The following is a 67,147-nucleotide window of genomic DNA, read 5'->3' on the forward strand; positions in this document are numbered from 1 at the left end:
AGGTAAAACCTTCACAGAGTCTATGTGCCTTGCTCCTGATGCACCCAGTGCAGGTCTGTAGCATAATGAATGACAGTAAAAGCGGTAAAGGATAGACAGTCTTTTTTTTTATTTTTTATTACAAACGTTCAGCTTTACAATCTCTCACCTTACATTCCTCAGGACTGAAGCTCCACAGTCACACCAGTACACACTGTAATCACTACTTCTTGCGCTCAAAGTGTGTTTACACATTTCCAAAGTTCCCACACGTGACTGTTTTCACTGCAAACAATTAACCACAGCACACCTTAAGCCTGCCCTGATGGTCTGACAGGGATTCAACCTGAGGAAGATGGTAATTAATGGAAAGAAGCAGGCAGATAAAACAAAACAAACATTTAAGAAAAGAAAACTACTCCACCCTGAGGGCAGCACCTATATGTTTTTACCTGGCACCACTTGCCAAGGTAGACTAGACAAAGACCCAAACAAACAAAAGCAAACAACGAAAATATTCCCAAGCCAAGAACAGCTAATGGACCACTGATGCTCTGCAAAGAAACTAAACTAAAATATTAACTAAAATATTAAAATGCAAACAGATTCAATGTTAAAAAATGACATGGCTAAACTTACCTGGCACTTTGATCTACTTCCCCACTGACTACCAGCCGCCTTCACCCAGCAGAAGCAGGCCTGAAACACATGAAGACAATAAATGTCACACACAATCAAACTCAACAGCATAAAACATTACACACAGAAAACAGCCTCAGGCCAACCAGTCTTCTCTGCAATTCACTGCCCCAGTTTTCGCCAGAATGAGGTGTCCACCTGTCTGAACAAACATCACAGCCTTGTGTTCTTCCTGCAGGTAGCCCTATATCTAAAAAAAACAACAACCCAAAAACCCATTACTGATTGGTGCACCTCCTTTTTCCCTTAGTACTACTGTAAGAGAGGTGGTGGGGCCCTTTGCATATCTGTGCCTAGAGATAACACATATGTCTGTTGAACTAGCATGTCTTAACAACCTTATTGAAAACATTTTGTAATGCAGAAATTCAACTCATATGTTTTTATTTTAAAAACATAATGATAGCAGCAGATTACCATCAAATGTCATTTTGATCCTGTCATGCCGCATATGTTGCTACCTGCCAAAGTCTCTTTTTTATTCCATGGGGGGCTTTGAAGTCAGCTCAATGAAAAACTGTGATTCCCACACACACTTCTTTACCTTTGCATTAATTTCTTTAAAACAGGTTACACTTTCCTTCTCAAGGACCTTTCTCAAGACATAAAAATCGCAAAGAAACACAGTGCTTAAATACAGCTCATAATGTCATAATGCTTCACAGCAGTGTCAGAGGGCCTTCAGTCAGACAGACAGACACAATATGTGCATAATACCACTGAAAACATCACAAACCAAGGATATTTAAGCATTCAAATTACCCATAGTAAACAAAAAGATACGAATTATATTCAGAGAAAACAGTCTTCAAATATAATAATCAAACAGAACAATATTTAAGTTAAGTTAACAATGAAAACATGTATTTGAATATATCTTCAAAATCGGGCATTTTTTTATTATTTACTTGGTAGCATTACACAAAACAAATATGCCGATGTACAGTTTGTATAGCAGGAAGTATACTAGTAGATATTACAGACATTGCCTTTTAGACTAATGTTAAGGTTAACACCCTTTACATCTGTGTTTTTTTTAGTTTTAGCTGAGGAAATGGAAATTAGCGTTGAAATTAACGAGGTGCTTATGAACGCAACATTGACCTTACAAGTAACGGTTGTAAGTCGTTTTAAAAAACACAGTAGAAGAAGAACGCATCACTTTGATATGCAGCTCGTGACTGTACCGTTGGCGCCCCTAGCTAGTTGTTACATCGTGGCTAATGGACAAGTCGTCTGGTGTTTCTAAACTAGCAGCTTTACTGTCTTTTATCCCCTAAAACAACTTAAAAAATTAGATTACTTCAAAATGGATTTGGACGACGTTCAGTTCCTGAATATCCTCAAGGGAAAACGCATCAAACTGACGCTCAAGACTTCATCTTACCTCGGCGTCGTTCAGCGAATCAGCAACAACAAGACGTTGGTTTTGGCGGACGGTTAGAAACATTTTGTCTGGTTAGCATAACTTTGAGCAGTTAACACGGTTTGTTCCGGCTAAAGTTATTTGCTACCGGTAGGCTAAAAACATTTTACTATTCCTAACTAAAACAAATCTTTGTAACCTTGTGTGTATTGTTTCAGTTGTTAGTGGCAGTAATGGCTGTAAAATCCCTGGCTCTAAAATGTTCTTCGGTCATGACATTCTGAATGGTGAGTTCACTTCACAAGCGATATCTGAAAAGTGAAGGCTGTACTGAAAAGTAGAAGAAGCTTTTTGACGTCTGACATGTCGTTTTGTGTAATTTTACTAACAGTGGAATTTACCAATGAAGCAGAAACTGACAGTGGGTAAGTAATTCACAAGCAAGGTGTCATCATTGTAACTTCACACTGGGCTGGCACTGACTTGGCCATAAACTGAGACTTGCAATGTGTTGCACATAAGTGTTCATGATGAGGAGCACTTGAATGTGGAAAAGTTTCAGCCATACAGGAAGGCCATCACATTGGGTGAGTATGATAATAATTTTGTGTTTTTGCTCAAGCTATATTCACACTCAAAATTCAGTGTACCTCCAGCTTTAAATTCATGTCTTGCAGATGGAAAATTATAAATCACTATTGAAGATCTTCTTTTTTAACAGATGATGATGAAGATAAAGAGGAGTATATCAACTTTGTAGTGATTGATGAGTTTCATGAGAAGTTTGGATCTGCTGTAAGTCGATTTAAGTTACTTTTCTGTTGCAGAAATCCCTTAAATGACAATTTTTTGGGTATACATATATACAGCAATCAGCCACAACATTCAGACTGCTGACAGATGAAGTGGATGACATTACTCATCTCATTGTAATGCAATGTTCTGCTGGGAAACTTGGGGTCCTTGCATTCATGTGGATGCCACCTGACACACCTCACCCACCCAAACAGCATTGCAGACCAAGTACCAAGTATCTGATCTGAGCTGGTTCGCCACCTCACAACCTTCAGGACTCAAAGGATCCAAGCCCTGGTGCCAGACACCATACCCAGTGACACTTCCCAGTGATCCTGCATCCATGCCTCGACAGGTTAGAGCCAAGTCCGATCCAAAGAGGCCCCCCGTGAATCGAGGATACCTCTGGGGAATTGGCACATGCCATGAATGTTCAGCCAGATCTGGATCTGGGGAATTTTGAGGCCACGTCAATGTCTTCAGCTCTTTGTCATGTTCTTTCTGAACAGTTTTTGCAGTACAGCATGGTGTATTGTCCTGCTGGGGGGGCCACTGACATCGGTGAGTACTGTTGCGATGATGAGGTAGTTAGTCTGCAGCAGTGTTTGGATAGGTAAAATGTGTCAAGTGGCATCCACATGAATGCCAGGGTCAAGGTTTCCTAGCAAAACATTGCATTGTAAAAAGATGATAATGTTATCCACTTCACCTGCCAGTGGTTTAAATGTTTTGGCTGATTGGTGTATGTGGACAGCATATAATAGTGGAGATGTCTGTACTGAGACCTGTCGTCTCAAAAACTCTCATATCTTGAGTTCTTATCCAACAGGTGATGCACATCAAGAAGCAACGTGTGATAGGTGTGGGAGCTGATGGCATCGAGGTATACAAGCATGGGAGACTGTGTTGGCTGCAGGTGAGAAGTTCTGCATTCCTGCCTCTTTGAGTCCTTCCATCACCCCTTGTTTTGTCCTACATCACAAGAAAAAAAAGAATAACTCAAAACAGCTCCTCATTCATCTAGATTGCCACTAAAAACAAGGTGTACCTGTTTGATGTGCTGTTACTTGGAGCTCGGGCCTTTAAGAACGGTCTTTCCATGATCCTGGAAAGCAAGCACATACTGAAGGTGAGCAGTGTAAACAGACTGGAAATACTGTTCAGTTACAGTGATGATAATTACCATAACAGCTGTGTTGATTGTACATTTTGTACAGGTCATTCATGACTGCAGAGCCATTGCTGGATGTCTGACTGCTCAGTTTGGAGTAAAGCTAACCAACGTCTTTGATACACAGGTACATGTGCAGTATGAATGGTGGCCTACTTTCTCTCCTATATGCTTGGTTGAGCTCACTAATTTCCTGCTTTTCTCTCTGCATGTGTTTTAGGTGGCAGATGTCATGTGCTTCTACTCTGAGACAGGAGGTCTCCTTCCTGACAGAGTCAGCACTCTGCAGGAGGTGGTGAGTCTGCATCTGAAGGTGCCCTCCTCCCAGCTCTTAACTCTTCAGATGAAGTCACAGCTCACCAAGGTACAGTACACCAGTCTCATCTCAGATGAGTTTATATACCGTATAGTTGCATCGATATGTGCTGTCATCACTGGTATGTGTGTTTACAGGAAGAAAGGCAGATCTGGCAAAAGCGCCCCTGCCCTGTACCGCTGCTTAAGGTGATGGCTCTGTCAGTGATCCACCTTCAGCCTCTCAGACTGGTGCTGCTGGATACGCTCATGACAGACTACGTGGCTCTGGTGGATTCATACCTAAACAGCAGCCACTACGAACCTGGTGAATTAGAGCATGTCAGCATGGTGGGTAATTCACAGCAGTTGTTTTTTTAATTACTTTTCCAAATGTTGCTCCAACTACAAATCTATCATAATGACACAAATGCGCACATTTTCAGTCCACATGGACACAGCTCTTTTTGTTAACACAGCTTTTATTTATGCCTTTTGACCTTTCTTCCACATTTAAACTGTGTATTAGGTCACTAAAAACAAACCTTTTGTAAAGGTCTGATTAGTCAGCACCAGAAGTGCTAGTCGGTATACTTGTTACTAAGATACCTTGAAGAAAATGGGAGGGGTTTAGGTCAGCATGTGACACTAATCAGCAACTGTTGTCATCAACGGCTCTCCCTCTTTCTCTGTTTTTCACACACAAACGCTTTCATGGATGGACCCGCATGCGTGTCTGGTACAAGTCCATGGCTGTTGTGTCAGAACCTTATACACACTTGCGCTGGCAGGATATCATCTCACTGTGCTGAATGAGAGAAATGCTTTTGAGTGCACTGGAGATCCTGAGCAGCCTGGGTGTGGGTCAATGCCTGCACACTCATGCATGAAAAAGTCAGTGTTTTTGCAGTGGCTATGAGTCGGGAGTTGTGATGTTAAATACACAGTGAGTAAATATTAACTTTTATTAAGTGAGTTGTTATTTGTTTACACATAAATGTACACATACTTTTCCTGTATATTGAGGAACAGTGGTGTCAGAATGTGCTACAGAGGTCACTGCTACAGGTAGCCTTACAGCAATAGCTTTTTAGGCTGCTGATTGGCTAACATCTTCTCCCTTGCTTGGCTTTGGGTCACAGTTATTAAAGTTAGAAGATTTTATAACGGTGTGTGTGGATGGGAATTTTTTTGAGAACAAAGGAAGGAAACGCCTGTTTACATTAATACCTGTGTCTATGTGGACCAGGCCTTAGATTGCTAAATTTGGCACAATTTGTCTTTGGTGGACAAATAAATGATGCGTTGCCTATTACAAGTCTTTATTCTATATTGAAAATGTTAACTTGCTCGCCACCAATCACGTTAAAGCAAAACTCATCTCTGTATCTAACAGGCTTCTGCTTATTGGCTGTGTGTGTTCCACTGCTCCGCTTCTTCTTTTCATTCAATCCAGAGTTTCTTTTTATCAGTATTTTCAGCCCCAATCACATGAACCAACACATTTGTTTCATACACTGGATTCAAAAAACAGAATATGTGAATTTCTGTGCAGCTGCGTATGTGTCTTCTTTTCCTCACCAAGATTATTCAGGTGACCCTGAACTGTGCCATTTTGTATATTGCTTTAAAAAAAAACCTCGCTGAAGCTCTTTTAAAAGGTGTGTTCACATATTATTTCATGTGGATCTTAATACAATACTCATGTCAATATGCTCATCGAAACACAGTTTTTTCACTGCAAATGTTCCTTCTGTTGATACTGGCTGCCAAGAGCTCCATTCCTGATAGGATCCCAGTTTAAGTGTTGGAGGACAAAATCCAGTTCTCATTCTGTGTAAAAATATATTTCAGCAGTTCAGTAAGTCGAAGCAGGTGGATATCTGTCAAATGAGTCTTTTTTTTTTTGGTACAAAACTGCTCGTGTTTGTTTACCCTGACAGTGTTTTCTTACCAACCTGTGGTGTAGGGAATGTGGGGAATTTCCTACTAAAAACTTTGATAGTCATTTGATTTGACTGCTAAAGTCTTATATTAGCTGCAGCTTTCTTTTTTCAGTTAATAAGAACTGTGGATTTTGTCCGTCATCTCTTAGATTGAAATTGTGTTATGAACAGATCTTTTCTTAGCCAGAAGGGACAGAAGGAACAATAGCAGCGACCAAAAGCTATTTGAATTTACATATAGACATGTGAGGGTTTTTTTTTTTTTTTTTTTTCCCCCAAGACAAATTTGAAAAATGTGAACACACATTTATAGGCACTTTGTGGTCAATATCTCAATATTTAATTCAACTGTCGTGTGGTGTCTGAAATGAAGACGAAAACCATCTGTTTTCATAATAGTAATTATAGTAGTTTAGAAGCCGGTAAACGGTCTACTTCTCTGCATCCTCAGGAGAGTGTGTTGGAGTTGCCTAAAGAACTCAGGGGGCTGGAGCAAATGCGTCATGAGCGGCAGGAGTGGGCCGCTGACCACTATCCTGTCACAGAGAGTGGTCTGCTGGATCGTTTCAACCCCCGAAATCAGCCCCCCTCTCAGACCTCACCTGCAGCAGAGGAACAGAGCCAGACACAGCAGGAATCTTTTGAACCTGACACTGAGGAATCACCTTCCTCAACACAAGTGGACCCTCTCCTTCACAAGCCACCCATGAGCCCCCCAAGAGTCACCACTGTTTCGTCTGTGGATGCCCATGCCTCCCCTGACCCAGCAGCTCAGGTTTCAGTCCAGTCAGTCACCAGTCCACTGTCTGTAGGTGTAGGCAGAGGGTGTACACAGGTACTAATGGACACAATGGGTAGAGGAAGGCCCTCTGGGAAAGAGCAGTCATCCATCCCGGCCTCACCTGCTGGAAGAGGCTTCCTTCTTCAGATGTCACACAATCAGCTCTCCAAAGAGATCACGGCGGAAATGAAAACTCCTGGTTGGACGGGGATGTCTCCTTCATTCCCAAACCATACACTTACCCAAGAAGTGATGCCACAGCCTGCTGGCCCAAGTGATAATGACCTGCCACTGACACCTGACACTTTTGGCAAGACAGGGGACCATGAGTTCCCTTCATCTTCACTCATGCAGTCATTCAGGTCTTTCAGATATTAAAGTACGTGTTGTAAAGCTGTATAAGGACATGTGTTACAGATGTTTGCAGTTCCATTGTTTGTGATTTCCTACAGTGACCAGTAGATGGCAGTAAATATTCTGTTTTGTGCAGAGGTTTGTTAGATAGCAAGTGACTGTAAAAGTCTTTAAAGCAAAATGATTTAGTTGTCTGGATGCTGCATGCCAGTTTTATTTTTGCATTGTATGCCCGTTCTTTTATTTGTGTTGTATTTCATAAGGGGGTTTGCCTCTCTATCTTAATTCTGTTTTGATTGAGTGATAATTAATTGTACTCTTAACTGATATGTACATAGATTGTATGATTCAAAAATTCAAGCCATTTGTAATTGTTGTTATTTAAGTCATGCAGAAAATGATAAGAAATAATAGCCGTGGCTGTTGCAACAAACTCGAACCAAAAACAGCTCCACATGCCTGTTAAACCTTAATGTGCTAAGCTTAGTGTGATTTATGGCCGGTACAGCTTGGCTTCTGTGCTGCAGTTAATTGATTGTGAAAAGCAGAGACGGGCATTGATGGATCTGCTCTTAATTGAGCAAAAACATTGCTAGCTGACACTTCTTTTGATGACAGATGACCAAAGAAAACCATTAGACTTGGCACAGGCTGAACAGTGATACCGACTCTGCAGCCTCAGCAATTGCCGCAGTTCAGATGTACATGATCACAGGTGGCCAACACCTGCCATGTCCTACAAAAGCAGATCTTATCCATCTAATTTGCTGCTTGAGGTGCCTTGCAGACTTTGCAGAGAGGCACTGCACCGCCATTTTTGCCTGGATCATCAGAGGTTGGTGCCTGGGATCAAAACGAGGCACGGACACAACAGCAGGACATTGGTGCAGCGCAAATGGGCCCCCCGTATTAATCACATCTTATTGCTGTGGTTATCTACATGCAGAGGCTTGGGCCCTTTCCAGAGCTTTCTAATTGAAAGCGTGAAACAGATAAAGTAGGATTTTAATTAACTGGGAGGCAGCCCGGCACAAAGCCTTGCATCTCTCTTAGCAACCAGCTCCTCCTCAGCTTCTGCTAAACACAAACAGGGTGGATCCTACCCATATGTCTCCTTTAACCCTTTGAAATGCTGTTGTTGCTCAGTCTGTACGTGGGTGGGTTCAGCAGGGAACAAAAGGTTTAACACACGATCTCAAAGCTGATTCACTTGTTGTTATCTCTTAGCTGCTGCACTCAGATCTTAAGAATGTTAGTACCTTCCCACGGCTTTAAATGCATCAACTTGCTTGGCCACAGAATGGAAGTTTGTTTTATATATCACTCAACAGTGAAGTTGTGGAGGGGGGGTGATGTGTGTGTATGTTGAGGGGGGGCAGGCCTCTGTGGGGCCGTGGAGGACAGGCTCCTGTCATTGACAACCAGATTGGGGATCTTATTTTAGAGGACCTTGCATTTCCTCTCCGTCACAATAATGCCTTATGTGCAGCACTTCCTGTTTCTCAGGCCTGGGAGGAAGGAACAGGGCGCTTGTCACACGGTAGTCACTGCTTCCTCCCTCCCTCCCCCGCTACTCCCCCTGCTCCCAAACTTCAGACAGTGTTGTGTCCTTCAGAGGGGAAAGATGACTGCACCTTCAGCATCACAGCAGGATGCTGCTGCACTATTTTTAGACACAAGTCGGAAAGGTAGCGCACAGACATAAACACAAACTTTAGGATGTCCAGCTGTGTTGATTTAGCATCCGAAAATGGTGGTTCGACTGTGTAAGGCCGATTATTGTTTTGACTGAGCAGTGGGAACCTGGAGGCCTGCTGTTTGCTCAAGGTGTAATGGAAATAGGACACCCATAAACAATCATTATAACTTTAAAACAGGGGTCTTCAATGTTTTTCAGGCCAATTAAGGACCACTTAGCTGAAATAGAGATACAGCAGGGACCCCTTATTGACGTGTAGGGTGGCCTAAACTGCTATGTATAAAAATACCTTTTTATGGTGCATACAATACTAAGATGTTAAAATAACTGTTAGAAGATTCATATTTTTATACATCATGCTTGTTTCTGAGGTGGACGGTACTTTAGACTTTATTGCTTGGAAAGTTACAAAACAATTGTGGCCATGAATGGATGATGGATTACTGAACGGGCCCACCAGGCACAGGCCCAGGGGTCCAATGTGTCAGTTGGCCCGCTGGCCTTCACTTCACTTTCAAAGTTTCACTCAATTTAACACATACAAACAAGAGACTCAAAATGACCACAAAAAGACCACAAAGAGATGCAAAGGGACTACAAAGAGACACAAAATAACTACAAACTCATGCAAAATGACCACAGAGACACCAAACAACCACAGAGACACAAAATGACTACAAAGTGATGCAAAACAACCACATAGAGACACAAAACAACCATATAGACACAAAATGACTGCAAAGAGACGCAAAACAACCACAAAGACACACAAAACAACCATATAGACACAAAATGACTACAAAGAGACGCAAAACNCAAAACAACCACAAAGAGACACAAAACAACCACACAGAGACACAAAATGACCAAAAAAGACGCGACACAACCACAAAGAGACACAAAACAACCATATAGAGACACAAAATGACCACAAAAAGTTGCGAAACAACCACAAAGAGACACAAAACAACCATATAGAGACACAAAATGACTACAAAGAGACGCAAAACAACCACAAAGACACACAAAACAACCACACAAAGACAAAATGACTACAGAGAGACACAAAACATGTACAAAGAGACTCATCACCAACACAAAGTGACTTGCTTCTGTCTAGGAGAGGTGGTGGGGCTCTTCGCATATCTATGCCCAGGCCCCCATAGTCTCATAATACGCACCCATAATTGTGGCTCTCAAGTATGTCTGTACGCTTGAAGTAATAATAAAGCAATTTGGTATTCCAAAATGCTCCTCAATGGCAAGGTGCCAGGTGTGAATGAGATTCGTCCTGAGATGCTGAAGGCTCTGGATATTGTTGGGCTGTCTTGGCTGACATACCTTTTCAGTGTTGTGTGGAGGTCAAGACAGACAGGGGTGGTGGTTCCCATTATTTAAAAAATTGTGTCCGGAGGGTGTGTTCCAGTTATTAGGGTCTCACACTGCTCGGCCTCGCTGGGAAAGTTTATTTCAGGGCGCTGGAAAGGAAGCTGTGACCAATAATTAAACATTGGATTCAGAGGGAGCATCGTGGATTCTGTCCTGGCCCTGGAACAGTGGACCAGCTCTTCACCCTTGCAGGGCTGCTGCAGGGGTTGTGGGAGATTGTCTATCCAGTCTACATGTGTTTGTGGACTTGGAGAAAACTTACAGCCACTCAGTTATGGTCATGAGCTTTGGGTAGTGACTGAAAGAATGAGACTGTGTATACAAATGGCCAAAATGAGTTTCCTCCGTAGGGTGGCTGGGGTCAGCCCTAGAGATAGGGTGAGGAGCTCAGACATCCAGAGGGAGCTTGAAGTAGAGCTGCTGTTCCTTCACATTGACAGTGGCCAGTTGAGGTGGTTAAGATGCCACCTGGGTGCCTCCCATCAGAAGTTTTTTGGGCATGTCCAACTGGTACGAGGCCCCGGGGCAAATGCAGAACACGCTGGAGACATGGCTTGTTTTAATGAACAAGCCAACTTATCTTTGCTAATAGTATGTTGGATGTGTATTTTCATCTATTCATCCATCCATTTTCATCTGCTTATCGGGGGCTGGGTTGTGGGGACAGCAGGCTGAGCAAAGCACCCTAGACGTCCCTCTCCCCAGCAACGCTTTCCAGCTCCTCCTGGGGGACCTCAAGGCGTTCCCAGGCCAGATGAGATCTGTAAACCCTCCAGCGTGTTAAGGGTCTACCCCAGGGTCGCCTACCAGTGGGACGCGCCCGAAACACCTCTAAGGAGAGGCGCTCAGGAGGCATCCTGATCAGATGCCCGAGCCACCTCAACTGGCCCCTTTTGATGCAAAGGAGCAGCGGCTCTACTCCGAGCTCCCTCCGGATGTCCAAGCTCCTTACCCTATCTCTAATTTCGGCCGCTTGTAGCCACAACCTCATTCTTTTTGTTATTACTCAGTGCTCATGACGATAGGTGAAGGTTGGGATGTAGATGGACCAGTACATCGAAAGCTTCACCATTCAGCTCAGCTCCCTCTTCACCACAATGGTCTGGTGCAGTGTCTGCATTACTGTAGAAGCCACACCAAACCGCTGATCCATCTCACGCTCCATATTACCCTCACTTGTGAACAAGAACCTTAGATACTTGAACTCCCTCCAGACATATTTTAATTTCTAACTCTAAGAACCTCCCAGGCTTTAAAATATTGCACAAGTTTTCCTATGGACTGTTTTGAATTACACACAAATGTACATTTTTGCTTAATCACAGGTGTTATTTCTGTACCATAGGCAGAAACAAACCTGGACACGTGCCAGTCTGCATTATTGATCCCCTAGTCTTGTGGCGTCCTCCTGACAGCACCCAAAACAAAGGTATTGTGTCCCCCCCATCCCACCGCCTTATTTACTTTCCACCACATTACTGTCATACTGCAGCGGCTCCAGTTACCAACAACACCAAAGCAGCAAGGTATTCAAAACAGGCCAATGCTCCTAGGCAACCATCGCTCCTCTTGATGAGTGTTAGGCTACAGATTTGTTCATAATTAATAGGTTTTTGTTAATTATTAAGAACGGAGGGATAATTTACCATAACCACTCCCTTTAAATGGCACCTTGTTAGGAATAGCTGGTTTGCACTCCTAAGCACGTCATTAAAATTCATCGTTGAGTTTGCTGACTAAGTGCGCATTCAGATCACGGTGCGTTTCACTGTTGATGCAGAAAGCAGGGAAAAGCTGAACACACAGTTTGAACCACTGGACTGTCAATAATCAGATTGTTTGTTTGCCCTCATGATTGAGTCCTGCCACATGGACATTTCTCAGCTAATTACTAGCCTCATTTCATCGGGTAGTTTATTTAGCCTGAGGTGGCAGAGTTGGCCAGAAGCGACCTTTTTGATTGGCTTGTTGGAAGAACTTGATCTGTCGGTCTTACCTGAGTAATGCGGCACAAAGAGATAGATTGATAGGCGGCATTCAGCAGTTCACCACTGTGGCACAACAAATTAGACACGTGTCAACAAAATAATCTCAATTTCATTATTCATGTAACCACATGTAATCCCTTTGTGTTCGTGAGCTGGGAGGAATATAATCAGATATCGGGTTCCACTATGACACTGAACTATATCCCCGCAGCCAATCTTCCATCTGTTAGGAAAAACCTATTGTTGAATCCTGCTCAATCCCCCACCCCCAACCACCACCTCTCCCTCTTTCTTTCTCTCACGTTACAAAATGACCCTCTTTTACTCTCCCCCGGTCATATTCAATGGGAGAATTAATATTTAACGTGAGAAAGGCTGACCTATCCAGATGGCCTCTCAAGTACAGTAAAAATGAGAACAAAACACAGCATCAATATTTCAGCCAGCCTTACTAACGGTATGTATGTATCCCCGCAGTCAGGAAACCCAACTCAGGAAGACCCCTCGATATGCACACAATCACTCAAACACACACATACACAGATGGAGGCACACAATATGCATCTTTATGAACTGCTGCGCCATGTTTACTCAGGCAGCATGGAGCATCGGGACCTTGAGGGCCTCTCCAAAGGAACCAGCCATATTGTGACCTTCAGCTGGGACAGAGGAGCTCAGATAGAGGATGAGTGACAGGTGAGGGTGCAGATGAGAATGTGTTTGATGCAGAGAGAGCGGGCCCAAGGAATGTCAGTCTTCAGCTGGTCTCACTGTGCATGCATAAGTACACTAATGAACACCACGCCAGCAGCTTAGCTCTATGGGTGGCAGTGTTGGTTGGATGGTTGGCCTATTGCTTTGTTCCAGATGAATCCTGACCCCCCAGACTTTTCCTGTAGTGCCATAATCAGGTCATAATTTTAGTTAGCCCAATAATTTGTATTTTTATCAGATATTGACCATGGATGTATAAAGAGAAGTAGATGCAGTGTTGTAGGTGGGGCCCTGTTTACTCGGATGAAAGTTGCTCAGTGGCGCATGAAGCCAGGTTCAACTGCTGCGTCTAAAATTACGCAGTTGATCAGCACTGCTTCCGCCAGCCAAGGTACTTTCAGTTTAGCGCTTCACTAACTTGAATGGGGATAAAATATTTCAATTGTGTGGCTCGTCCATACTTTCAAAATGTTATTGGACCGCATTGATTAAATTCTGATAGTGAAACGAGTCATTTCACAGGGGTTGTGATGCTCAAAAAAATGTATCCACTGATTGACAGATGTCTCTTTGTCATGTAAGTCTATGGGAAAAAGTCTTTTTGGACCACATGACATCAGGTAATGGTTGTAACTCCACTACAAAAATTGGCTTTCAAGCCCTGCGCATGTTGTGAACAAGTGTGTCTGAATGAGGGAAGATAAAAACAGTATTTTTCAGGCTGTTCTTAAGCAATGTTCATATGCAAACCTACAAACAGTAATGCACCAGAATTTGTATATAACCCACATAATCAGGAGGATGTGATCAGTGAACTGACAGGAGCAAAGAAGGAAGTAGTATAAAGGGCGGAAGTATGCATGAGGGTGGGGTTTGGGATGGGTAGGTCAAACAAACACAGGACTTTCCCCAAGCAGACCCAGTGAACTTTGAGTTACTTTAAAGGTACCTTGTCACAATGTTTTTTCCTTAATTTAACCTACGCAACTTTACTTTTCCAAAGCTAACCTATGTAACTTTACTTTTCTAAAGCTAACCCATGTAACTTTACTTTTTTAAAGTTAACCGTCGTGACTTTACTTTTCTAAAGCTAACCATCGTGACTTTACTTTTCTAAAGCTAACTGTTGTGACTTTACTTTTCTAAAGCTAACCTATGTAAATGAACTTTTCTGAAGCTAACCTTTGTAACTTTATTTTCCTAAAACCAGTCTATGAAACTTAACTTGCCCTAACATAATCTACATAACTTAATGTTAAGTACGTAATGTGACGATGCCCAACCCTGTTTCTTTTCTTAAACCTAACCTATATACCTTTTTGTTAAGTATGCAACATGACGACGCAATTTGTGGGGTGTTATGTTGTTAATTATCATACGAACTGTTGCATTAGGACACATTAAATTCTTACATCTCTAGATGCCCCTCAACTCTTGGTTCATAAGCATGAGAGCAGAAAGACTGAAACCTATGTTACCACCACACTTTGTATGATGGGTGTCCATTCCATGTAGAAAAGACTAGAAAATATTTTAGAAGAAGGTGGATGACATGCTTCCTTAGTCTATGAACATCAGATATTTAGGATATTTTTGGTGTGCCACCCCAAGATTTTCAGTGACCCGTCTGGCCACCCCTATGAAAAATTTCTGGGGTCACCACTGATGCTTCAGTGCTAAGTTCGGAGCCATTTATGTTGCAGGTAGTTCTTCAGCCACCAGAGTACTCTAATCCACCCACACTTTGTAGAGAAAAGGTTTGTCCTTTCAACCATAAGCTTAGCTCAGGGGGGAGAGGCCCAGGACACAGCAGGATTTAACCACAGAAATCTTCATCGTATCAGAAGAGCAGCTGAACGCTTCAGAGCATTTTGGCCTTCACTTAACCAACCACAGAGTAACTGGCGTGGTCACAGTCCCCGGGGCTCAGTGACTGCACTCTCATTCAGGGGAGGAATATGACAAAATGAGTGGGATGTTAATGATTTGTGCAATGAACATGGACATGTGTCGATGACAAGCTGTAAATTAATGATGTGAGCCCCCCATCAAGATTGTAATATTCCCAAATATTTTTTTATTTTGATGAAATGAGGGTATTAAAACTGCCCTAAATATGCTAACTTTGGACAAGAAAATGCCAGTGTAGTTATGATTCATCTTCTGCAACAGCATTAAGCAAAAACTGTCCTCCAGATTTTCTTTGCATTGGTGGCTTTGAGAGATTTTCAGGCTTTGCTTGATTGAGAAAGGCCACTGTTGGTCAAAGGAAAAGGTGTTTATTCACCCGAAATTCTGGTAATTAGTTATTAGAATATTGGCAAACCCCTCAGCTACAAATGTCTTTGATTAAAAAAGATGGGAGATTAGCTTTTGGCGAGTTTGTCATAATTAAAGCCTGCATTGTGTAAGGTGTGTGTGTGTGCATGCACAGATGAGGGGGTAGTTGTAGCCACAGGGAGGGCCTGGAAGAAGAAGGGATGGAGGGGGCTCCCTGTGGCTGGCTGAATTAGTGCCCGCTGGTTTGGCCTGGCAGCTGCTCTCTGAGCCTGGCACGCTCACAGCCTGGCACTGCGGCTCTGTGTTGTCAGGGCCAACCAGCAGACTGTCAGGGAGGCGGTAACGTCAGGCCCACCAAACACAAACTCTCTTACCATAGACGGCTTTGTCTTCCAACCATACTTGAGTTACTTGTTATGGCAATATCGTTGGATTAGTATGAGATTAAGTTGGGTAATTAAAAGAGGCAAATTACATTCATGTCACAAGGGAAAATGTAAATGTCATCCTAAACCGGTTATGACATTTAGCCATAATGAAAAATGTGACCATTATGCTTTTTTAAGCAGCGTTCCAAAACAGTCAGGTGTCACATTTTCTGCCCTGTGCCCCATGACTGGCTGAAGTACAGACCCCTGTCTATATGATCTACTTAAGTGCTGCTTTGTCAAGAGTGCTCAATAAAAGCCTTAACGTCTTGTTTCTCACAATTTTGTGTTGTGTCCGTATTTCCATATAAAATACAGAGAAAACCCCAAGTGTCAAATGCAAGGAAATGCATGTCTTTACAAATGAATAAAAATAAAATGGCAGAAAAACAAATTGTTAGTATTTTTCATTATCCAGTCTTGTGGAATATGCGAATAGAGAAACACATACACAAAAATAATGACAGAGAACTGTGGGTTCCAATACCCATACTACCATACTATATAGTATGCCAAAAAAAGATTCAGTATGTCCCAATACACAGTATGTGAAATGCAGTATGCCAGAAATACCAGGATGTTCTACTACATCCGGTCCAATTTACAGTATGCAGGCCAGCATGCTTTTCTGGCTATTCTGACCCACAACCCTCTGCACAGTGGACGATACTTCACATCGACTGAGCCACAAACAATTGACAGCTGATTGACACCGCATACAAGTAACTGACGACCAGCTGAATAGTAATGATCGGAACATGAACAAAATAATCATGAATATCACAAACAACAAACGGATATTATAACTGTGAAAATAACAGGACAGAGAACTGCAGGTGTCATTTCACTGTTGAAAATATATCACGTAAGAATCTACAATCTGTGCAGTTATAACTTTTAAGTTAAACTACAAACACTACAATGTAACAACCGCAGAGCTCTCCGTCTCTGACAAACTCAGTAATTGGCATTGGTTTTTATCTCTAAGGTATCAAATATAAAAGCAAGAGGGTCAAAGTTCAGAAAGTAGTATGTCCCGATTGTGTGCATACAGTATGTAGCAGTGCACAACTTTTAAGGGCAGCTGCGGTACCTACTAAAAGTAAAAAGAAAAACAATGCGATTAAGAATGCACCCTAAGGCGGAATTTATACTTCTGCGTTGAATCAACGCTGTACCCTACGCTGTAGCCTGACTTGCAACACCCCCAGAAATGTAACTACACGTTGCGGTGACGCAGACCTCCTGTCTATTTTTGTAAGCTGAAACCATTTCCCTCAGTGGACACCAAGCTTTTATTTACTTTAATTTCACAGATAAGTAACAATAAATTGTGAAGATAATAAAGCCTCCACAAAAATAGCATTTTAAGTGGAAAAGGAAATCTCCGCTCCTTGCTAGGCTAACTTATACAATGTAAAATGCCACAGGCTTGTGCTAAAAACATTAGCATGTTATATTTGTGGGGAAAATATGTCCAGCAAAAAAAGTGCTTTATCTGTGAATCCTGGGAGTTGTAGTGAAGCAGATTTGTGTACTTGTGCTTAAAATTGTTGCTATTAAGCTATGCCTAACGTGTGTTTTGGGTGTGCTTTTAATCAACTAATCTTAACAGCACTTCACAGAAATCCCACTGCCAACTAGTGTTTTGGAGGTGTAACTGCAGTGACAGAGACACACCCCTGCACAAGTATAAATGCTCACAACGGCTTAGGCCAACATGTGTAGGCTACAGCATAGGGTCTGCTGCACAAGTATAAATCTCATTTAAGTTGGGAGGTTGGCGGGGCGTCGGTGGCTTAGTGGCAGAGCAGGCGCCCCATGTACAAGGCTGTTGTCGCAGCGGCCCGGGTTCGAATCCAGCCTGTGGCCCCCCGCTGCATGCCATTCCGTAAATGGTAGATTAAATGTGACACACAAAGCAATGCCATCTGTTTTAACACATACTTGTTACTGCAGTAATATAAAAACCACCTTGTTGACAATATGCTTTTCATGTATTTATGGAACTATAAGCCTGAAATGATAATGGAGGAATTTTTTAAAGCCCTTTTAAATCACTTAAATTTTTAGAAAGTAAAATCTGTGCCATTTTTTTAATCAAAGGTTTGATGCCTGAGATATTTAAATCAATAGCCATTTATCCAGCTACTTCATCACCATCGTAGCGACATACTGAAAGTGTCATCATGTATCTGCTGCAGGCTGCTAAAGGTGTTTATTGAGTCGTAGACCACCCCTGTGTAGAGGGTGTCACCGGTGGGATTTGGGGAGATTCTGGGCCTGGATGGGCCTGCCAGGGCCGGGTGGGCCTGTCTTGGCCCAGATGCAGAGGCTTCTGTCCAGGCATGGCACTGGGATATCTGTGGGGCCCAAGCACACCAGCTGCTATCTCCGTGTCACAGACAGCTGTATCTGAATATTCATACAAAGCGCAGATTAATGTGTGCTTGTTTGGCCCCACATGGTGTACCGTCGAACAGGCCCAAGTGTTAAAGTGCCCAAAGAAGTCTGAGGTGTAAAAGCACTAGATCCACGAAACTCCCACAATCACTGAGTCTAACTTCTGCCTAAGACAGGGACATGGCGGAGTGGATCTATGTTGTTATGGATCAGGGTTCGTCAGATCTATACAGCAACAAAACAATTTGGTTTTTTTACCATCTATACAATTGAAAAACTGATTTTAGCCGCTGTAGCATGCTGGCTCATTAACTGTGTTTATATTTTGGCCTTTTCATGTCTGGCTACGGGAGGACCGAAGAGCAGCTGCCCATCTTTTTTACCAGTGGCTACTCCTGTGGCTGTATCGCCTCAGCTTGCGCCCAATCCAGCTTCTCCTTTGGTCGCTGCCATTCATCTCCCGCCAGTAGGAGACGAAGACTCACTGACTCACACATTCACAGCTATGGCCACCTTCCACAGCCTTGGCTTGATCAACCTTGGCCTTCTTTGAGATGTGTTTTGGAGCGAGTTTAGGTGGGTGTTTGGTCAAATAATCTGCTGGCTGATGGCAATAGAATCTGTGAATGTGTATTAGTGAGTGTTTTGAGACTGGAGTTGTATAAAATGAGCAGATGGTCTTTACTTCCCTGCCTGAATAGGTGGAGTGAACCAGTGGGCACACAGAGGGAGATTTGTGGGTAAACTGTTTTACCTCCCCTCTCTTTGTGTTGTAATGGGGAAGGCAAAATGGTTGCTAACTGCTGACGGACAATGGCTCGGCCCTAATGAGAGCAAAGTGTTTTGGTGCTGCTGGTATAATGAGGATGAAGTGGGGCAGCTAATTATTGCAACCATCTGAAGGTATCAGAGCCAGACAAGACCATATTTTACCTCCAGTATAATACAATATGTGATTGTTCAGGATTTTCTAATTCACCAAAATGGTGCACCCAAATAGTGTTGTGTTTGAAACACTGCGACAAATGTGATTTATTTGATGTGGGAAATACTTTGAGGACGGATGTGCTGTGGACAGTTTACCCCAAAATCCAAAATACATATTTTTTCCTTTACTCATAGTGCTATTTATCAGTCTAAATTGTTTTGGTGTGAGTTGACAAGTGTTGGAGAAATTTGCCTTCTCTTGAATATAATGGAACTAGGTGGCACTTGGCTTGTGGTGCTCAAACTCATTTACGTTACAAAGTCAAAAATACCTTTAAAAAAACAAATCCACAGACCTTGTTGTGAGCAGTTGCATGTAGGAACTATTCTACTGATCTACATCCCCTAACCTTATATCTGTAGCACCTTAATGCTAACCCTGAGTGGGGGGACCTTTCTTGCAGCACAGAGCAGGTGAATCTTGACATCTGTTATAGTGAGCATACTTATCATTAATGCACAATGGAATCTAACAGACCACTTTACAATACTTGACACAGATTACCATATAATGTGTCACAACGCTGTCAAGCTGTCGGAGTCACTCCAGGCTCTCCCTCACCTGACGCTGATGCTGTCAGGGGTCGAGATCCTGGACTCTTTCTCACCTCAGGCTGAAGCTGTGGGGTGCACAGTGGTCTCTCCCACCTGATGCTAACACTACTGCGGTGTAAGCCTCACCTGTAATGTAGCTGAAACTTCCTGTCAATCACTTGTCATAGTAGAAAAAGCACAGGTGAAACTGATGATACGAACAATACCTTAAGGCCTGTTTCCACCGCAGGAACTTTGGGGTAATTTTATGGGGCCGGGGCCGTTGGTGCGTGTCTCCACCAGGGATGTAACGATTACCGATACTACGGTAAATCTCGGTCAATTTTTACACGGTAAGAATTACCATTTATGTTTAAATTAATTGCATTATCGTGGTGGATTATCAGGATATGTAATAACAGCCTCATTCAAGTCTCGCGATGCAGACGCTGCGTGAATGCGTAGTATGTGTAAACACAAAGAATGAAACATGGCGGAAGGTGGTGATAGCGGCACTCAGGACATTTTCCCCCCAACTAAACGCACAAAGTCTGAGGTCTGGGCGTACTTTGGGTTTCTGAAGAATGCCGAGGGACAGCTGGTGGAGGACAACTATCCTGTGTGCAGAACATGCAGAAAGAAAGTTGCTGCGAAGGGTAGCAACACTACAAATCTGCTGGCTAATCTCCGTGACCATCATCCACAGCTTTACAGCCAATGCAAGTTATGCTATGCAAACGTCAGTTATTGTGTGAGGGACTTCGGTTTTACTAAGATTGTCATAATGTGTAACTCTCGACGTATACGGGACATTTGAGCCGTATCTGTCCTCCTAAACAGCGACTAGGTTTTCCGTTTTCGTTTAAGACACTTAGGAGCTAATACTAGCTGAGCAGCTAATAGCCGTATTAGCAGCTATGTTGCTAAGTGTTTCAAAACGAAACGGAGCTGAAAACACTGAGCGGAGCCGACAGAATATAAACCGACATAACGTAAAGCTAATTGAGATCAACTATGATTGAATCACTGTGATTATGGTTATTGTATGGCGAGCTAGAATCGATATGCTTTCTCGACATAAGCTCAAGGAAACAACATAAAACGCTGCCGTGTTAACCTTTAACTGAGAGCCTTAATGGGGGCTCATGGTTTTATAAGGTTAATTAAATTCACTGCTCACAGTCTTGACCTAACACACACACACGAGAACATGCACTCCTTTTCTCATACAGGCACTGACTCCTCTCACTCATATGCACACTTCTAATGTGTGAATTATTCTGTGTAATGATGACCATTGCCCTTAGGGTTTTTTTGGTTTCTCCAGCACATTTGTGATATCTATTCTATATATTGTATGTTTTTTGTTCTACTCTCGCATTGTTTTGTTTTATATATATTTTTCCTCTCGTGCCAATAAATAAATAATATATAAATTGTTTACATATTTTGCCGACTGTTAAAATGCACCAGACAAATAAGCTTTGTTCCTGTAATTTGTTATTTCTTTCATTTAAAATAAAATTTTCTGTTGCTGTGCCAATCCCTTGCCTCTTGAAAGTTTCATTTTAATATAAGATTTTGGCTGTTAACATTTTAGTATGATAAGGAAGTTACAAGATTTAGTGAAGTTATTTCAATATATCTATTTTTGGACATTTTACAGCGCTTAAAAAAATATTGTGATATTATTGTTTACCGTGATAATTTGGTCACTATAATCGAGATATCAAATTTTCCATATCGTTACATCCCTAGTCTCCACCCCAGGAACCACCCCCGAAGGACAGAGTTCCAGAACTTTTTCAGGGGCTAAACAAGTCCCTGCCTTGGAGTAGGTACTCAGAATGGCCCCGAAAAACTCCTGGGTGGGACTTGGGGTTTACTTGGTGTTGATTGCATATACTCGAGCCGGCATTTTTAAAACTCGTCGCCCCGGTCAAAATGGTCACGCAACGATTACGTCACATGCAGAGCCCTCCTACTCCGCCCTCTCAGTGGAGACACGGCGGTTGAGAGGGCCGAGCGAGAGAACGTTCCTGTAAAATTCCTGCCCCCCAAATAGTACCAGGAACTTCTTCAGTGGAAACGGGCCTTAGTTCCATTAGTTGTACCAGTAAGCTACTCTAGTCAGCCAGCATGCACAGCACCAGGGCTTCCTTTAAGTGGAATGCAGCTATCATTGCTGTTATGAAATACACCTGTGCTTTTGCTATTATGACATGTCAAAATGTCTGCCAAAAAAAAAGGTCTATCAGGTAGGCCCGTTTCATCCTCGTGGACCGCGATGTTGCCTTCTAAACCTTCCTGACGAGCTCTAATGTATATATTATCGAAAAATTTGGACCAACAAAGATTTTTTTTTTTTTTAATATTTGTTTTATTTTACGCCAATATAGGCTCTGAAAATGCAAAACATCATGATGTGCACCCTGTGTAATTGTAATTCTTAAAAATTCTGTCATGATCACAAGTCTCTTGTCCATGAGCAGATGCACACTTCCTTCTGCACAGTGATACAATTGGCAGGTGTAGATCAGTCGAAAGAAAACAGTTCCTACATAAACCTGCTTACAACAAGGTCTGTGGATTATCTTAAATATCTGGGTCATGATTTCTGGAAAGAGGCGTTGCTGTTTAGTTTGTTAAACATATTTTTTGGGGGGCGTTTTGAGCACCACAAGCTGAGTGCCATCTCGTTCCATTTCACTCGAGATGGCAGACATCTCTATGGCTGATATCTCCAGCATTCTGATAGTCACACCAAAACAATCTAGATTGATAAGTAACACTGCAGGTAAAAGGAAAAATATGTATTTTTGATTTTGGGGTGAACGGTCCCTTTTAAGCAAACTGAAACAGAAAGAAAGATCTTAACACTACAGTGAGCGATATACAGTAAACGATGAGGTGACTGGGCGCATGGTTTATTTGCTCAGGCATGTGTGCTACAGTCCCTATCTGCTGTCCAGTCCCTCGCTGACTCTGAGAACCAGTTAGGCCGACACAATACCAGTAACACAAGCTGTAAAACCCCCAGGTCACTTACTGGTGAGGATCTTTGTCTGATGGGTGTCTTGGTGATTTATGGAGGAAATGGTGCGTGGGTGTTCCTTTCCCATCCTGCCCAGTGTCGCCCACTCACCCACAGCTGGATCTCTATCTGTCATGTGTCTTAGAAGCCAATCAGAAACTGAATCGCACACTCACTCAACAGCTATGCTTTCCAGCAAATAAAGATTTTACTGCCAATCTCTGTCAGACATCATGTGAAACTTTATTTTGTCTTCAATCTGTGATTCATTACATCATTCCACTGTAAACGCTCTGTAATGATCTCTGATAACGAGCTGGATTTGGCCCCCGGGACATGATTGACTTTTGGTTGATTATCGAGTGGGTTATTTTCTGGAATAAGCTGTGTACACTCTCCTCATCAACAACAAGCTCACAGTGATTGCTGTAACAATGCCCAGGCAGATTCAAACTGGATGGTGGTGATTGCCCTTGGAGAGTGGGTGCAACGTATAAACAGCTCATTTGTAAACAACAGGGAGCATCCAAATGAGCGTGTTGGAGATTTTGAGTATAGAGTCATGGGAGACACTGACGTTGCATGACAGCAAAGCAGCATTTTATACAGCGTAATATTCTTAGATTTTTAAGGGTTAGTGTGAAGGGGGGTGTGTTAGCAGAAATGGAATATAATATAATAAGTGTATTTTCTTTAGTGTAGAATCACCTGAAAATAAGAATTGTGTTTTCATTACCTTAGAATGAGCTGTTTATATCATGCAGGGAGCGAGTCCACAGAGATCGCCGTGATGCGCTGCCACATTTCTATAGTAGCTCAGAACAGAAAAACACTGATTTTTATTAACATGAAAGTGTTTTATTCAGAGTTTTTACTGGTTTAAATCAGGTGCTAGTCTATAAGCGCATCTCCAGCAGGCAGAACAGTGTAGAAGAAATACTGATTTGTAACGTGAACTGCTTTGTTCAGTGTCTTTACCTATTTTTAATCACCTTGTTTGTTTGTTTTGGAGAGGAAGAGACCTGCTGATAATTTGGTTCCCGGTAAAAACTTCCTGAACAATGAACACTGAAGGAATTCTAACCGGGAGAAGTTTCAGCTGGTTGCAGTCTGCAATCCTCACCACTAGATGCCACTAAATCCCCCTGAATCTTACACACAGTTCCTTTAAATCTCCCAAAATCTTAACCTGCACCTCTCCACTGAAACTTTTTTTTTTTTTTGCTGTGTAAAAGCAGCTCTCTTTAACATTAGGGGTGGGCACATGGGGCAACATTTAGCAAGACAGTAAACCTCTATTTTAAAAGATACTATAGACCTAGTTCCACTTGACTTCCTCCATGAGAAGTTCGGCCTTCTAGACTCCAGAGGTCACTTTTTTCATTCTCCCTTACGTAGAAAAAAAGCTTTATATTGTGTAAATAAAGATAAGAGCTGCATGCTGTTTCATCTTTTGAAATTTATGGTTGCAGAGTGTGTGTGTAACAGAGCACACAGAGCCCTAAAAGGAGACATTTTTGCAGAGGCTTACAGTTTCCCATCAAGCCTGCGCGTTCGCTCTCGGTGGCAGCGGGGCCAGAGCACTTTCCCGTCATTATAAGGGCTCCAGAGGAAAACGAGAAGCAAAATGGTTTCCAGGTTTGACTTTAATCTGAGGAGGGAGGGGTGAGAGGAGTTGGGAGGGGGGGCTCGGTCGCAGGTAGCTCTGTCAAATGTGAAGAGACATATGTCTGTGGGAAACCAGGACGCAGTAGTCGCAGGTCATAGTGACATGACACATAAAAAAAAGCTCTTCCCTGCCTTGTCCTGCACAGACACACATATACACACACACAGCAAACTGTATTGGGACTAACTGAGCATATTCCACCACTGAGACTATCAGTCGTACATCAGTCTTTCATGTATTATTCTCAGGACGTTAACCAGAGGCAGTCATAAGAACAATGAGCATTGTGATGTCTGACAGTGAAAAACCCCTGCAATTCTGTGAGTTACACCGGGGGATGACACCCATATGTGGGCGGAAATGGGTGTAGATTAGGAAGGGAAATGACACAATGACCAAATTTCATTGTGTTAGGGGCAAAATGACAGCAGGGGCCCCGAGTTTCAGTAAGTTTCATGTCAGGCGGTTTTTAATGGTGACATGAAATCATTCAATTTTTGTTTCCTTTTCTCAGGTCTTGTTTTCTGTAGTGCTTTCATGCTGAACAGTCAATAAAATACAAGACACTACTTCTTGTATATAACCCTCTCCTGTAATCTTCAATTCAGCACAGTCAGCAGGCAAGGTGGGTCCTCCAGCAGGATTCCCACATTGTCCCCCTGCCTTATTGTCTGAGGAGGAGCCATGTTGTCTACAGAGGGTCCCATTCTCCTTTGTGCCCTGATAGGTTTACCAGCAGCAGCATAGAATAAGGAGTCACTCTCTCCCACAGGAACCAGCCTGAATATGGCCCAGATGCTTATCTGTTTCTCCCATGACTACTGTCTGTGTTTTGGAAATTAAATGCCACTAATGCTTTTTTGACAGTCCTACAAATGAGACTGATTAACTCCGAGCATGAAAAGCAAAAAAGAAAAAAAGTCATTATGCTTTTTTAACTTTCTTGCAAAGAGCAGATGTAATATCATGCCCGTACATAGATGCTGGAAGGTGGGTGCTGACGGTGCTGCAGCAACCCCCATTAACAAGACAAGTGGACATGACTGTATTGTTAGAGACATTTCTAGAAAGTCCTAGTTTCCTATTATTTTTTGAGTCACTCTAATGCACCACCTGACCTGGCATCTCAGGAAGCTTTAATTAAAGGCAGGTGTGCTGAAGTGAGTGTGGAGCATGGACTGCTGCCTGTTTGGTTCATCTCAGTTTTTATTGTTTGATGAAATCATTTCATACCCCATTGTTTTGAAATTTGTTTTGCAGCTCTTCATACATCCTGCAAATCAAGCAACTCTTAAACCAACTGAAGCACCCTGGATCATCAAACAGTGAGTAAAGCTAAACCAAAGACAGTGAGTTCATCATATCTCCTGTTATGCTGTCTGTGGGTGGCTATTTTTGAACTTATCTGGAAGTGGCAATAGTTATGATCTGTCCAAGGGACACGAGGGACATCAGTGAACAGACAACTGGATGTCTGACACCATTCAAAAGGAAATATTAGATATTTTGGCACATGCAGTGCAGAGACAAATTGTGTTTGAGGTGAGGGTGGAGCCAACAATGTATATAGGTCTGAGCGGTTTTCCTGTAGCTCTTCAACCTAATTGCCAGAGTAAATGTACAAATTGTACTCTAATGCAAACCACTGACTTGAAACGTTAACTGTAGTATCTGATAATGTAGCTGATATGTAAAAACTTTTCTTAATGTTTCAACAGTGCTGTGGTAAATGTGTGTTTAGGTACAAAAACCACTTGGTAATGGTTTGGAAAAGATCATGTTTTGGCTTAAAAGAGGCTAGCTGTTTTTAGTGGTGCATTCACAGCTGGAAATGCTGCCGATGTCTCATTAAAATACAACCAGTTTCAATTTTTTTGGTCTCTAAAGCTCAGTTTCCTCTGAGCAGTATGGTAAGGTTGGTGGATGGTACCAGTGAAACCATTCCATGCCGTCCCCATTTTTGGTCACCCCTCTGGGGACACTCCTTTCTAAAGTGTGTTTAACACACCGGCGAAAACGGCCGTCAACAAAGCAACGCCTCTTGCATTTTTGAAAAGGACACTCCCTCCCAGAAATGTGCGCTCCCCCTTTTCTCGTCCGCAAGGAAACAAACACACAGAGAGCTTGAAAATGGATGCCGAGAGATTAAACTCCGTTTTGTCAAACGTGTGCTCAGTCCACACGATTGTGGAAATGAAGGACTTCAGTCTTTAGTTAAGCAAAGCGTGTAAAGACTGATTTGTAAGTCTAGGTACTAAAAGGTGGGGCTCTGACCGCTGCTGTCTGTTGATTGGTCAGTAGAGGACGGTCACTCTGCTCAGGGCTGAGTTGTGGCTGGTTTTGAGGCTCATGTAACCACTGTTCATACTGTGGAGAGTTTTACATACATTAGAAATGTATAACTATAAAATTAAAGGGTGTTTTGCTGCTAATTCACTGGGTCGACTGACGGCTACTTTTAAGGTGGAACATTTACTTGTAATGTTACTCAATGCATGAGTTGATGACGTGAATCCATCAGCACACCTTAAATTTCCGTGTGACAACTTTGACCATCACTTTAGTTTTTATTGTCCCTCTTGGATGACACACACTTTAAGTAATGAGTGGATCTTCAAGCATTTAAAAATAATATTTTAATTTAGACTGGGTATTGTGAAGTGTATATATTCTAATCCTCGTGGAGCGTCGTTCTTGTGGACTCTGTCAACACTAAATCCCTGAGCTTGCCTTAGGACTAAATGCTCAAACCCGCTATTTTTAAATATCTCATTGAGAGAGACTCTCACTGCAGCCTGTTTTATTTGTTCTGAAAATGTCAGTGTGCAGCCCTGTTCTGTACAATAAACGAGGTGCAGAGGCACTGTTTGCAGTGGAAACGCCAAGCGGACCTAAGGTCTAGGTGCCATGTCTGAAGGGACACTTTTGGTTCCAAAGGTACCATACTGAAAGTGTATGTGAAAAGCCGACTGTTGCGTCGCCTCACATCGCACACTAACTAACATGCTATATGCTGCTTACACCGTAGAAAGATCACAGAGAACAGAACCAGCTGTCTCCCACACGGTCTCCAGCCTTTGTGCTAAGCTAAGCTAAACTGCTGGCTCTTGCTACACTTTGTAGTAAAACCCATGAGTGTATTTCCTAAAATGTGACGTGAACAATCAATGGATGAAATGTAGTAAAGGTGCAAAAACGCTTTCATTGATATAATTCATTAACATCTTTGCATCATGATCTGTTTCTGGTTTTTGCACCTGCAGTGCTTCTGCTATCTGGGCAGATCTGAGGCTTACAAAAAATCCACCTCACACACTTGGGACGTCCAAAGAGCTGTGAGCCAAACCAGCTGTCCTGTTCCATTTGAATCTGTGTGTATCACCGACACACCTGCAGCAAGAGAGGAGAAGAACCCCAGTGTTATCCAGCATCACACAAAACCTCACCAGCTTTAACGCTGTCAGTCAGCCATCTTCCCCTGCAGAGGACTGGCTGCCATGGTAACAGTTTTTTAGGGAGATTGATGATGGGACAAAACAGGCCTGGCAGGAGGGAGCAGGGGGTGACTGTCCTCTGCCATTAAGACTTACAGGGGACATTTCAGCTTTATTAGTAAGAGTTGGGTTTGTCTGGACTGCTACTACTTTTTGCTTTTCCTTGACAGCAGAGACTGACAGGCATCATGGGAGTGAGACTCAAATGAGGACACTGAGATTAAGTGCTGTGTGTTCAAGACCGCTAGCCAAGCCCTCACTAAGATCTTATCAAAAATGAGAGAGATTACAAATAAAATACTGCCAGGAAAACAGTGAAAGCAAAACTAAATTAGAAAAGTACTGGATCCAAAATAAAGAATGTCAATTATTCTGGTGATTAGCTTCAATTTCTGGTGATGTTCACGTCCCTGAGGGTTCATTTCTGCTGATAAGGAAATCAAGAGATGCAGAGCTTAACAAATGCACACTCATTCCAGATGAGGCATGCAGTATTTGTTCCTGTACAAATCTGGAAGCGCTCCTGTGATACATTGTGACATAATTAAAAGCAAACATGCTTAGCTTTGCATAAACAATCAAAGCCGGAGAACAATCCACTCTCTTATAAGGGAGGAACTTCCTTCTGATTTCCCCTACACTTGCAGCAATACTGTTATTTTACAGTGGGGGAAGTTGTTTTCGTACGGAATTGCGGTCATTTTTCACGCTCCTGATGACTGCCAGGGTCCCTTTTTCCCTCGCCTTGCAACATTTCCTTATCAAAGCAGATTTGTAATAGGGTTACTGATGTGGCTTCGTATCTAAAGCCGTGTGAGGTTCCATGTGTATCGGGGGCTGATCTTAAGGTTGTGTGCTTAACTTAGCTGGTTCCCAGCATAGTTCAGCCTGGCATGAGGTAGCAGGGAGTGACCCAGCTGCGTACAGGGCCTCATGCGTGACCTGCCCCCGCTGTCCAGGGGGGAATGACTGCAGGCATAGTTTAGGGCTGGGGGGGTTCCCATGTCACAGCTAAGGGCATGCGTATGTTGCGGACCTACTGTACGGCATGTTTTTATTTTTTACTCCTCTGACAAGCCTCTTGACTCTACAGAGACCTTTAATTCCTGGTCCCACTCTGCTCACTGTCAATCTCGGCATCCCCGGGGGTCATTCCCATCCATGGGAACATTGGTTGTGACAGTAGGAGTCCCGGAGGGGGTGGTACAGGGTAGATCTTGACAGAAAATCATGGTGAGGCCAGAAAGGCATAGTTTCGTAGCTCAGAAATTCTCTGCCGCAGCCAAACTGAGGCAGTTTGAGGTTAAGGGAGGGGGGGTGGAGGGGAGCATTTCGTAAGGATTCGACACTCAGCCAGTCTTGGCTCCCTGTACGGACAGGCTGCGTGCTCCTTCCGGGAGACCCAGGGAGTACAAGGATGTGTCAGCTCTCCTTAGGTCACTGCTGCAGGACCGTGATGATATAGGTGAGAGCAAGAGCGCTGATTAAGAGCCAGGATGTGCGTGAGACATCCTCTGATGTTCAGGAATTCCCTCATTAAAGAGGGTCATGTTGATGGTCAGTAGGAATCAGCCTGCGGAATAAACAGGGGTGGTTCCTCCTGCAGTGAAATAAACACACTTTTCATTTAGTCAACATGGAAGTGGTTATCACCAATGTATATTACATACATTTCCTATGTAGTGGGCCTCAAATTGGCGTAGCTCAGCTTGCAATACAGGGCAAATGTTGTCCAACTGCTTTCAGTAAATGTATAATTAAGTCCAAATACCAAGTAGCAACCTCTGAAGCTGAAATATGAAGCCAACATGGAAGTGCCAAAAACCGCAGTTCTTTGAATGGCCACATGAGGCCAGCTCCAGAAAAACCATCTCCATCTTAAAAACACATCCCACCTAAAACAGTCTCTAACAAATTAAGTGTTTGTTATATTTAGAGTATCTTCACCGCTTTACCTTTCGTTCAGACTGCTCGTTCCAATGGGGAAGCTGTTAGGTGCCTCAGTTCCACATCTACACTCTCTTCAAAGCCACCAGACTCCTTTGAGAAAAACAGAAATTTTGGATTGCTAAACATGGGAGCTGCTGGTCTATTGCTACCTCGATCAGTTGGTTAGTTTGTGTTATCATGTGACTGTGATGAATCCAAAATAACCCTTTTGCCAATGTTACACAATAACACAAACAAAAAAACTGGCCAGGGCAACAGTGGACCAGCAGCTTTTGTGTTTAGCAGTGTTAAATCACTGTTTTTACTAATGGAGTCTGGCTTTGAAGAGAGTTATATGACGGCTTCAGTTCCCCATGGAAATCGCTGTCTGGGGGCGTGCGGACTAATATCTACTGTAGGTAACACATTGACTGTGGAAAACTACCTCATACAACCCCACTTAAAAAATTTTGACCTATCACTTTAAGGACAGGGCAGTGTCAGATTGTCTGCGAGGCATTGCTACAGTCTATGAGTCAGATCCACCCCTCATTCCTCCACAGCTCCACACTCTCGTCCAAAAATGGTCACTTCTGGCTCCAAAAAAAACAAGATGGTGATGGCCAAAATGCCGAACTCGAGACTTTAACATATGACATCACGGTAGCTACGTCTATTATTTTATAAAGTCAATGGTTCAAACTTACATTAAACAACCTCGCTCTGTTAGCTTGTTGCATAAAGTGATAAATATGGAAACACTGTGGAATTGACACAGTGTCAAGCGCTCTGAGTAAAGCGTAAAATTAGAAAATGTCTTCCAGTTAACCGATAGTCAAGCATTCTGGATAATATTGTTTTTAATAGCCTGAATTGGAGCAATTACAGAGGCCATTAACATATCTGTTCAGTGTACGGTTCAGTGCTGGGGCCACATCAGGGCCCTGATTTTGTTGTTGTTTTTTCCCCTTTCCTGGCTCTCCCCCCTTCTCACGTCTGACAAATCGTTTCCAGCTAATTTACGATGGTCAAACTGCGGGAGAACAATACCCCGTGGACATAACATGCCACAAGCTCTACCACATGTACCAGAGAAGAGCGAGGTGCTCACAGGAAACACTTGCTGAGATAACAAGATAGTAAGGAAAAGGAGGGCCACTGAAAGGCCATGCGGAGAGAAGGAGGGCCGACTGGGTATGGAGGAAAATGTCCATTGAGAGGGGTTGGCTTTAGACCGATGACTAAAGCCTCATGTGCAAATACTGTCCTTGATCTGAACCATAAAAAGGATGTTATAGCCAACAGTCTCTGGTAGAATATACAGCTCTACTGTGTCATAACTCAGCTGATGGAGATATGAAATTATGGATATTGTTCTTGCTTTTTAAAAGTCACTTGGCTGACCAACAGAGTCTGTGACGTCAGACCAGCTCAAGTCTTGCCAGGACAAATAGATCACCACCAATATGATGGGGCTGCTTCAGTACAACCTCTGCAACCAAGCACTGCCACACAAGTGTATGTATACACACTCCTCTGCCTCCGAAGCACACACACAACGCTCCGCGTGCCTCCCGGTGAGAATAAACATTTCATAAAACAGTTAAGATGTGCATCTGCAGAGGCTGATTACATGTATTTAGCCCAGATAATCATTTCTGGATCTCATGTGCACTATAATTACAGACAGCACCTGTGCCTGGCCCACCTGCAGTCATTACCATGAATGCCAAGCAGCAATTTAACCGTAATTATATCAACAGGGGGAAAGGAAACATTCAGCAGCAGTACAACTCAATAACTTTACTATTAAAAATGCTGCTGTGTTGAGAGGAAAAGCGCTGTCTCAACAGGATTCCTGGAATAATGAACAACCACAAACTGGTGCATGAAAACATTTAAAAACCCTGACCCCCTCCCCTCGAGGCAGATCAGTGTTTAAATCTTGCCAGCTGGGTTAGGGTTGAGCAATACAGGTGACAGGGAGGACAGCGGGATCAAGGTTATCAGTCAGGCTAATTGATGAGCGTGCTTGTTTCCACTGGGCCCAAGTATAGGCACGCGGAGGAAAAGGAAGGCAGTCTTCAAGGCTGCCATGTTTGTGTTGCGAGGACAGAGGTGAGAGGTCGAGCAGAGCTTTGAGTTTTTAGCTTATTAAAGCGATCGCTCCATTTGTCGGGTGGGTTTCTCCTCTGAATGGTCGTTCTGGTGGGAAAGGAGAAACAGGGAAGTGGCAGGCCCTCTTAAGATCAATGAATGTGGTGGAAAAAAGGAGTGGCCCAGGGCAGCCAATAGTGGCCGGGCCACAGGGAGCTGTGGGGAGATAACGTAAACAAGGAAACCACCTGATGTGAGTGGGGTCAGATAAATGCTCAGCCCTCCGCACAGGCAGGTGCTTCCTGAGTCCTGCTCTCTCAATCAGTTGAGCCTTCGCTGCCCTCCTCGCTTGCTTCCCTCAGTCTTTTTCTCTGTTTTCTCAATCTGCCAGCAAAGGTTTTCCTAAAAGGATGATGATTCATAACATGATAGCGGGGTTAAGATCAAGCCACAATCACCGTCTGTTGTCTTCACACTGCAGCCAAAAGTAAACATTCAGGGACAGTAAAAAGCTTTGAGATTCACAAGTGATGACGATCATACAGGCAGTAAAGATAAGAGCAGCTGGCTGTCACTAGGATAGCATACAGTGTGTGAGGTTAAGGGGTCTGTCTCTGCAGATAAAGGACCTTCACCTTTGAAATGGGCAGTCAGGTGAAAACTGGAGATTGCAGAGACAATCTGTGCTTTTAGCTACACACACACACAACCTGCACCGACTGAGAATGTCTATCCCAGCTCACCTCTCCTGCTGCTCTTTTCCCTTCTCTTTTTCTTTTTCGCTTTGCTGGTTGGTGTGGGATTGTTTTGTGCTGTCCAATGAGGAAGGAAGTCGGTGTGAGAAAGTGCCTGTTTTTTTGGGACCAACAGGAATTGGCCTCATCACAAGCGGTTCCTTTTTTTGCCGCTGGAACAATGCACTGGCGTCACACCCCTCGACTGGACCTCGGCATTTCACATGGAAAAATGTTCCCAGAATTCCGCTCCCAGGCTCGGGGTAAGGCCGAGGATGGGGCGAGGGTGAGAGGGCGGGAGGTGGAGGGCGGAGGGTAACGGCTGTTAGCTGAGCGGGTGACACAAAGTGACCAGTGAACACTTGTCACTACTGCGACCAGGGAAAGTAAAGTTCTGAAGTATGGCATGTCAACAAATACAAATAATAATAATCAATTAATTAAAATATACTTTGAATGCAAACCATGAATGTATCAGAGTCATTACTGAAGTCCACAGATAATAAACTACTCATAGTCCATCACACACACTGCAGTATCAAATTCAAGCTTTAGCCTCTCAGTGATACTCTCAAAAGTCAAATGCATTGCATCAACAGTTATAAAGGAAGTAAAGTAAGTTCTCATCTTTATGATCAGCATGTTTGGCCATCAGTGGGCATCTTTCACCCAAGTTTTTGTGATGTGTCCCACACCATTGGTACTAGTTGGCCCTTGTCAGCTTTTCTTTGGCCGATTCAGCATCTTGAATTGGTGTTGGAGACTGAAGTGCGTGTTGGTGAGTGAAATCACTCTGTGGGCAGTTCAGCTCAGCGCATGAGAGGAGAAACGCGAAGTGAGGAAAGTAAACAAACAGCTAAAATCAAGAGGGCATAAGACCAAAACAAATGTCTTATATTAGGTAAGGGGATTTTTTAAAGACACTGCGCTCTTGAGCAGAAATGTTTAGTGATTTTTTGTGTTGTTGTTCACTAGTGTACAGTAAAGACTGTTTCTGTCAGAATTGGGTTGTGTCATTAATGTGCTAACTGGCTAACTAGCATCTTGCATTTGTCCATTCAGTCGTCCGGTTTGAATGATGAATACAGACTACTGCCTCCTGCTGGTATGGAGAGTTATTTCCTCTCACACAGGTGCAGAACGTTTGCACCAGCTGGTTGTTGGCGTTAGTCTTTGCAGTGTGTTCAAGTGCAACTCTTTTGTCTGAGACACATGCTAGCGAGGCGACGCAGCAGTCAGCCCTGGTCATCACTAGTTATTTGATGTCGGATTGGTGTGCCTGGGCCTCAATATTTTGGGAGGATAATGACACTATTTTACATTGTAGCTAATGATGTAAAATGTATTTAAGTTCTATGTTGCTAAAATGGTTTAAAGGGATAATGCTTAAATTAATTCATCTCTTGATCATATTTGTTTTTGTTTGTGTTGGATGTTTGCCTTATTTTGACCACTGGCTCAAAGTCATGCATTTTACCTACAACTACACCAATCCCAGCTGAGAATGATACATATGGATAAATTAAAAGTCTAATTTCTTAACAGGCTGTGATAATGTCCATGTATGTATGTTACCCTGTTAGTAACCTCTTTTATGTGCATATGGAAATATGACAATATGAACCATTTTCTTTGTTGCAAAACTTTGAATTCACATATTTTGACCTTCCACATATAAACTTTATGTGCAATATGGTTGGCATCATATTATTGCACTTCAGTGATTTTTTTCACCCTGGTGCTACAGCACAGGGCTGCAAGATAAACAAATTACCCCTGTTAAAATGTGCTGGGTCTGCACTTATACTATCAGTGCCATTCATCACCCCGGCTAATAAATCATCTCGGAGTGTATGAGAACACAAACTCTGAACAGAAAGATTAATACGCATGGTGCGGTTAACTATTAATCTAAAGCCATTAGAAGTGCTCCCGCTTTGAAAGAAAACATGAAAAATCCATATGTGTGCATCTTGGAGCGGCATAACGGGCATCATTATGTCACTACGCTGTTGGACGCCGATGAGGAATCACTCCTCTCACACATTCATTTTCCACACTTTTCTCCTCATAAGGAAAAATCGGTTGTTTGCAATGTGAGCGTTGCGCAGTGTGATGCATTTTTGAAATGAGGGAATATTAAAGCCATCCAGCCTGTGATCTGGAGAGCACAGAGTTCTTGAGAGATGTCAAATGTTGGACAGAGACATGAAAATTGCCTATGAGAGCCAAGTTAGAGGGGTAAGAAGTGGAGCAACTTGGGACTCGGGGGGTCAAGCTGGAACAACACTCCACAGCCATTAGACCTGGCAGCAAGGGAGCTCCTCCTGGGCGACGGGGCCAACTTCAGAAATTAGGCCAAATGTATCATCGCTACAGTCCACTAGCTGGACTCTGTGAGAACAAATTCATCACTTACATGCAGCTCTTGGACACAATCTCATCAGTGAAGATTCAACGTCAATGAGCCTTCACTAGACAAACAGGCTGCACCCAGACTCACCACCAACAGGCTCCTACTGAGAGAATTAATCAAACCACATCCAGTCGGGCCCTGTTGTCTCAGTATGAGGCTGGCTAAGCATGGACAGAGGCCTAAGTGATGTCAAACATGGCACTGAGCCCACAGGAACACAAACTGGCCGTGGAAACGTATACATCTTCCATCTGTGCTGTACAGTACACTGCTGTTAATATCATGAGTAGGCCTTAACAATCACTCAGCACAAAAGGATTTGCATCTGTTGTTTGTCCTGCCGAGTGGAGATGGGTTTGTGTGTATGTACACAGTGAGCAGTTATGAGGTCAACTACAGTTCAGTTAACTAAATGGAATCCAAACAAAAGGTCACATTTCACTCTCTCGGTATGGCAAAGAAAAGTCACGGCGAGTCCACAAGTGAGTTTCATGAGAGTCCTCACGCTCTCTGAGCCTCTCACCATCGAAGACACACACATCCTCATGCATTGCACTAGAACATAACACTCCCACGTACAACGCCAGGGGAGCAAATTCCCAAGAATCCCTGTTTGTGGAATCGGAAGCAAAGGTAGGAAACTGCTTGTGTATGGACCAAATGGGAAAGGGACACATAGGAAAATCATCAAGGGAAAAAACAACAGACCTGCCAAAAATACTTCTTAATCCGTCCATACATGGATGGATTACTGAAGGGCCCAGGTCCAGGGGCCCAAAGTGTCAGGGGTCCCTCTGACCTCCACCTGCAAGATGTAACTCAAATTACCACATACACACCAGGAAGACAATCAAAAAGACCACAAAGAGATGAGACTCAAAACGACTACAAAGTAAAACAACCTTGAAAGAAACAAATATACCTCAAAGGGACACAAAATGACCTTAAAGGGACACAACAACCACACAGAGGTACAAAGCGACTACAAAGACTCACAAAACAACCAAGAAAAAACAAATACACCTTAAAGTAGACACAAGGTTATTTCAAAGAAACACAAAACAACTAAAATGACGCAAATATACTGTGGAGGTGGGTGTGGTTAGGAGTCAGATGCAGGGAGAGGTGTGGGGGGTATTGGCTCATGAGGTGAGTTGATTGTCACAGCTGCTGCTGGTTTGTGCTGATTACATCTCTCCCTTTTTTATGCAGTAGTGCGTTGGCCCTCGGATGCGTGCGGCCCAGACCAAGGAGAGGGACACTACCTGAGTTTTTGGTTTGAGACTGAATGGACTGGAAGACATAGGCACATGTTATGGATTGATTTTTTTTGTGCTGTGCTGCAGTAAATAAAAGTATTGCACTTTGATGGAGTGCTGAATCTGTGCATCTGTGCCGGGGAACTCACAGGGGCAGTGAGAAGGCTACATATACCTCAAAGGCACACAAAATGACCTAAAAGAGACATAAAGCGATCACAAAGAGATTCAAAGGAACTACAAAGAGACACAAAATGACTACAAAGAGTCAAGAAAACAATCAAGGAAGACACAAATATACCTCAAAGAGACAGAAAACAACAACACAACACAGAATTACCTTAGAGAGACACAAAGAAACCAAAGACAGATGGAAAGAATTATAAAGAGACAAAGGAAATGACTACAAAGAGATGAAAACAACCAAAAAAGACACAAATATACCTTAAATAGACACAAAATTACCTCAAAGAGACACAAAGGGACCACAGAGAGATACAAAGGAACAACAAAGAGACAAAAGATGACCACAAAGAGACAAACCAACCAAAAAAACACACAAATATACCTCAAAGTGACACAGTATGACCTCAAAGAGACATAAAATAACCACAAAGCAATGCAAAAGAACTACAAAGAGACACAAAATGACTACAAAGAATCACAATACAACCAAGACAGACACAAATATACCTCAAAGAGACGCAAAGTGACCAAAAACAGATGCAGGAGACAAAACAACCAAAAAAGACACAAATATAACTCAAAGCAATAGAAAATGACAATAAAGAGACACAAAATGACCAAAAAGACACTGAATATACCTCAAAGAGACACAAAATTACCTCAGAGACAGAAACAACAACCACCACAAGAACAAAAAACATACAAATATACCTTAAAGAGACACAAAATTACCTCCAAAGAGATACAGAGTGACCAAAGAAAGATGTAAAGAAACTATAAAGAGACAAAAATGACCAGGAAGAGACAAAACAACTAAATAAGACACTAAATATACATCAAAGAGACACCAAACAACCACAAAGCAATGTAAAGGAACTACAAAGAGACACAAAATGACTACAAAGAGTTCCAAAACAACCAAGACAGACACAAATATACCACAAAGAGACAGAAAACAACAACGAAAAAACATAAATATACCTTAAAGAGACACAGAATTACCTCAAAGAGACACAAAGCGACTACAGAGAGATGCCAAGGAACTACCAAGAGACAAAAAATGACCGTGAAGAGACAAAACAACCTACGAAAGACTGAAATATACCTCAAAGTGAAGCAAATTCTCTACAGACACAAAACGACCACAAGGGCACACAAAATTACCACAATAATCCCATGTAGGAGAGGTGGTGTGGCATTTTGTATGATTGCACCCAGGGGCCCATGTCTCATAATCCACCCATGTGTCTAAATAAATAAACAACAATATATTGTAGAGTACTGTAGAGGTCATGTGCCTCTGGCCAGGAAGTGGAGGAAGAAAAGGCAGATAAGAGATCATTAAGTCTCTGGATAATTAAACTAGAATCACAGGCTCTTATCACACAGAATCACAGCATCTAACAGCGTGGCATGCCAAGGTGAAATTACGAGATGCTAATCAAGCTGATGGTGTTCAGCAATTATGTTGGATTTCCCCTGTGTGTGACACTAAGGCCAAAACCCTTGCAACTTTGAAGATTAATATTGGCTATTACTTTGATGAAAATTTCCCCTGATTCACACAGCCGGGCAACTTCAATAAAAGAAAATTAATAGGAGCTATTTCAGACTCTGCCTGTGGCGCATCTGTGCCGCCAAAACCCATTGAGGAACCAGACGCCCCGCTGAGCAGCACATAAAGGGAACGCACCTGTTCACACCTCATACTAACAGGTAGATTAGTGTGTGAATTGCGGGTCAGCGAGGCCTGAGGGTTCACAGTCAGGCGGGTCTTCCTGATGGGCTAACTGGTGCAGCTTTAACAGCCCTCTTCACACCAGCACGCTCTTCCCTCTCCTCCATTTATCTCTTTCCTTTTCCTGCTGTGAGGTTTTGTCTTGCGTGGAGCAATGATGCTTTGACTCTGGCGAGGGAGGATTTCCTCAAGGCTACAGTAGCTTCTTCCACACACAATTAGCCTGGTAATCACTCAAGAGCTCGCTCGGACACAAAAACATGTTTGGCTTTCTTGTGTTTTGCCTGGGAGTGTCCTTCACATGTTTTTTTCTCACAGCACAACACAAACAGCAGCTACTGTGGGACAACGGGAGAAAAACACTGTAAAATGGAAATGCATCTACTGAAACGAGGCAGGATATGACATCATTCGGCTGTGTAACAGATGTGGTAATGCTTACGGCCCCTGCTGACTCTCCATGTGTCAAAGGTGGAGCTGGTCTGTTAGGATCAATATCAAGCATTGAAGGGGTGGTTGGGGTATGTGCTGCTGTCTCTTGGCACACTGGCAGACGGACAGCTGTTACACACATGGCCCCACATCACCGCACCCTGATTTACGCTCTTCAGCCTGAGCAGAAGCCTTTTAAAAACTTGTTCTGTTGAGCCATAAATCACACCTCAGCCGTAAATGATGTCACAATGCTGCCATTGGCCAGACGCCTTTTCTGTCGCCTCACTCGCCTACATGCATCATAACATGGTGTCAGTAGACCACAGCGTGTTGTTGGTTGCATTGTAAGGGTACAGGAGTGCTGACACGGCTGTGTTTTGTCAACAGTAAAGCAAGAGGGTGGCTGGAAAGTTCCACGAGACTCTAATTAGACAGGTAACATAATGTCAGGGTGTTTAAATCCAACCAAATGTCAGCTGAAGGTCTGAAGGTTTCATCTGAGGGAAAGCTGACATCCATAACAGTTTTTACTCTGGGTAATTTATGACATATGTTTAAAACTACTGCAGATGCACATCAGAAATCACATTTAGGTCCAAAAGTGACACATTTAGATAATATTAATTTAACTCTATGCCTCACACTGCCAAAAATATGTCATGATACGTCAAAGGCATTTACTGCAGCTGACAGCAGACATACAGTAATGTTTTCTCCCACATATCCATCCATAAAAACTTTATATACTTGAGCCAAATATTAAACATTGATTTTAATGTTGCTGTTAAAGGAATATTTCACCCACAAAATGACCATTTGTAAATCGGTTACTTGGTCTGTGTTACACTGAATATGTGAAGAAAACTTTGTCTTTTCTAGCACCATCAGGAAAGGCAAACCAGGCAAATGTTTGGGGCACCCAAATAGATTTTTTTAAAAGTCATATTGGCAATTTTTCCAAGGACATCTATAAACCCCTTTAAATCTCTCATAATGGCACTATACAGTGCACCACCGCTGTCCCAAAACACCTTTAGTGGGGCCCTTTCCAGCTACAGTCTGACAGCTGTTTATAGTTAGGTAGGACAGTCCAACCCGGTCTCACTCCGAAGTCGTCGAAATCCGGCAGTGGTGCTGGATGGGTCCAACAAACACCAACTTTCACCCATGAGAGTGGTGTTTGTGTCCTGTAAGATTCTAAAGCCAAACACTGTTCTTTTTTTCCTAAACCTAACCATGTGTTTTTGTTGCCTAAACCCAACCATATGCATTAGTTGTTGGAGGGAAAAAAAAGTCAATTTGCAGTGCTGAGCGGACGTAGTGCTTTTATTTTGAAAGAGACTGTATGCAAACTGTACATTTCCTGTGAAAACGGAAGTGTATTTTGAAAGAAGACAATACATGTAACAGGCAGAACTTGACACAACGTCCCAGAGCGTCAACAACCAACGCACCCAGGGTACCTTGCACGTCGTATGTGGACATGGAAAGTCCATGACTAAATGTCAATATGTGACGAGGTCGGCGTGAGAATGTGTTGGACGGTCAGCTAACTGTCATACATGAGTTCAGTGTAACTGTCAGCACATTGAAACAAGCATACGTTTCTGGTCAACAGAAAAAAAACAGGAACAGGAGAAAAAATGACAGTGTTGGGGGGCCTCAATAAGCTTCTTTGCCTCGAGACCTCCAGAGTCTAGGATCACCACTGAATTGGAGTAAAAGGGTTCTGCATTTAACAACAGCAAAACTATATCAAAACAACTGTTAACTGTCTCTCACACAATTTGTGCAGTCGTATACTTAGTACTTCCCAAACACACGCATACGAGTTGAGCAGCTGGGCAAGCGCATGCATTTGAACTGCTTGTACATTCCACTGAGTTGTGCAGGTGCACTACTCGTCCCTGTGTGAGACTGTTTATGCGGAAGTGTTTTAAATAGTAAGGTTTTAGTGAAACTGCATGTGTTTGGGACTGGATGAATGAGACTTAGACTATATTGCATGTGTCATGTGAGAGTTTGTAAATGGATTTTTGATGTAGTTTTCCCATTGTTAAACACAGCCCCCTTTAACTTCAATTTATCAAGAATTTTCTCAGTTTTTGGATTCTTTGTTCATTGTTAAGACGTATGATAAAAAACAGGTTTTCTCTACTAATTCAAGGTAACACTAGGTGAGGTACTGATGTACAAATAGTAATTTTGTTGGTGAAGTATTCCTGTAACAGCAGCACTGAATTTCATGTTTAGTCCTTGGCTCAAGCACATTTAGGTTTCCTGGATATTCTCTTCACACCCTGAACCCCCCACGCACATATTTAAACAGTTTTCCCTGAAACAAAATCCAAAGGCAGTATTAAGTTGACACAGGGCAGCACGGTGCTGTGAGAGAAGGAAACCACCCCTCGCCTTTCTAATTGCGGCAGCAGGTGATTTCTCCACCGAGGGCGACATGCTCAGACGCCTCAGATCCATTGGCAGCGCACATCAAAAGCCCCATTGATTGGCTGGACAGATTGGGGCGTAGAGATCAAATGCGCTGTAAAGAAGTGTTAAACTGCTCTGCATTAAACAGGGCAGATTTCTGGACTAAAAGGAGCCATCTGTTAGCACTGTAGCTAATTTCCTATTGCACTCGCCCAGTTTGTTGATACTATTGGAACAGTGGCCAGAGACGGTCCAAATCAGGCCGTGTGGCCCAAAGAACCTGGAGCGTATATAAAGAGGAGTGAGTGGTCTGCCCAGTGAGTCTCATCTAATAGAATAAAAACTAATATCACCAGTAAAGTGACATATGATCGCACTACACTGTGTTTTCACGTGTCATTGGGTTCACTGTTTTGGCCACTGTTCATTTTAAAAGGTCTTTGATCCCTTTATTGATAGGGGACACAGTAATCTTCATGTGTTTATAAAATAAATAAGTATCAAGAGTATGTTGGTGTGACTGATGTGTTTTGGGTCCACATTTGAAAAAGTCCAGATTGAAAAGAGCGGAAATAGCACATCCCTGATTGGATTAAATTATTAGCATTTTGAGTAATGACATTTCAAACATCTTGCTCAAACCTATAATTTATGAACGATGTTGAGGAGGAAAGTTTTCCAGGGAACAAACACGAGTCTGCCAAAGAACCAAACAATTGCATCAGGCACTTTCTCATAAATAGCAACTTGCCTAATAAGTCCAAAGGCACTTTCATACCTCTCCGTTTCCCAATCAAAATGTTATTTTTAGGGTTCGGATGCCAGCTGAAAAGCCATAGAACGATCAGAAGTCGGCTTTACAAAACACTGTCACAGAGAAAAATGATGTCCTATACAAGGCTGAGATGGGACTGGTGGTGGGCTGACGTCTGTTTCCAGGGCTGTGTTTATTCTAGAGCAATGCAGCAGAAAAGAGCCTGTTGGATTATTGTTTGCACTGGCCAAAAGCAAATAACCCACACAGCTAAATGTCCTATTACTCCAGGCCAACTTTCTGTCTATTCTTATACACAAAAAATCAAGAGATAGATAAAAAGAGATTAATATGTAAATATTAAGAAAGACTGGTGAGTGCATCACCAGGAAGGCGCTTCTCCGTCTCTGATCCAAGCCAATGTTGCACCAAGAGGATCCAATCCGAGCATCACTGCTTGTTTAGCACAGTCCAGAGCTTTACAAGGAATTGTAACCTGAGCTACAGTTGGGAAACCTTAACCACGGCGCATCAATTATTAAAGTGTATGGATGTTTTGACGTGTATGAAGGGAGGGCAGGAGCACCCTTGCACTATACACTTGTCTCTACAAAAGAGATTGATGGGACTCTAGAGTCCATGGCAGCCATATAAACTCAAGAGATGTCTCATAGATAAGTGCGTTCAAGACATTTTTCTGCACAGAACAGGAACACAGGATTAAACCACCTCACATTGGTGCTCCACAGGATCTGTATGATTCAGTCAATGGTGGGAACGCCAAATGCTTCAATTCAGCAGAGCCGTGAGGTGTCCGGGCCTCTTACTCACACTGCTCCGCACTCAATAGTCCATTGTCTCCGCTCTAACGTGGAACCTCAAACCTATAAGTCAAAGGAGGGGGGGGGGTTAGAGATGAAGTCATCTCGGCAGGAGAGCTGCTCAGCCAGACACCTTCACGGCCAGGGAACAGTTCTTAAATCCTGTTCCCTCACTGTAAATCCTCCCAGACAAGTTGGCCTGTTGCAGGGGTGATAAAGGTAACAATGCCTGTGCCCAGCGTGAGTTTACATGTGATAAAAATGTGTACGGCATTTTGGATTTGTTTGCTTAGCAGCCTCTATATACTGTTTTGAGTTCATTTTTCTTTTCCCGCCTGGAACAAGTATTTGTGCACGTGAAAGGAGAAGAATTCAGCTGGCTCTTATGGATGTTAGTTCAACAAACATTGTTACGCTACACGCAGGATACACTGCTGACTTTAATTTATACAAATTTGCTTTCAATTGAGGGTATTATTAGTTAAGATGCTAAATAAAGAGCCGGAACAGCTGGGTGCTTGCACTTGTTATGGTCTTTTTATAAAGCATAATAAACATAGTAAAGTATAGTTTCTCTTCCTCTCCTTGTGTGTAACACAGCATGCGTGTGTCCATGTGTGTGTGTGTGTGTGTGTGTGTGTGTGTGTGTGTGTGTGTGTGTATGTGCCAGCCCAGGCAGTTGTGACAGGCCCCAGTGCACGCTAATGTCAGATTTTGTTTCTATACTAGTGTATCATCTCGTCACATGATCACATAGACACTTTACACTGGACAACATCAACATAGAATAAAAGTTCAATTAGTAGCCCAGGCTATTATTTGCATCAGTCACTGAAATCAACAGGCCTATATGTGAGACAGGCCTTTAATTCCTTTCTCGCAAGACTCTTACTCAGCAAAGATCGGGAAGTACAATCAGATTGTTTATTTAAACCAGTATGAATATTACTTGTTTAAAAATTGCAGACATAATACCGACACAAAATACGGACACAGCACAACTTTATCCCTTTAAAACAATACTCACAACTTTGATTAATTTTTATGAAAAATCCCTTTGATTCTTTTGATCTGAGGACCATTATGAACTGAAGGAATACGAATAACTTACGAGGTCACGTAATTTGAGGTAGCTAACAACCCACTTTTATACATCTGAAGAACTTCTATGAAAATGAATTGCTTGGCCCCCACACCAGGGGTCTCATATATAAACATTACGTACGCACAAAACGAGACCTGAAAGTGACGTACACTATTCCCCACGCAAAAGTTGTGATCTATAGAAGAAGACTTGATGGGAGAAACTTTGACCCACGCTTATGAACATTTTGGAGATGGGGCATTTACGACGAAGATGGTGAGATGGAAGCCTGTCAAAATTGTTGAATATTTTTTGGCGCGTGCTTTTTTTTTTTTTTTTTGGACCCTACGCAATGTTTTTGAAATGAGACCCCAGGTGTCTAATTGAGACAAGCGTTTATTTGTCAAAATGGGGTGCCACACCAGGCTTGTAAAAGAGACCAGACTTTTAATTGAAGTTTTGTGGTACATATTACCCAGCAATCGTTTTTGCACATCTGTATATGACAAAAATACGACCGAAAGAAATGATTCTTTTTTTTTTTTTTTTTTTAAAGATGTTTTTTGGGGCATTTTTGCCTTTATACAGTAGATAGGACAGTTAAGCGTGAAGAAAGAGAGAGAGAGAGAGAGAGAGAGAGAGAGAGAGAGAGAGAGAGAGAGAGAGAGAGAGAGAGGGGTAATGACATTCAGCAAAGGTCCACAGGCTGGAGTCGAACCTGGGCCGCTGCAGCAGAAATGATTCATTTAATTGAGTATTTTTTTTATGGTTTATTTGTAATTTTTATAGTTTATATAAAATAATCATATAATATATTAATTTATATTAAAAAAACAGAAAGAAAGAAAAGGAAACCATGGCAGAGATTGCCTTTTTGAGGGCATAAATACCAAATGGCACCACTTTTAATTCAACAAGAGTTCTTCAGTGATTGCAGTTGTATTTCTGAGGTTGCAGTCTGAATCACTCTCCTCAATCAATTCTCTAGGCCCCACTGGCTCCCACATTGTCCATAATTACGCCCCTGGTCCTGCCCCAAATAAGTTTCCAAATTATACCTCCAATTACAGTATATTAAAACAAACGACAACAACACAGTGTGTTTATGGCACGTGGGACAGATCTGTAAATATTTCCCAACAAACATAATCACAATAAATGTATGTTCAAACCTGTACAGTTGGGGCCCATCTTGTGTCATTTACGCGCCAGATTTTTTGTATACGCGGGTTCCTCAGCTGATTTATGACTGTGAGACAATGTGTTTGCAATAAGACTCCATTACCATACAGCTGTGGAGTTATCTCCCGCTCCGTGCTCTCTATCTAAAATAAACACAAGCAACAAGAGAGAAGTCTGCGAGGTCACAAGCATAAAAGGCGCTCGGGGCGTCCAGGCGCGTAAAGACGCACAAACAATCACTGATCCTTACAGAAAAAAAAATGTTTATTTTCCCATTGTTTACTGTGTCTCTGGTAGCCAACAGTTAGTTTACTGAACTTGTCGACCTTTACAATAAATTATGTTTCCCTTCATTTAAAAATGTGTTTGGTTTGATGGATTTAAAATGTAAAGGGCAGAAAAGTTATATTTTCTGTACCAGGTGAGGCAAAGACAGTTTCCTCCTAATAAGTATAGTGAATGATATTCCGAGGGAAAAAAGAAGGTGGAGAGGAGAGTGGGCGGCGTTCAGTGACTGACAGTGTCTCTAATGGCACCACACTGCGGTATATAAACTGGGAGGGACGTCAAACAGCCCTCACTGGGAGTCACTATGCGCTGATGCTCCCCCACATGCTCGCATCACTGTTGGCAACACAAGCCCCGCATCAGCACAGCAAACTCAAACCACATCTGACCGGCACGATGGATGGGCAACATAAAGACCGCAGACAGACTCACTTGTGGATATTGACGTTACTGATATTTGTCTAACCTCTAGCACTGGATAACTCGGTCTTTTCCCAACTTTCTTCTTCTGGATACGGATTTGCGGAGCTGGATCTTGTCCTACAGGCTTTGGAAGAAGGATTATTATTTATTCTTTATTAAATCACTTTGTCATCTCTCCGTTTTCGCCACCATCACTTGGAATAGGAGCGTTTTTGTTGGAGGACAAACTGATTTTTTAAGGATACGCACATCAAACTCTAAAGGATGGCCGTTTGGTTCACCTCTGTCCTCGCAATAGTTGTTACATTATTTACTCAGGTAGCCTGCCTTTCTTTTTTAAAATGTTTGCAAATTAGGACATAATAATTTAGAAACAAATGCATTATTTTGTCGCGCTCACTTTCTGTATCCTTCCAGGTTCTGGGATCAGGTGTATTCGAGATAGATCTCCATCATTTTCAGAATTCTAAAGGTTTGCTGGCAAACGGACTCAGTTGCAGCATGACGGGCTGCAGGACTTATTTCAGGGTTTGTTTGAAGAACTTCCAGACGGTGGTGTCTCCTGGAGGCTGTATATTTGGCAAAGCCAGCACACCTGTTCTGGGCATCGACTCCTTCAGCATCCAGCAGGACGCCAGGCTGCGTCTGCCGCTCAACTTCACCTGGCCGGTAAGAGCACCTGTCCTGCTGCGCGCACTAATGGCTCCACACACTGAAATGCTGTACACAGATAAAATTCAAATATGATTTTCACATGATTTAGTAATGAATTAACGAGATAAGGAAAAACTATACGTGACACAATTAAATTTGAGCAAACATTTTTCGAGAGAAGTCATTAAAAGCCTGTTTTATCATTTTATTATCTACATTAAATTAATGCAAAACGACTTGCTGCTCCACTTTTAAAGGTATCACATATATTTTAAATGTACAAACATTGTAAATCAGCTGTAACGTAGTTTACTGCATCCTTGTGTTGCCCACATCGTGCGTAAAAGCAAGAATAGAGTCCATTCCTTTTCATTTATTTTCATTTTAAAATCATTTCTATAATCAGTGAAACGAAATAAATGTGCCTTTTACATATTTTTTTAGGTTTTATTGACGTTTATCTCCTAATTTCTCCCCACAGGGTGCTTTCTCATTAGTTATCGAAGCCTGGTATTCTCCTACAGCGGACCTACCTGGAGGTAAGGAGACGCGCACCCTCCCCTGTCCACCACTAGAGGGAGACATGCCATGTGCACATGACTTATTACCCATCGCGCATTTCATCAATAACCCTAACTTAACGTGCTGGCAAGCGCATCTGGCATTCTCAACGTCATGGATCCGCGTTTGTTAGGATGCCTTATGAGTCACACGACAATTCCTCACAATCACATCTCTCCAAACACAATCGCACTTCCCTTGTTTTATTTTTGGCCTGCATGGGAAAGTGTACAAGCTCGAGTGAGAATATGAAGCCTTGCCAAAAAAAAAATCCCATGACAGCCTTTTCCTGGATTTTACACCTTTTTTGTTAGGTCCAATGGTCACATGCGAGAGGAAGAGGAAATTTCAGTGTACAGATTGTGTATTGTTGACAAGATTTATCAACTTAAGTGCTTTAAACTAATCCATATATGTCTGATGTTTTCCCCACAGATACCGCCAACCCTGATTTCTTGATTAGTTCTTTTACCATCAATAAAAAGTTGGGAATAGGGCCCGAGTGGTCCCCGGCTGTGCAGAGGGAGACGCAGACGGAGCTAAGGTACTCATACCGGTTCATCTGCAATGAACATTACTACGGGGACACTTGTTCCAAAATATGCGCTCCGAGAGACGACCATTTTGGCCACTACACCTGCAAGCCTGACGGGCAAATAGCCTGTCTACCGGGATGGAAGGGAGAATACTGCCAAGAACGTAAGCAAGAGTAAAGACATATGGACACTTTTGTTTGTGTGTGATAAAAGGTCACAAGGCAGGGCGCACATTGAGAGAATAAATAGCCTATAATTTAGAGCAGATTAAAGCCACTTGTATAAAGACACAAAGGGTTATTTTTGTGCAATTTGTTCTTAAATGTTAAATAAGCTGCAAAATCACACATGCTGCAAACGTCACCATGCACAATGACGTCCAAATGACCTGTTACAAAACCCCAGGTGTGTGTTTTTAGGATGCCAAGCAGCCAAACACAATCAGACAGAGCAGCTATTAAGGTGAAATTTGACGACAGCTTTCTCTGTGGGCGCGTGCGGGTTTTTTAATCCAGGGCGGTGGTCGCCCCGGCAGCAGCAGCAGCAGCAGCGCGCGCCGGGGTTAATCGCGGCATTATCGCCCGCCACGCGCCACTAAATTGCGGGCTCTATTGTTGAAGCGGTGCAGGACAGCAGCTGCAAACGGGGCTCGAACTGCCCGCAGATAACACAGATAACAATGGGGCAGCTGTCCTGCTTTTTTTTTTTTTTTTTTTTTGAGAACAAGCATCTGCTGCTGCACGAACCAGCCGTTTAACACCATAAAAGCATGCAGGATCAATGTCACATATAGGAGCACAGGGAGGGAATTATGGTCTCAGCTGAGAGGGTCAGGTAACAGGTTTTATTTTGGGAAGGAAAATATTTGAAGTGATAAAAGTCTTGTTAACAGCTTGTTATAAATGGCAAATTAGAAATCCTGAGCTTTTTTTGTTTGCTTCTTTTCAGCAATCTGCCTGGAAGGGTGCAACGAAAGAAATGGAAACTGCACATTACCTGGAGAGTGCAAGTGAGTATGAATTTATGCTTCATAATTATCTATCTAAATGTTAATTTCTGTTCATGGGCATCAAGGGATCCATAAACTGCTGAAACACAATAAAAAAATAAGGCAGAAATAATCATTAAGAGCAGATAAAGCCATTAAATAATCTATTCGTGCCTTATTACAAGGGCTCAGGTTTCATTTTAACTAATTTTATCTAATTTTGATCCTCTAACATTTAATTTCCTGCATTCTGGTAAATCTTGTGCACCAATTTGTGCCTTTTATACCTCAGTTTACGGTGTAAATGTCTTTAACTTTGTCAAAATAAAAGCCCTCTGCTACTTTCAAATGCACATGCACAACAATTGAGGGAACATGTCTCCTGCATCCACCCCCACCAGAATCTACACTTATTCCCTATATGCAACAAAAAAACAACATTGCATGTATTCATCTTTGTCTCTTAATCATCTTGAGTGTGCGAAAGGAGAAGTTGAGAGTGTGAATGTGTGTGTGAGCCAAAGGTCACGTCGCACTGTTTTGTGTGTGAACAGATGCAGGGAGGGCTGGCAGGGGCTCTTTTGTGATGTGTGTAAACTCCATCCGTCCTGTAAACATGGTACCTGTAAAGAGCCGTGGCAGTGCACCTGCAAGGAGGGCTGGGGAGGCATCTTTTGTGACCAAGGTGTGTAACTACCTCTTTGTACTGTAAATATTTTTTTTTTTAAAAAAAGCTGCTTCAGATGTCGATTTTTGGCTCCATTTGTAACATTTCTACTCATTTGTTTTTCAGATCTGAACTACTGCACCCACCACAAACCCTGTGCCAACGGGGCCACGTGCATGAACACAGGCCAGGGTAGCTACACCTGCACCTGCATGCCAGGTTTCACCGGGGTTAACTGTGACTTGGAGGTCAGGGAGTGTGACAGCCAGCCCTGTCGCAATGGAGGCCACTGCCTGGTGAGTGCGGAAGTCTCTCTCTCTCCTTTCCCACAACACAGGCTTTCCTGTTTTTGTTTTTGCCTCACTCTATCTGCGAGTCCAGGAGGATGCTATCGATTGTCAAGTCAGTGGATGACCCAGTTCACAGAGTGTGGACTGTAAATAGAATTCAAACTAAGGATAATGGGTTTCTTTGGGGCAGTCATGGACAGGATATGATAAAGAAAACATCTGACAGGGAGCTTTTTGATAAACTTTATATGTTTTTTTCCCCCTGCAGGACTCTGAGAACGGCTATAGGTGTGTGTGCCCAAAGGGGTTTGAAGGGACACACTGTGAACTCACTGTGAAGATACTGACCTGCGCAGATACACCCTGCTTTCATGGTGGGAAGTGCAGAGAGAGGAATAATGGGCATACTTACATATGCGAGTGTCCACCAGGCTACACTGGACTTAACTGTGAGAAGAAAGTGGATAAATGTACCTCACTGCAATGCACTAATGGTAAAACATCATTCTCTCTGCATTAAAACGAATTCTGTCCTTCCTCGTCATCACACACAGGCATCTAAAATGTTTTTGTTTTGCCCAGGTGGACACTGTGTGACCCACGACAACCTCCCACTGTGCAGCTGTCGCTCAGGCTTCACAGGTCTGCGCTGTGAGATCAACATCAACGAGTGTGCCAGGAACCCCTGCGCAAACGGCTCCACCTGCATAGACCGCATCAACGGCTACACCTGCACCTGTCCCCCGGGGTACACGGGCCGCCACTGCGACAACCCCATGGACCGCTGTGCCTCTCAACCCTGCCTGAACGGCGGGACCTGCACCACTGGAGCCAAAGGCCAGCCTACCTGCATCTGCCCCGCCCATTACAGCGGCCCCCAGTGCCAGTCCAACAACGTGCCTATATCCAACGCCCAAAGCCAAGGTGACAAGTTGAGCTTGGCAGCCATCTGCTTGGGAGTAGGCCTGGTGGCTGTTCTGGTGCTTTTCTGCATGGTGGCGGTGGTGATATGTCATGTCAAGAGGCAGAGGAGCCGGGAGCAGGACTCAGAGACCATGAACAACCTCTCCAAGGTGGACTTTCAGAAAGAGAACCTCATCTCCACCCTAGAGCTCAAGAACACCAATAAAAAGGTGGATCTGGAGGTAGACTGTCCCAGTGAAAAGTCGAATCACAAACACATCAACCACTACCACCTGGACTATAAAACCTCCACGGGGTACAAGGACGAACTGTCCCTTTTGGACAAAGATGAAAACTGTGAAAAGACGATAGAGGAAAAAAAGCATTTGAGTAGAATGTACAGGTAAGAGCACATGAAGGACATGAACCAGCACTTGTATTGTAGTTGTGGAGGATCAGTTAATGTGAGACGTGTTGTTTTTGTGCTCAGTAACTAACATGACGTATCCTTCCTCCACAGTGAAAGGCCAGAGTGTAGAATATCAACAATATGTTCTTCCAGAGATTCAATGTACCAGTCTGTCTTTGTAATAGCAGAGGAGAGAAACGAATGCATCATTGCAACTGAGGTATGTCTCTTTTTCTTTTTTATATCATGAGTCTATGTTATTGTTTCTTTAGAGCAGAATCTTTATCGTTAAAGGAGCAGTGTGTGGGATTTAGTGGCATGTAGGGTGAGGATTGCAACCAGCTGAAACTTCTCCCATGTGCCAAGTGAGATACCTTCAGCATTCAGAGATTTTACCAAGAGCTATCCACAAAGGTCTCTTCCTCTTCAAAATGAACAGGCTCTATAATTAAAACCCAACCCAGTTTCACATCAAAAACCATTGCTTGGTCAGTGACTTCTGGTGTTATGTCGGCATGATACGCCACTAGGCACCATAATTTTATAACGGCACTGGCAGCCTCAGTAGGAAACGCAGCATCAACGAAAGTTAAGGTTGCCGAAGTCCAAATAGGGCAGGCAGAAGGGGTGGTGGATGGGTCCAACAACCATCGACTTTCACCCAGGAGTTCGGCGTTCGCTTCCTGTGAGACTCTAAATCCAAACCCTGATCTTTTTTTCTAAACCTACTCACGTGCGTTTGTTGTTGAAGGACAAAAATGTCAATTCACAATATTGTATCGATTTCTTGCCTTTATTTTGAAAGAGACTGTATGCAAACTGTACATTTCCTGTGAAAACTGAAGTGTATTTTAAAAACAGACAATGCACATAACAGGCTTAAGTTGACAGGGCATCCAAGAACGTCAACAACCAATGACCTTGCACAACGTATCTTGACGTTAAAAAGTTCATGACCAAATGTTGATCAAATGTTGTGTTGTTAAAACCAATAAAAACACTAAATGTGTCACAACATCAGTGTTTCTCCGACACTGTTTGGCTTGTCACAGATGGGCCGCTAACATAGCACCTGCTAACATGTGCTCACCTTTTTCCTCTTATAACTTAAGATCTAGATGTTCAGGAGGTTTTTACCAGCAGCCAAATTTTCTGCAGAGGTCTCTGTCTCTCCAAAACGAACAGACCCGGTGATTTAAAGTGGTAAAAACACTGAATAAAGCAGTTTCACAATAAAAATCAGTGTTTTTCCTATGCTGTTCGTCATCGCGGCGGGGCTATAACAACAGTGGCAGATGCAAAAACACGAAAACACAAATAACTTTATCTAGAAGCAGTGTGTGGTTTGTCTGTTCTGGGCTACTGTTGAAACATGCCAATGCAGCATGGCGATCCCGATTAATTTCTGCCAATATATCCCACTCACCAGAAATATTATTTTCTTGTCTGTTATTTCAGATGTTGCTGTAGTAGTCATTGAGCTGTTCTTCTCTTCTCTTTCAGGTATAATAAGTGGAGGACATTATTCACTGTCAACATTGGATTTCTTGTGGACTTGTTTACAAGTGTGGAGAGACTGGGATTTATTTAAATGCAAGCTGCTGCTCTTGAAAACTTGATAACTGGATGGAGCCGGTGTGCTCTTTGAATTCAATCAAACAGAAGCTACTAATCTATGTGAGAATGTAAAGACTGAAAAAAAAGACTTTAAATAATGAGCAAATCTGACTTGTGGAAGCAGCTTCGATGTTTCCGATTCAAACCCTCGTCTGCTCCGTCCAAGTTCATCCAAGGGCGACAGGCCAACGTGTTTATGTCTGCCTGTTGATTAGAAGAAGAGGACTATCTCGATGCGCTCCTCTCCACCTTATTGCAGTAATCAGCAATCAGCAAATCAACGTACTGCCAGCAAGCCTGTGGAAGGAGCCAGCCTTTTCTATTTTTTTGTGGCCTGCAATGCGCTATGCAAACAAAAACCAGCATTGTGCTTAATCAGAAAGGGTCAAAAAACTACTGAAAACGGTTCATTTTTGAAGGATATTTAGGGTTATCCGTTTTGTAAATCCTTTTTTTATAAAGAATGTATGCAGCCTAGATCACAAAGCCTTATATATGTGTTTAATAGCATTGTGCCCCGCCTTATCTTGAGTCCTTTGCACAACAAAATGAACATAAAAGATCAAAAGATGCAATATGCTATAGCGCCATGCAGGGAAACTAATGATAAGGCCTTGTTTTACCTTATGCAAGATCACCCTTAAATGAAGACAAAGAAATACATGAAGTGACTATCGTACCAAGGACGCCTTCGAAGCAAATGACTGAACCAATAATGTTATTTTGAAAGATTAGTAATTCATTAGTAATTTAAGAATATGAAGCACTGATCTTTGTCTCTCTGTGTTTTATAAGATTATTTTGTATATACTGTATATTTATATGTCGAGATTAGAAGTATGTTTTCAAGTCGATGCCCAGAAAAGGTGAATTTATTTTTAAAGTGTCGTTGGTGTTTTATTATTTTTTGTTATAAAAAGAAACAATGAACACATATCTGGTACACTGTTTGTTTGTCGGTCCGCAATGGTCGAGTGTACTCGTGGTCCAAATAGAGCTCCTAATTTAAATGTTGGAATCATCTAGAAACTTTTATTTGTGTGGAAGTGGCTTCATTGTCTATTAGATACAGTAATATTTGGCCTGGTAGCATTTCTGATGATTCCGTGTCTATGTCCATGACGTCTGTGTCAGTGTGATGTGAAATCAATGTGCTAGCAATCATTCAGTGGACAGTGTTGTAATTGGCAGCAGTGTAAAGAAATAGTCAAACAAAAAGATATATATTTAAAACAACATCTGTATGTGAAAATAAAGAATCCTTGTGGTCTTTCTACAGCACGTAACTGCTTCTCTGAACTGCTACTGTATTTGTATGAAGAACTAGAGACTAGATATCAGAGGTGGGACCAAGTTACATGTAAGTCTTTGCACTCAAGTCCCAAATTGAGTCCTAAACTTGAGTTTTGAGCCCTGAACTCATCATGCACTCTTCACCACATGTAACGCCAATAACAGCAGAGTAATAATATATTAAACGTACAAATATCATGAATGCTTTTTAAAATGTGTTGTTTGTTGGAAGTTGTTGCGTCCACATCTGTTATTTTCAACCCCCATGCTTGTTTTTTTATTAATCTTGCGTAACTAGATCTGTGTCAGCGCTAGAGAAAGGTCCAGAATCACTGATTATTTTTCTGCTATGGGAAAAAAAAGCTCTGGTTTGTTTATGTTTCTGTAAACCAACCACAATCATCTTAGGCGGCACTAAGGCCAGGATGCAGCAAGGGTGCTCTTGCAAGATAGTTCATTCATTTATCTGTAACCGCTTATCCTGTTAGGGGTCCTGACATTGGGCAAGAGGCAGGGTACACCTTGGACAGATCGTCATACTATCACAGGGCTGACACATAGAGACAGGCAACCACTCACGATCACATTCACACCTATGGGCAATTTAGAGTCACCAATTAACCTGCATGTCTTTGGACTATGGGAGGAAGCCGGAGTACCCAGAGGCCACATCACAAAACAGATCAACATCGGACACAAGAGTCCTTCGAGAATGCTCCTCCAGTTTGCGTGTCGAAGTATCCTTGAGCAAGATACTGAACCCCAAATTGATCCCAATGGCTGTTCCATTGGTGTGTGAATGTGTTAAAAACTGAGTAGCAGGTGGCACCTTGTATGGTAGCCTCGGCCACCAGTGTATGAAAGTGTGTGTGAATGGGTGAATGTGACTTGTAGTGTAAAACGCATTTGAGGGGTCGGAAGACTAGAAAGGCGCTATACAAGTGCAGGCCAATGCAGGTTGAAATCAGCGCCCAGTGGTAGACTTTTAGCCACAGTCTACATCCAGTGACTCAAACTAGTTTTTTCATTGACTACTGTTACTTTTAATTTTGGTACACAAACAAAATTATCTTTGGTATTATTAGTTCTTCATGGTTCTCTCTTGCAACTTGAATGGATGATGGTGGATTGGTTCAGACAAAGTGGACCCAGGTAATTAAGTGTGTAGAAATGAGTAGTGTTACCGATTCAGGAAATGAACATAAATGGATTGACTGGTGGCACACTTTTTAAATAACATACATTTTAATCTTTGGGGGGAAGGTACCAAGTATTGGGTGTTAGAGTCCAAGTCAAGCTGCAAGTGTTTTTTATTTTGCAAGTGCAATTCCAAAGTCAGTACATTTGTGACTCAAGTCTGACCCAAGTACAAGCCATGTGGCTCGAGTCCCCACCTCTGCTAGATATGATCTCTGATAATAAGCTCTCTCTTCTGGCTGTGAGCTGAAAGTGGGAGGGGGAGTAGGGTGTGAGGAACATAACAAAACTCAGCATGTTCTTGCGCTTGTGTCACTGAGAAAAATCTGCACATGCCCTTTCACTACTGAGCACAGCAAAAAGCCGCTGACAAGCCCCCACGAGGCAGAGGACCACAACAAACCAGCAAATGTCACTTTTACTTTGAAAATGTTGCATTTTCTTCACCTGAACTCCTGCAGCTAACTTTCAAAAAGCTTCACTTCCAAGTCTCTACAGTGGAGCAGTGTCTTTCAGCACCACTTGGGGGCAGTGAGCTTTGTGTGGAGCTGGAAGAAAAGAGTTTCTGTTTCAACTTAGCTCATCAAATATCATTTATAGTAACTGAGGGGCAGCTACAGGAAACGTTATCAAGCAGTCAGTAATAAGGGATCAGCGTGTGCCCCTGGCACAATAGTGTGCTAGACAGACCTGTGCAGAACACAGACACGTAATGAGCTTAAGAGAGCACAGATATAACAGTCCCAGTTATTTATAGGTAATGTGATTACCTGCTGAACTATTACTGACAGTTTGACACTCAAGGGTATGAGAGGTGTTTCCCCATTTAATGAAAGGAGAATGGTGGAGGAAAACGGTAGGAACAATACAGTCCTATATGAAAAAAAGGAAAATTCAAATTACTGTCATGCAAGGTTATTCTAGTAAACTAAACTAAACTAGATTAAATTAAATTAAACTAAACTAAGACTAGGTGTAATTTTTTTTATTTAACTGAAATAAAAAATAAAAACACAATAGTCTTTGGAAAAAAACTGAAATGATATTGTGTATTCACAAAAATAACCAAAAATAAAATAGAAATATACAGAACATGTCTTTAGTCTTTGTCAAATTTGTCAACACAACAAGCATAAAGAGGCTTTAGTGCATACATCTATTGAGTCCGGCATGTCTACGTGACTGAGTCAAAGTGTTTGTATTGTAATTCTTATTCTGAGCTAATTTAATCTCGCTAACTCTTCCCACTATTATAATAGTCTAAAAAGGTTATTGGACAAACAAAACACTAACAGTGAAAGTAAACACTTTAAAACAATCATAACAGAACTGAAAGTGGCAAACACAGCCAGTAAACTGAGTAAAATCAAAACTGAAGTGACAACTATAATTATTAATGAACCAAAAATAGACTGTAGACTGTAATGGCTCTGCTGTCATATGACCTGTGCGTGTGAAGGGACAGTTTTGTGACAGAAATAAATCAAGAAGGAAAGAAAGAGAAATGTAGTGAAGCCATATTCAATGCATTCATACTTTTTTTTTTTTGGCAGAAGTCACCTGGATCCTGTTGTTTTTCTTCATGTCAGTGTTCTAACTCCTCCTGATTGGTTTATCTGTCATCTGAGCCCGCCCCTCCTGTGATCCCATTAGTTGACACCCTCTCGCTCTGACGTGTCCTGAACAACAAACACACGTGTTGTTGTACATCAGTGGGATACAGAGGAGAAACGGACGGTGTTGTTTTGATGGCATGGTCATAAACTCGTCGCTTTCTGTATGACTGCATTTCTGGGCGATTACTTTCGCTCTCAGCTGTATATATTAGCGACTTTGGGACGCATTGGAATGTCTAACAGGACAGACACAGCAAAGGACGGATCTGAGAGCAGCCACTTTTTGACAGGCACACCAACACACTTGCCTTGTTTTTTAAACACAGCCTAGCGATCGCAATGAAACCTCAGGACATTATCAGAGAAAAAAACCACCTGTGGATATTTGGATATGGCTCCTTGGTGTGGAAGCCTGACTTTGCATACAAGAGGAGCAAAGTTGGCTTCATTAGAGGATACAAGAGGCGCTTCTGGCATGGAGATGATTTTTATAGAGGAGACAAGGAAAGGGTGAGATGTCCTCTGACACATTCATTTATTATTACACTGTATTTCTCTGATTAATTCAGATATTTTCTGATAGTTGTAATTATTTAACAATTAATTGCTCTGTTTATGTTGTGCTGAGTAGTCATGTCCTCATTGTCTGTGTCCTTGCTCCCACAGCCAGGCAGAGTGGCCACACTTGTGGAGGATCAGGAGGTAAGTGCCCTTCATCGGGAAGCTCCCAGTCTATTTTGATCCTCTATGCAGCGTGTAATAGTGAATCTGCTCTCTACACTCCTAACATTACTCCTCTATGACAGAAAAAAGCAGCAGTGGGAAATGTAATTTTAACCCAGTTACTATTAGTGAACTTGAGCAACACTCCCTAAGAACAAGTTTGTGCAATTTTACACCCACAGAAATAGCCTACCTTATGGTGTATACAGTAATCATATGGTTGTATATGACACCCAGTGATGCTGTGGACCTTAACCTTTCCTCAAAGGACCTTATAAACACTTCTATCAAGCAAGGGCGTAGCCACGGAGTCAACATTGACAGGGAGCAAATCTGCTAGGGGGACCCCTTAGCAACGATTAACCCTTATCTCAGATGTCACATGGGCTTTCTATCAAATATAACAAAGTAAAGATGTTAATGTTAATGTTAATGTTAGTTGAATACACCCGGTGAGCCATGTTCTGCTTGGGTGTGGCAACACCACTTACCGCCAAACCACACACAACTGCAGTGCAGCTTAATATAGAACCGGTAGAATTAATCATGGCTTTTTTTAACTGTCTTTATGGTTATGATGACATTTAGAGCATTTGTGAATATCAGGGGTTTGTATCCCTTGGTACTTTCCAAGCTGTGAATGTTCACTAACTCAGGATCAAACTCCTCCTGGGTGTCAAATCAGGTCATCACACACTGTGTTTGTTCCACCATTACCATTCCTCCTCCTCTTGTTTTCCCCACAGGCTTGCACGTGGGGAGTGGCCTATGAAGTGAGCGACTCCCAGATCGAGGAATCCCTTCAGTACCTCAACATGAGGGAGGTTGTGTTGGGGGGTTACACAACAGAGGTGGTGGAGTTCATCCCTAAGGAGAAGGGTCAGGGTGCCATGTTGGCCCTCGTCTACATAGCCACTTCCGATAACCCCACCTATCTCGGCCCGGCCTCGGACAAAGAGATCGCCGCCCAGATTGCCATCTGTAGAGGGAACACGGGTCACAATATTGAATACCTGGTCCGCCTGGCAGAGTTCATGAGGCTGTGTTGTCCCGAGGTAGAGGACGAGCACCTCTTCTCTATTGAGGCGGCGCTTCTGAACATTTTCCATGACCGTGGAGGGATCAAACCCCTAGACCAAACGTCCCTGCTGGTGGGAGCCTCATAAAAGTCTACATAAGGTGCTCCACTTTAAAAAAAAATGTTAATGTTTTTTATCCTGGGTGAAGGGAAATTAAGTCTTCTAACACATGTTTGAAGGTATTCAGTGCTTGAAAGAGGAATACCTGACTTGGTTTCAAGGAAAACAGTGATGAAATTTCATGTATCTAACAGTTTAAAGGTCACAACCTCACAGAATAATGATCTTTTAACCTTCTGACTTGACATTTTATGACTGTAAAGGCAGAAAAAATGTATTTTAAATACTGTATACAAACTCCAGAAGCAGATGGTGCTGTTAAAACATCACACAAAGGGATGACGTCTCTTTTTTTAATACATAATATCTTATACCTTTGTTGTAAAAGGCTCTCAGAAGCAACTGTATAGTGTGCATATTTTTAAAATGTCCTCTAATAAAACACTGAAATCTCGTGAAGTGAAATGTGATTATTTTTCCCTGGCTCCTGCTCAACTCACATATGAGTTTGAACAAGTCTCCTATATATTTATATTTGCAGTTGAATGCTCGATTGCATACCTTGACTCATGCTCCGACATCACGTGGCTGAGGAATGTACAGCTGTAGCCCTCGCAGGAAATGGTGACTTTTCCTCGGAGACTAATGCACAGACCCAGCAGCTTTAAGATATCTTTTGTGCAGTTACACTGTACTGCATAGATGTATTCACTCTATAAAAATGTTTGCTGTGCAGTTCTTGAGTTAATGTCACAACCAGCAGGCTGTAAAAACATTTTCCTTTATGATGCAAGAATTGTCACAGTCTTTAAACCCTCAAACACATAAAGCTTCAACTTAAAAGTTCCCAAAGTTCTCAGAGATAACAAATATGCATGCAAACATCTAGGATACTTATCCAGAGTAATGTGAGTGTTGGTAGAAAGCTGTGTTTTAAGAGTACACACAGTCAGACATAGTAGAAACCACAGACCGTGTAAGACTGCCTGCATGCTCTACAGTATAGACAGAGCACATATGGGCTAGGCTGGGAGGTGGGGGTGCAGATAGGGTTTCTGTCCCTGTCTTGACTTTGATCACGTTGCAAAAACGTGTGCACATGCCACATGTCAGAATTCTTTAAAAAAGTAGTTGCCCCTGGACAAACAAGCCCACATTTTAAGCTGCACAGTTCTGTGGCACACTGTTCTATTTTCTTAGAAATCAGACCCAAAGTAGGTCAGAGGTTTGAGCTGTTAGAGGGAGACATACAGTTCAACAAGAGCTAACATGTGCAGATCATGTACTGCAGTGAGACATGCACAGAAGGTCTCCTAGTATGCAATTTCATTAGCACAGCACTGTCAAGTCTTGTTCTTTTCCAGGGAGTAATGATACAATCTTTACATGGAAGAGCAGTTTGTGGCTCATGCTATTGCTTAATTTTCCATTGAAAACTGTTTACTGCTCAGTTTAAAGCACACTGGGTTCTCTGTGCTGACTGAGACAAAAAAAAAATGTTTTCGATAAAACGCTAATGAGATCATCAAGACAGACAACAATGAGTCAACATCATGCTGGTCTGTGGTTTCTTGCAGCACCACATGGTGACATCTGGTGTTCAGGGCAGAATATGAAACTGATGACTCAGTAAATGTAGTGTGCTCTTAGCCAAATCTGCCCAACCCCACATTGTCCTTGTTCTGGCCATTAATTTGTTGTTGTGTAATTTTCTCAATCATCACTTGTGGTACTCACGAAGTACAAACGCGAAACGCTAATTCCATTTTGGATTAGCTGTAAAAACATACTGTGAGTACTGTGTTTTGTTCTTGTGATTTGATGTGCTTTTATCCACTCCCTGTTGCTAATGCCAACAAAACCACAGCCCGTCCTCTCCACCCACTCATTTTGGTACAAAACAATGTGGTACACAGACACATTAACTATTTTCAGTATCAAAACGCCAATGTCGAAATCATTGTCAGCTGTTACCACTGCGTGGAGGAAACTGCAGCTGCAGTTCTATTATTATTTCAGAAACTAGTAGTGGCCTTCCAGATGCAAAAACATGCACTGCGCACAATCGACAAGAACAATAATGACGTCCATAAAACAATAAAAACAATAATAGGCCTAATAAAATGAAACTAGAATACTGCCTCGTGGTTGCATGCCTCTACAAACCAGTCAAGTTGTAGCTGCAGTTTATCCATGTCTGTCCAGACTCATATGTAGCTATGACAGTCAACTATGCTTCATCGGTGTGTGAGAGCATGTTAATAGTTACTGAGTAGCAGTAAGTACAAGTAGCAAGCAACAAGTGGCACCTTGTATGGTAGCTCGGCCACCAGTGTGTGAATGTGTAGACTCAGTGGTGTAAAAGCACTTTGAGTGGTCAGAAGACTAGAAAGGCACTATACAAGTCCATTTACCATTTACCAAATATGGATGTTGCTGCAAAGAAGCTACGAATTCTAAACAATGGGTGCTTCACACATCTTTGCACTGCAGCACAGTTTCAAGGTTGACACCCAAGATTAGTGTCACCAAATCAGTATCTGACCAAATGTCTTCCCTTCTGTTCCTGAAGTATGCTGACAGTGAATAATAATCAGAAAAGTGTTTTTGTAGAATATTATGATGTCACAGTGGAGATGGCCTTTGACCTTTTGGATATAAAATGTCAGAACGTCATCATTTTATCCTCTTTTGTGTGAAATTTTGTCATAATTATGAATTCTTGTTCGTATAAATTTGTATGGGTTCTTGAATTATGGCCAAAAACATTTTTTATGAGGTCACAGTGACCTTTAACCACCAAAATCCTTGAGTCCAAGTGGATGTTTGTGCCAAATTTGTGGAAATTCCCTCCAGTTGTTCTTGAGATATGGTGTTCATGAGAATGACACAGACACAAGGTTACAGTGACCTTGCCCATTGACCTTTGACCACCAAACTCTAATCAGTTCATGTTTGAATCTAGGTGGACGTTTGTGCCAAATTTGAGGAAATTCCTTCCAGGTGCTCTTGCGATATGGCATTTATGAGAATGTCACAGATGCAAGGTTACAGTGACCTTGACCTTTGACTTGTGACCACCAAAATTTAATCAGTTCAGCTTTGAGTGTAAGTGGATGTTTGTGCCAAATTTGAGGAAAGTCTCTCAAGGCATTCTGGAGATATTGCATTCATGAAAGGGGGACAAAGAGATGTACAGAGGGATAACTTGAAAACATAATACCGCCAGCCACTGCTATCACCACTGCAGAGGCATGAAAACGTTTCAGAAATGTAAGACCAAAATTTTGCCAACACCAGAGAATGATCAGAACATATGATAGAGGGCAGCTGGAACCTGATGGCATCAGATGCAGGTTGGATCTACTGTACGTCCAGATATATCCTGGTAAGAGAGGCTAGAGAGATGAGAGTCACACTTTCAACTGAAACAAGCTCTATAACGAATTTTTTAATGTGTTTATGAGGTCTGAAATAAGCATTTATATATCTATTAGCAATTATGCTGCATTAGAGCGTTATGATTTACAACTCACTCTGGAACCTCTCATTAGCGATATAACAATAAAGACGAGTAAATCAATAGATGCCACTTACCACACTGTTAGGGCTCTTTGGAGACATGCAGAGGGAATATGAAACCCTGGGGTCACGACGTTAGAAGGTACTTACTAACAAAGACAGGATAAAAACATGTCCATGTCTGATTTCTCTGTGCATGCACAGTGAATATACTATGAGCATAAAACACACAATCTAATTTAAAAGTGTATTCTACTGACATGAAATTCACAATGCATATGCATATTACACCATGCTCCCTGTGCACTTTGAACCCCTAATCAATATTATTACCCCTCCTGAGGTCACGCACTCTCCAGAAGAAGATGTCAGCCATTATCCTCTGAACAGAACACACACTGATTATGAGGAACACACACACAATACTGCTGAATGGACGTTGAGGTCATGTCCTAAGCACGTGCGTTTGGCCTATCACAACTCAGATTAGCAGTCACACGTCCCTAAAAACATAATGCACTGTGGGAGCCTCCACCTGCATGCTAATGTGTACCTAGCTTGAACTCTGACCATTGACCTTGGCTTGGTCAGTGCAGAGCTGAAGGTCACTGTGGAAGTGTGTTAAAGAGAAAATGATTGGGCCACGAATGGAGTCCATCCGCTTTAGGAGCCCCTCTCATATTGGAAGGAAGGAAAAGGAAGACCCTCCATTAAAGAGGCACAAACAATGGCTTCTCCCAACCCTCTATCAATCAACAAAATAGAAACAGGAACTAAAGTGCCATATGTTTTACTTGAAAGGACAGTTTGGATTTTTTGAAGTGGGGTTACATGAGGTCTTTATCCATAGTCAGTGTATTGCCTACAGGAGATGGCAACTGGCACGCCTCCAGTTTGGAGAGGCAGGCGGGGATAGAACAAAAGCTAAGCAATGCACTGCTGGTGATGGGGGCAGCAGCAAAATGTACTATAACCACCTCAAAAATCAATATCAGTGTTTACTATATTTAGAATATTATCAGTACTCCAACCTGCTTCTCAAAACTAGGGGCGTGCCAGCTGACATCTACTGTTTACACTATGTATGAGTACCTTATATAACCCCACATTGGAAAAAAACAAACCATCCCTTTAAAATACTCGGATCAAAGGACTGAATCTGGTTTGAGGCTTTGGCCTGAGCTGCAGCTCATTTTCTTTCATGAGGCAGAAGAGAAAGAACACAGTTCAGACTCATCCATCATTGTGCAAGTGATAAACACTTTTCTTTAATCCATTCGTCACGGCCACTGGTTGATGTAGAAACTGTTTGTTCTCATCCAAACAGAACATGACTCACATCCATGGGATCTTTTAATCCAATCTGTTTGGAGCAGGACTGCGGACTGAACCAGGCTTGACAAAATTAAAGCTCCAGCCAGAGAGCTGCCTCCCGCTTCATTAGCCTGCTCCATCCCAGAGGAATGGCACTTTTGCTGCACTTAATTTAATTTCCCTAATCTCTTTTACACTCGAACCCACCACAGCTGCTTGCGCTTGGCTGAGGGGTGTCAGGACCTGAGGGGAGACGGCTCTGTGCGATAACCTGAGAGATTTCTTTTAACTTGGATCACCACAAGTATTTTTGAAAATGTGTTCTGTGTTGTTCTGTTTATGTACAAACATGAAGTCATGCTTTGTTGCCTTGATGAAAATCATCAGCTAAAGCTAAAATCGGCTGAGCATTAGCTCACTAGCTATGTTAGCGTTAGCCTTGACTGACTGTTCTTTGTCTTAATTCAAATATCAAACAAAATTTTTTCATCTTTGTCTCTGCAACTGTTTTTTGTTTGTTTGTTTGTTTTTGAGTACAAAGACTTGAAATAATCATTGGTATCATTTTTTACAACTGGCTTTCCAATGAATGCAGGATTATGGGGTACCTGGGTCGCTGCTACCAGCCATCCAGTCCCTATATGACCAAATTGAGAGCTGCATCCACATACTTGGCGTAAAGTCAAACACGTTCTTGGTGGGTGTTGGCCTCCGCCAGGGTTGTCCCTTGTCACCGATCCTGTTTGTGGTATTCATGGACAGGATCTTGAGGCGCAGCAGGGAGGAGGAAGGGTCTCATTTGGGAACCTCAGAATTGCGTCTCTGCTTTTTGCAGATGATGTGGTTCTGTTGGCTTCATCACAACGTGACCTCCAGCATACACTGGGGTAATTTGCAGCTGAGTGTGAAGTAGTCGGGATGAGAGTCAGCACCTCCAAATCTGAGGCCATGGTTCTCTGCTGGAAACAGGTGGACTGCCCCCTCCGAGTTGGTAGAGAGTTACTGCCTTAAGCAAGGGAGTTCAAATATCTCGGGGTCTTGTTCACAAGTGAGGGTAGAATGGAGTGTGAGATGGATGGGTGGTTTGGTGCGGCCTCTGCAGTGATCTGCGGGCCCTGCGCAGGACTATCGTGGGGAAGAGGGCGCTGAAGGTAGGCAAAGCTTTCGATTTACTGGTCCATCTACGTCCAAACCCTCATCTGTGGTCATGAGCTCTGGGTAGTGACCGAAAGAATGAGATTGCGGATACAAGCGGCCCAAATTAGTTTCCTCCATGGGGTGGCTGGGCTCAGCCTTAGAGATAGGGTAAGGAGCTCGGACATCCGGAGGGAGCTCGGAGTAGAGGTGGTTCGGGCATTTGATCAGGCTGCTGTTGGAGGTGTTTTGGGCACGTCCCACTAGCACTTAACAATCTATGCCATAGTTTTTACACATGGTTTTTGAACTGATAAAACAAACAAAGTATAATGTTTTATCTAATCAGTGGACATCAGAGGTAGTCAGTTACCTTTGAACAGAGCCAGACTAGCTGTTATACTATACTAGTCTTTGAGCTAAGCTTAGCTAACCAGCTGCTGGCTGTAGCATCATATTTAACATATGCAGACCAGAGCAGTATCAATCTTCTCATCTAGCTCTCAGCAATATTGCCTGTTTCTCAAAATGTCAAACAATTTCTTTAAATTTTAAGTTTCTCGGTGGAAAAATAAGTGGCAGCTTTCTAAGCCAGTGTAGCGTTCCTCAATAAAATATCTTTGTTTTGTGACAGTTGTTGCGACAGTTTCATCAAGGGCCACAGAGTTTTGTGAAAATTTCCCAGGGGTTTTTTTTTTGCTTTTGTTTTTGTTTTTGTTTCAGTTTGACTTGAATAAAAAAACAAACATCTGAGCTAACAATGGTATTAAGTGAGGGAGAGGCTGGGTGTGCATATGCTTCCTGGTCCGCTTTGCAGGAACACCAGGAAACATTTGTGTCCAACTCAGTTACTGTAAGCAATGCAAACCCCCTTCACTTTTGCAGATGGCCCTGCACGAGCATCCGCAGGTGCAGAGCGTGTCGTTCAGTGTAGGCCTGCTTCGTTTTGGCAGCAGGCATGGCGGCGATGGCCATAGTTATCACACGTTGCAAAGCCAAATCAGCCTCTTGTGTTAACTTTGTGAAGGCGGAACAATTGGGTGAAGCAGGCGGGAAAGGGTGGAGCAGGGTTTTTTGGTGCTAAGTGCAGTGCCACAGTGACATTTGGCAAACAACCACTCACAGCTGATGATGTGGCCTGGTTTCTCGTCCTCCAGCAACATTTTGAAGTCTTATTTGTTCATTCTTCATCTCCTTAATCAGTCAGTTTAGAGCTTTTCTTTTATATAGGCCAACATAAGTTACCCAAATGTGTAAGAGATTACAAAGAGTGAGAACACAACATCCTAGCTGTGTAATTACACTCTGTGCAAAGAACGACAGGTGCTTGTTTTAGTAAAAACAACAAGCTGTTTGTTTTGCAGCTTGAGGCACAGAGTGATCGGCCAACCCAAGATATGGTATGCTTACTTATTGAATGATGTTACCTTTCTCTTTGCATGTCAGCACCTGAAAAAAATAAAAATAGCTTCACAACATTTCCCTTCAAAGCGATACACCAGGCCTGGTTAGAGACGTAGGCAGCTGCTAAATGTAAACAGCGACAACAGGGCTGCAACCAGGACGTCACGAAACCCTGAGGGATTAGTAAGAAGTGTGGTGGCATTTTAATTAAAAGTTCATTTGAGGTTAAAATCTGATAGAGTGCAAGACAATTAAATTCACTTGTAAACTTTGTGTTAATTCAAACGTATCAAGTAATCAAAACAACGTAAGCGCTTTCTTGTTTCAGTGACAAGAGTTTTTAAAGAGTTTCATTCTTTCAGTGGTTCAAACAGAATTTAGTCTTAAAGTATCTGCATTTATGGAGAAGAAAATAAATCCCTAATTACAACACAATATTGAGAAAGCCCAAGTTCCTGTTTTCTGTCATGGGTTACAACTCAGGCTCCCTGGACTGTAGCCAGCTCTGCATCACACTTGAATCACAATGGAAAAACACATGTTCCAAACTGCGGCTGGCCAGAACATTGATATCATACTCATATTCTGACATGAGACCAGATATTGTCTTGGATTTTGGACATTGTGATATCACAAGTGTTGTCTTTTCCTGGTTTTAAAGGCTGCATCACAGTAAAGTGATTTCATTTTCTGCACTTACAAGACTGTTCTAGCTGTTCTATTATTTGCCTTTACCCACTTAGTCATTATATCCACATTACTGATGATTATTTATCAAAAACCTTATTGTGTAAAAAAATTATGAAAGCACTTACAGTCAACCCTAATATTGTCACAATACTGATGTTGAGGTGTTTAATAAAACAAATAAATAAAAACTTTCAATTTCCCTTCCACAAATTATAGTTATTCACACCAAAATTAAATCTGAATTTTGAGAATTTGTTCATTGGGTAAATCTTGTTTAAGATTTAATGTTCATCTCTTTTTTGTGAGGAGGAAGTGTAAATAAAATATATCTTTTTTCCTTATTTTTTTAACTTTTAATTTATTTCAAATTCCTAGAAAATATACATGATTTTTAATGTTAATTTAATGTTTTTGATAACTCTGTTTGTACAATTATTGTCACAAAAGGAAATCCCTTTGATGCAAAGCTGCCTTAGCCCGTGAGAGATCATTTCTTGAACCTTTTTTTTCCCACTGGCATTTCAAAGTGCTTTTCAAAGCAATAAAATATAAAACAGGATACAGAAACGAGTAAAAAAAAAAAAACCACACACATATACAGTGGTGTGAAAAAGTGTTTGCCCCCTTCCTGATTTCTTACTTTTTTGCATGTTTTCCACACTTAAATGTTTCAGATCATCAAACAAATTTAAACATTAGTCAAAGATAAC

The 67,147-nt window shown here is 42.3% G+C and overlaps 3 protein-coding genes across 3 annotated transcripts; all 3 read left to right on the forward strand.

Moving 5' to 3' along the window:
- The first annotated feature begins 1,863 nt into the window (after window positions 1-1,863).
- exd1 (exonuclease 3'-5' domain containing 1) lies at window positions 1,864-7,718 on the forward strand. Its single transcript, XM_050061933.1, has 11 exons — window positions 1,864-2,117; window positions 2,263-2,331; window positions 2,436-2,469; window positions 2,567-2,631; window positions 2,766-2,839; window positions 3,669-3,755; window positions 3,864-3,968; window positions 4,057-4,137; window positions 4,231-4,374; window positions 4,464-4,655; window positions 6,702-7,718. The coding sequence occupies exons 1-11, from the start codon at window positions 1,988-1,990 to the stop codon at window positions 7,407-7,409; spliced, it is 1,689 nt and encodes a 562-aa protein (XP_049917890.1). The 5' UTR covers window positions 1,864-1,987; the 3' UTR covers window positions 7,410-7,718.
- Window positions 7,719-45,654: 37,936 nt separating this feature from the next.
- On the forward strand, window positions 45,655-53,900 carry LOC126401330 (delta-like protein 4). The gene is made up of 11 exons (XM_050062522.1): window positions 45,655-46,098; window positions 46,198-46,449; window positions 46,916-46,973; window positions 47,431-47,694; window positions 48,480-48,540; window positions 49,074-49,204; window positions 49,313-49,482; window positions 49,745-49,970; window positions 50,059-50,782; window positions 50,900-51,008; window positions 52,292-53,900. Exons 1-11 carry the CDS (start codon window positions 46,045-46,047, stop codon window positions 52,295-52,297), a joined length of 2,055 nt encoding a protein of 684 aa, XP_049918479.1. The 5' UTR covers window positions 45,655-46,044; the 3' UTR covers window positions 52,298-53,900.
- A 2,690-nt stretch (window positions 53,901-56,590) lies between these two features.
- LOC126400841 (glutathione-specific gamma-glutamylcyclotransferase 1-like) lies at window positions 56,591-58,812 on the forward strand. The gene is made up of 3 exons (XM_050061819.1): window positions 56,591-57,021; window positions 57,178-57,213; window positions 57,981-58,812. Exons 1-3 carry the CDS (start codon window positions 56,851-56,853, stop codon window positions 58,398-58,400), a joined length of 627 nt encoding a protein of 208 aa, XP_049917776.1. The 5' UTR covers window positions 56,591-56,850; the 3' UTR covers window positions 58,401-58,812.
- Window positions 58,813-67,147: the final 8,335 nt, after the last annotated feature.

Source organism: Epinephelus moara, chromosome 14 (assembly GCF_006386435.1).
Source record: "Epinephelus moara isolate mb chromosome 14, YSFRI_EMoa_1.0, whole genome shotgun sequence".
Lineage (NCBI taxonomy): Eukaryota > Metazoa > Chordata > Actinopteri > Perciformes > Serranidae > Epinephelus > Epinephelus moara.

What these genes read in the sequence shown, in the direction of transcription:
- LOC126401330 (XM_050062522.1), top strand. Translation starts at nt 46,045, where the DNA reads ATGGCCGTTTGGTTCACCTCTGTCCTCGCAATAGTTGTTACATTATTT. An exon ending in CGCTCAACTTCACCTGGCCG is followed by an intron (nt 46,450 to 46,915) that starts GTAAGAGCACCT and finishes TTCTCCCCACAG; the next exon opens with GGTGCTTTCTCATTAGTTAT. An exon ending in AGGCATCTTTTGTGACCAAG is followed by an intron (nt 49,205 to 49,312) that starts GTGTGTAACTAC and finishes TTTGTTTTTCAG; the next exon opens with ATCTGAACTACTGCACCCAC.
- LOC126400841 (XM_050061819.1), top strand. Translation starts at nt 56,851, where the DNA reads ATGAAACCTCAGGACATTATCAGAGAAAAAAACCACCTGTGGATATTT. An exon ending in ATAGAGGAGACAAGGAAAGG is followed by an intron (nt 57,022 to 57,177) that starts GTGAGATGTCCT and finishes TTGCTCCCACAG; the next exon opens with CCAGGCAGAGTGGCCACACT. An exon ending in CACTTGTGGAGGATCAGGAG is followed by an intron (nt 57,214 to 57,980) that starts GTAAGTGCCCTT and finishes TTTTCCCCACAG; the next exon opens with GCTTGCACGTGGGGAGTGGC.
- exd1 (XM_050061933.1), top strand. Translation starts at nt 1,988, where the DNA reads ATGGATTTGGACGACGTTCAGTTCCTGAATATCCTCAAGGGAAAACGC. An exon ending in CGGTCATGACATTCTGAATG is followed by an intron (nt 2,332 to 2,435) that starts GTGAGTTCACTT and finishes TTTTACTAACAG; the next exon opens with TGGAATTTACCAATGAAGCA. An exon ending in GAAGCAGAAACTGACAGTGG is followed by an intron (nt 2,470 to 2,566) that starts GTAAGTAATTCA and finishes GTTGCACATAAG; the next exon opens with TGTTCATGATGAGGAGCACT.